Source organism: Acartia tonsa, chromosome 8 (assembly GCF_053477335.1).
Source record: "Acartia tonsa isolate MP-2025a chromosome 8, ASM5347733v1, whole genome shotgun sequence".
In the NCBI taxonomy this organism is placed as follows: domain Eukaryota; kingdom Metazoa; phylum Arthropoda; class Copepoda; order Calanoida; family Acartiidae; genus Acartia; species Acartia tonsa.
In genome coordinates this window covers 39,636,336-39,690,954 of record NC_137267.1, presented here as the reverse complement: position 1 = coordinate 39,690,954, position 54,619 = coordinate 39,636,336, and the positions used below count along the sequence as shown (strand labels likewise).

At 30.8% G+C, this 54,619-nt stretch overlaps 2 protein-coding genes across 2 annotated transcripts; one reads left to right on the top strand and one right to left on the bottom strand.

The window, feature by feature from the left end:
* Positions 1–15,859: 15,859 nt before the first annotated feature.
* Positions 15,860–32,934, top strand: LOC145326932 (uncharacterized). The gene is made up of 5 exons (XM_080170380.1): positions 15,860–15,994; positions 18,423–18,493; positions 21,733–21,836; positions 32,148–32,222; positions 32,491–32,934. Coding segments are annotated over exons 1-5 (339 nt in total). The 5' UTR covers positions 15,860–15,992; the 3' UTR covers positions 32,578–32,934.
* Positions 32,935–43,179: 10,245 nt separating this feature from the next.
* Positions 43,180–45,898, bottom strand: LOC145326931 (uncharacterized). Its single transcript, XM_080170379.1, has 11 exons — positions 45,852–45,898; positions 45,607–45,669; positions 45,442–45,483; positions 45,203–45,317; positions 44,878–44,921; positions 44,719–44,784; positions 44,504–44,587; positions 44,362–44,379; positions 44,047–44,211; positions 43,754–43,926; positions 43,180–43,582 (listed from the first exon to the last, which is right to left on the bottom strand). Exons 2-11 carry the CDS (start codon positions 45,650–45,652, stop codon positions 43,499–43,501), a joined length of 837 nt encoding a protein of 278 aa, XP_080026505.1. The 5' UTR covers positions 45,653–45,669; positions 45,852–45,898; the 3' UTR covers positions 43,180–43,498.
* Between the last annotated feature and the right edge of the window lie 8,721 nt (positions 45,899–54,619).

Sequence of the window (54,619 nt, the reverse complement as noted above, 5' to 3'; positions counted from 1 at the left end):
AAGGCATTGATTTTAACATTTCTGCTTAGTTATATTTTCTAATTCAATAAATATTAATAAAAAGACCAACAGACTTAATGAGAAATCATTACAAAAAAAAACAGTTTCCTCATTTCTAATCTCTAATGATAGTTGAGAAATGCCCTACAGGGCATTACAGACTGACAGGTGAAATAAGTGGCTTCTAGAGTAGTTTTATATTCCTAAACGTAATTTTCACTAAAACTCCAGCCATTTTTTATTGATACTGAGCTACTATAATAAAGTGTTTTTACTCTATGAAACTTTATTTCTTGTTCAGCATTATAGTCCAACCAACCAACAAAGTAAGTTATAGTGTAGCCTCGCTACTAAAATTGATATTTTTAGGGAAGAAACTCAAAACCCCGCTTTACCTATACCATTTGCCCTGATAACACGATTACCGACAGATAAATACAAGAGTCCAAAAAGTAGCCCCAAAAGTCAATAGTCTATTAATCTTTTTAAATATACATGAATAGCTTAAATGTCTTTAATATAAATGACACTAGCGCCTATGCCCTCGAGCTAAAAAGTTTTGTTCCAATTCCACAGTTACCCTCAAAAGTCCTAGTGGAGCACAGAAACCAATCCCCTTATTTTGAGAATTTGAAATGTGTTTTATATTAGGTTAGGTTATATTGGATACGAGGTAGCCAAACATGGTTACGGCGGCGCTGGTATAAAAGTATTATTTTAAAATTAAGTAGAAGAGGTGACGGTTTTCTTTGCACGATAGGCTCTTGAGGGTAAGCACCAAAAATCCTAATGAATAAAGAAAAAAATCCTCTAAAAATGACATATAAACCCGTCACTCAATGTGCCTTGCTACTAATAATGAGAAAAAAAATAAGATTAAAACCAGTTTTGTTAGTCCTAAGGGTTATCAATCTTAGGATTTTTATTTTAATATTCGTTTTAAATTGTCTCTAATACGATAGGATACTTGATTTTTCTGTATGACTGAGAACCGGTTCGAATCCAACGGACATTATCGTTTTCGAAGCCATATTGGAAAAAAGTTATTATTATTTACACCTTTATCATAATATCTTTATAATTTGTTTGTCCATTTGTATAAAAATTATGTGTCAAATTTGCGCAAACTTACCTAGGATAGTGACTTAAAATCATTTTTATAAAAAAAAATATGTTGAATTGTTTCTTGGAAAAAAGTTTATTAACATTAAATTAATTAGGAATGTTTATTACTTACTTTGTAATTGTTTTATCAAGTAGTAAGGGTTTTGGTTTATCCGGTTATTTTTAATGAACAGTTTAGTTCTTCATTTTTTTGAGCTTTGCATTGGTCCGGATTGGTTTTAGGTTATTTCATTATTTTAATTTAAGTCTTTTGTTGCTTTTATGCCATTTTCTCTGCCTCCTACCTCCCCAGTTTAACAAAGTAGCCCTTTGTGTTGGTGGCGCAGATTCTATTATGGCAAAAATTAGAAATAAAATCACAAATGAAAAAATATGATTTAAATGGACTAAAATTACGTAATATTTATGTCAGTCCCGTTTGCAAACCATCAAAGACTTACCTAAATATCAGTGTTCAAACAAACCAACAAGCTTTATCAGTATTTTCTGTGTAACTGTTGTTATGTCAGGCGTGTTTTTCTAATTACAAAATTTATAAGAATAAATAGGGTTTACTTATTACCAAGCACAAATGGGACAGTTACATAAAGGTCGTGCAATCACAGGGTTAGTTGTCTTTAGGATCTGTTGTGAATGAAAATAAACATGTAATATTAAAATGTGTTAGCTGAATCGGACGGATAGATTAACAGACGGACAGACATACAGTTATAGAATAGCGTGGCTACTATTTTTTTCTGGTTTTGGACGGCAACTTTTGAGGCCTGTCTTTTAAAACAAAATTTATTTCTATGTCAATGTCACTCAGTGTCGAAAATAGAGGGATAGGCCAATGTAAAAAATAATCCCAAATAATTTTTGATAGAGAGATGAATAGATGAAGAGAGAAAGCGAAAAATATAAAGAGTAGATGGATAAATAAAGAAATAGATAAGTAGAAATAGATACAGAGAAAAATAAAGAGAAAGATGGAGAGAAAGATAGAGAAAAATATATAGGTAAAGTGAGAGGGAAAAATTTAAAATAGATAGATATAGGGAGGAGGAGGGTTATTCTAAAATCTTACCCCCAAACTTTTAAAACAAGTATATGCCTTTGGTAGCTTAAAGTTGATGGAAGAGGACACTAGAACAAAAACAAATATTTTCAAAAATTTACCAATAATCTTAAACTACTAAAACATTCAAATTGATTTTTAAAACCTTAATAATTCTTGATTATTTGGCTTCGATTTATAAATAGAAGGTACCATCCTTGTTTTAAAAAATCTACGAAGAATACTAATTTTTCTTTGGTTGTCCCATCCCTAGATCCCTGTTATAACGGGTGTTCAGCGGATCTTTTTATCAACATGGCATCAAAAAAATGTATATCAATTTCCTCTTGTTGTCTTTAAAACCCGTCGATTAAGATTTATATTTTTTGTTTTAAATTTTACTTCGCTAGGGAATGAAGGCTCTTTTTTCCACCCTTCCACTCGTTCTTTCATGCATTTTATATCTAAAACGGTAAGACTAAGCGGGTTGTATTTTTCAGGTTAGCTTCTAAGAATTTTTTCTGGTCAATTTTTTAAGAAGAAGGAGGATTAGTGCCCATAAAGTCCCGAATTTTCATTTTTTTATTAGGAAATAAAAATAAGTGTAGTGGGGAATGTCAAACATTTTTAGGGGCAAAGCAACTTGGTTTTTTTTTTTTATAAAAAGTGGGATAGTTTAAAAGTCCTTTGATTTTGAATAGAAAGGAAATTGCATTTATTTTATACAGATATTCTGACAAAGGTTGCCTTTTCATAAGGTGACAAGTAATAGATTACCCTTCTTCCTACCTAATATCCTTACCAAAATACAGATAGAAAGATACATGCATGTACATTGGACAATTATGTCGAAAATCGTGTATGATAAATCTCAAAATGAAATTAAAAAGACTTAAGAAGTTTCATTTTTTCACTTGTACATATATTTTAGTTTCAAAGTTGTTTAAGTTGTATAACTTAATAGGACATATATGTTTGTTGACAAAGAAGATAAAAAAAACTTTAGCTTAAATTCATTGTTGCTAAAATACAAGATGATGCTTTTCCTCAATTTTTAAAAATTTAAATAAGGGATATTTAAGTATTTTCTCCTATACCTAACCCCTGCGGGGGATTCTAACACTGATATTGTTGTAAACCATAATGTTCATTCCAGTCAGCCTTCAAACCGATAGATATCCGCTGGATTAGAACCGGTTATCTGCCATACTGAAAATCAGGTAAAGCATCATATTGCAGACAATTTACCACGGATATTAAAATAAAATTCATAAACTTAGCTGTGGTATTCGGCTCTTATAGGCTAAAAAACTGGTTTGAATCTTTATATAAAATATATTTTTATTTTAATATCCGCAGAAAGATCTCTATAATACGATGCGATAAATAACTAGTTTAATATTATTTCAATGTACAAGTTACTTGTTACATGCTACTTATATAATCATGTTGTCAAAATTAGAAATTTAAAAAGGCACCAACACAAAAAAATTGCCTTAGGCTCAAAAAATTAAGATTTCATCATCAAGAAATCTTACAATATTCCGAAACAAGAATCATTCAGTGAATAAAAGGGCGGCTGCTTTGAAATTTGGATCATTTACAGTGGGAAATAGTGACGAATGGTTGAATATGTCAGAGGATTATCGACTTACTAACTGCTAAATTATCTACAAGGGCTAGGTCTCGAGCTGTAGGGCTCTAGAAAGGTGAGTAGATACAATATGGTTTTCAAAATTGTCATTGCTTGAGCATGAATGGGATTATTCTTTATTACTGCTGGACAACAATAATGACGAATGACTTCATTGTTACAGGAATATGCATATAAGGATAATAGATGTAGAATAAACGTGTAAATTATGAAGGGGGAAAATCGTCGTCAATTAAGCTTGGAACACGTTTTTTTTACGGGAGGGGGTGGCGTAAAGGGATTGGGAAGAAGGAATCGTTATTATAGCCTGATGCAATTTTTACTTTATTAGAGAACATGAAAATCTTGAATAAGACCCAAGTAATAATATATCTAATGAAAGGATGTTCCTTACGGACACCCTAATAAACCATAATTGTAGATAAGCTATGGTAAAATACGTCATTAAAATGTGTGTTTTTATCAGGTATCAAAAGGGATAAGACAATGGCCAAAAAATTGTTTCACATCCAAAATGATGATACACAAAATTACCCCTATAGTTAATTACAATTTGTTGTTGAACGTTTAGGCACTCAACTTAATGAACCAACCAATACAACTTTCATAAAAGTCCCCAAAATTTTTAAGCCAACGTATAAGAAAACATCATTATAAAACTTTGGGGACTAGTGCAATAAAAAGCCCAATGTCCCCCACCTCCCTGGTATTTGATGATAGTGTGATGTTGTAACATGTAAATTGTATCAAAAAAAATTTTTTTACGCAGCTCAGGATATTTCTGTCATAGTGGTGTTACAATTTATTTTTATTTTGACAGAACCATAATCCTTATTTGACAGGGTCTGTGTCTGACTGAACCGATATGGCTCTCCTATACATTGTAGCTTCTCATAGTTCCTGGGAAGGATTATTGCTAGAGTGTAGAGGATTGTAAGGCGTGTAAAAACCTTATCAAAATAGATAATTGTTGCATAGAGTTTATTTTTTTGTTTGTAGGACTACTATCTTCTTTGGTTTTCATGACAGGATGCCTAATTTATTTATGGTGGTACAAAATTTTTAGATATACAATACAACCTATACATATAATACGCACAAAAATACAAATATAATAATGTTATACTGTATTGAACATTAGCAGCTTCGCCTCTAGAGGCACATGAGTTTTTCTGTGGGGTGAGGGAGTTTTAATTTTAGTTTAAGATAAAAGGATTTTTTTCTGGAGTTTTTTTGCACATATCTTTAAGGAACTAATCTATTCTTAAAACTAATGAGACTGTTTCTTAGTGTTTGAGCTTTGTTTCTGAGTTGTAGCACCTCTATCTTTCTAAACTCGTCTAATATGATTGCTTAATTACGCTCTCAACATTTTGTTAAATCTTCTAGTAGCAAATCTACTCCATAATGACATCAAATTTCTATATTGGAAATGTTTTTTCTTAGCTATTGTTAAAGATAGATGGCTGATTAATAAAATATTTGGAATATGGAAAAAAGGGAAGTAGCGGGTTTCGTCGTATTTTTGCAGTAGGGTTTGCTAGGTTATTTTAGGTTAGGTAGATTTTAATGATTGCTCCGCAGGGTTAGAGAATAGGCCCCGCAGAATTAGATCCCCCCACAGGGGCTACAAATAAGAGAAAAGCTACTGTGAAAATACGATGAAGACCCGCAACTTCGTTTTATTTCCATGATCAAAATATATAATCCGTTTGTATGTCAATTGTACTGTTATTTTAGTAAATTGTTTTTATATATCAACAGGTTTGCTACTTATGGATGTTGTCATCCTTATTTCTGTAATTTTATTTCTTTTAATTTTTAATAATTATTACTTTTACATATCAAAACATACAACAATTTGTATATCGAAATTACTCTAAAAGTAACTTTGTCAGTCTGTCTGTATGAATCCTTATACTAAAGTAACAGGATGTTTGTCTGTGTGTCTGTACCGAAGGACCTCGCTAACCGCTGAATCGACCGGGTTCTCCTTAACAGGGTAGATTCTCATAGTTCCTGGGAAGGTTTATAACTATTTTGGGGGAGGGTACCACCACCCTCCCAATACGCTTCTTCTCTATGCATAATTGTGTCCGTCTGTCTGTCAGAAATGTTATGAAAGTCATATTATCACACGGAAATTGAGATTTAGTCAACAACTTCTAAAATAAATGGCTGATTTTTGTGAAAATTCTTATGACCGTTAAGCATTTTACTTTTCAAATCAATTTGTCCGTATGTTTTTTGATGTTGAAAAGACATTTTTTTGCGTGTTTGTTTTGTTATATTTTAAAAGCCATTTTTTTCTTTTTTTTTATAATGTTTAGTCATAAAGCTCTTTTCAAACGATTCTATATAAATCCTGGTAAAAGATTGAATACAAGTATGAAAATATCCATAAAAGAAACAATTTTTTGTAATTTTTAACATTGGATGGTTACCCGGCTTAATGTTTATAGTCTAGCACATAATTTTTTGGCGTGTTTGTGTGTTTAGGTCAGATTAGTTTGTGTTGGGTACTGTGGCGAAGGAATTTTGTTTGCTCGATAAGTACTTTGAGGAATAGCACCGTTTCCAGTTATAGAGTAGCTGTGCTACTGTCTTTAAAAATAAATATAAACAGCTGGTTTAATTATCCTTTCGGAAATTCCATCTCTTTTTTACCATCCGGCAAAAAGGCAACAATGAAAAAATCCACAAAATCGAAATTTGACAAATAAAAAATTCGAGCAAAACGTTAACGAACGTTATTTATTGCATGGTATTAAAGACAGCTTTTCGCGGATAGTAAAATGAAAAATTTTAAAGACTGAAACCAGTTGTCGGCACCTCGGGTCTTACAAAGCTGATATTTTATGATTTTTTATATTAATATTCGTGGAAAATTGTTTGTGATGGATACTGTTTATGAGAATCGGTTCTAATCTATTGGATATTTATCGCTTTTGCAGCAGTATTGGGATGACAATTGTATAAATGCTGCACTTCAAACAGAAGCCTATTATTGCTAGGGATTTTTAATTGTCTTCTACTTTCAGTATTTATGGCGATTTAATCACTTCAGTACCGTATAATTATCAGGGAAGGGAGGGGATAGTCTTTATTATTAAAAAAAAAGTTTTAAAGTTTGTACGTTATTAGCCCGCAAACCACTGAACCGTTTGAGTTCTCCAGTTTATTGAAATTTTACATCGGTCCCGGAATCGTTTTAGGTTATTCTATTTCTAATTTCAGTTTTTGGATGGGTTTGGACGCCACCTTACTCTCCTCGTATTCAGAGATCTTAGATGTTTTGGGTGCATGCAGCCGCTATTGTGGCTATGGCTGACATATTTTTAAAAGAAAATCTGATGATATTTTAATTCGTATGATTCAAGAGAAATAACAAACACTGTAATTTACAAATATAGGGAATTTAGGAAGGACTTATTTTATACTCAATTGTCCTATATCTGGGTCCCTGGAAATTATACACCATAGGTTTTCTTCTAAATATAATTGCAAAATATCTGTTGAGTAGAAAATATTAGTGTGCATTCACTTCCGCTCAAATATCACATTCAATTATATCTCTTTTCTATTGTGTATTTTTGCAAAAATGAAATAGTGAAAGACTTTACAGATGTGATAAATACAGATGTGAAATCTAGTATTTATTTAAAATATCAAACAAAATTAATAGTTTTGGGCAGTCTATAAATCAAAGAAGTTCAGTGTCTGTCTGGACAGGACCTTGAGATCTCGGTAACCACAGAATATAGTTACTGGTTGTAAGCTATAAAAATGCCCCCTCCCATTTTTTTGGTAATTTTTTTTGTGGGGGGACAAACCAACAATCCCATAGTATAGTTAAATAAGGTTTTTTTTGACTGAAGCTAAAAATCTTGGAAATTCTGATTCAGATTGGGCTGTACTTTTCAGGAAAGCTTTATAAATGTATTGGGGTGGGTGAACGCTATTTTTATGACTTTAAGTTTTAAAGTTTTGCAACTACTCTATGATTTATTGGTGTTGGTATGTCAGTCCAAATATTTTTCTCATATTTAAAGAATCATATAACAAACTAAGTTAACCTGACCTTTTAGGTAATTAATTAAAGACAAAATAACCGACAAACATGCATGTAAGAAATGTAGAGTACCTTTAATTCCGTAATAGCATTTTGAAAGTCAACATTTTGGATGATTATTTTGCGCATTAGAAACTTTTTTTTCTGTGGACTTTCTAAATTCAAATCCGGGAACGGGAAAAAAGACGTGATCGAAAACAAGGATAATAATCAAAATAGTTAGCGCAGCAATAACATTCTTAAACACATTTGTGTTTTTCAAATATCGACATAAACTGAAGTCATAGGCTTGTCATGTCACTAGTATGTAAGTCATCCTTTTTTTTTAATAATCAATATAAATATTTGTATTAAAATAACAACTTATCGATATTAGGTCATTTATGATTACTTTAGTTTAAACTCACTGCAGACTGGTGATTTAACATTATGTCGACTAAATTCATGAAATATCATGAAAGTGGTCATGGCTGACATAAATTATCGTAATACGGTAATTCCATCACAAACCATCTTCTTTTCTACGTACAGGATTCTAATGCAGTTATAACGTCATGTTTTAGACGTATGAACGTACATGTCTATATTAAAGAGTAGCAGCGGAACTAATGCTCTGTTCACTGCTCAATCTGGCTTACAATGTTTATTTATATCTGTACGTGATATACTCCATAGTCATACCCACAGTTGGGGCAATAAAACTATATTTATAGTAATACATCCAAGGATGTAAAGTGATAAGGTTTTTTTTTGTTTCAAAGCTAAGGATATAGAAAATTGCTGGGTTATTTTTTTTTCAGCTAAACTTCGGTAGTTTAAGGCTATTTATCTAACCCACTAGAGGCTGGTGGAACAACTATTTAATCTCCAACTTACATTATAAATTTTATTATATATTTTAAAAAAAACATGTCCTAACTTTTGTGATTTTTTAACACATTCATGATAAGCTCTAAAAGTTCAATGTTTTTGATTCAAAGGGTTTCGACAAAATAGTTTATTTTCAATAATTACTCAAAAGAATTCAAAAAGTAAGGTGTCAAATTAAAGATCTTGCTATTTTTGTTCATAATGGCAATTTTCTTTTTTTGTTTTATTTTAGTACCTTAAAACCAACTTAAATTTAAAAAAAAAACTTAAACTACTTCAAAAATAAGAGGTCTACTTAAAAACGATTGTATATCTAAATTCTATTGATCATTTTACATCTACAACTTACCTAAAGCACCAACTAGTTATTTTTTTTTAAATTATAAAATTTAGAAAGTTTTGATTCAACAGGGTTCAACAAAACAGATTTTTTTTAATAACTACTTAACAGAATTCAAAAAGTAAGGTGTCAAACTAAAGATCTTACTAATTTTGTTCATAATGGCAATGTTTTTATTTTTGTGTTGCATATTACTTCCTTAAAACCAACCTAATTAAAAAAAATTACTTCAAAAATAAGAGGTCTACAAAAAAAAACAATTGCATATCTAAATTCTATGGATCATTTTACATTTACTACTTACTAAACACAGACAAGCTATTTAAAAAAAAAAATCAAAAAAGTTAGGACACATTCTTTCTAGTTTCTTTCAGTTGAGTGATAAAATCCTAAATCAGCTGAGTGATATAATCCTAAAGTTAATACATTTTACATACATTAAAATGTCATGAAGCAAATGTTCAGATATTGTATGAGACCTGTGCTGTTTACAGTGTTTACAGGAAACAACTTAACTGTCACCATCCAAAACTATTGACTGCAACAGAGACTTTTGAAACTACCTTCTAGGTTTAACTTTGAGGAGGACAACAGCTCTGTTCTTCATTTATGTGAGAGATTAAGATCACATGAGAGCAGAACTATATTCTTCAGAAACACCACTCAGAAGAAAGCTGACACCAATCCAGAACAATATTTCAAGAACATTCTTGATGGCATCAATGTCTACTGGGCAGAACTTTCTGCAAAAGGACGGAAGAGGAATCTGGGTGAGAGAATTTCTAATGACAAGATTTTGAGGCACTAGAACGCGTTTGAGCCGTCAGGTGTCTGGAAGTGCTGCTACCCAAGAAGTTCCTATGAAGAACTACACTGCACAGCAAAATAGAAACAGTATTCAAAAGTATAGTTTTGCAGCAAAAAGGACAAGAACCACACCAAATTCAGTATTACCAATACCATATGTTTATATTTTTTTAGTTTAGAATATTTTATTCTTTATACTATTTATGTCTTTATCTTATGTTTTTATCTTGTGACCCCTCTTAATAAACATCTATTAAAAAAACAAGATAATTTAAGAAGCATAATGATCTAAGCATTTTTATAATCATATGCATATACTTATGTTTTACAATAATTTCAACTCCGTAACTGTTAAAGATGGATAAGTTAACAATAAGCCTAGATACAAATCTTATCCTACGTACCTCAACGCAGGGATAACAAGTTATGAAAATGGATGATAAACTTTACCCCTCCCTCCTATCCAAGTCCCCAATCTTTAAACGCAAAAATCTTCCTTTGGATTTTATTATGGGTGAACATTAATTTCAAAGCCTATTTCCAACCCCTCCCTGATTTTCGTGATTTTGATGTGTTTGGCATGTTTACAAAGCAGCTAAAAGTTGAAATGTCAAATGATTGTACATCACAAAAAGACATATATTACCCAAAAATAGTCAAAAAAGTTATGTATCGCATCATAATATAAACAGCTTTCCGCAAATATATCAAAATGAAAAATTATAAGATTAAAATCAGTTTTTTCAGCCTCGAGCCTAACAGCGTATGGCAACCCCCATAAGATAAATGGGTACTGAATGACTACTTACCCGAGAATGGACAATCATCTTTTTGTGGACATAAGCCAGATTATAATAAAGCATAAAATTTTTCCTATTGTTCTTTTTTTTCTTTAATATTTTTTTGCTGTATTGTAAAAAGTTGATTGGCAAACCTCTAGGAGCCGTCAGAATTTCCAAAAAGTATTTCTTATTTTTCAATGGCGAAATAATATTTCACCTTTTAAAACTGTGGATTGCCAGGGAGTAAGGGAGGGGACAATGGATCGAATATTTAATTTTTAGGAGTCTCAGACTTTGGGGACTGGCTTAAAGGGAATGTGCAAGAATTTAGCAGTTTCTGACTGAGTTTGGAAACTTGCGCATAGAATGCCGCTACTCGTTATGTATGTTTTGAATATTGCAGACGGGGAGAAGGGATAAGGGAAGTGGGGGGAAGGGAAATAAACACTCGTTGTGTTAGTTTGGATTGTAGCAGACGGGGAGAAGGGAGAAGGGAGGTGGGGGAAAGGGGCAAGGGGCAAGGGAAATAAACAGAATAAAAAGGGGCAGTCATATTCTTGCTAGCAGCTGGCTGGGTCCAATAATCTTTTAACATAAAAATCACGACAAAAAACCTCAATATATTTCATCAAAAACAAGTTGTGATTTCACTTTACATGACGCTATGGAAATCTATTATTCAATTAACAATCCCTTTATAATTTCCTACAAATTTATTGGATTTAACTGGATTTCATGCCCTTTCTTTGATAACTCTTATATTGAATTAATTGCCCATTGTCCCCTCCCTTACTCCCTGGTGGATTGCAATAAAGTAACTGAAAAAAAATATTTGATTAAAACAAAAATATATATTACTTTCAATCTAAAAAATGTATGATATTTTTACTTTGCATATTATGTGAGAATCTTCACTCATGTCATGGGGAAATTGGATTTTAAATCATTTACAGCAAAATTACAATTTTAAAATCAAAAGCCAATTATTGCTTGAAGTCGACTTTTTCTTTACCTTTTCAAAAACAGTAAAAGAATATAAGAGGCACGCTTTGAGTGTATGGCGGCCGAGCCCTATCTATCTATAATAATTATCTAAATATCATTTATTTACTAAGTATATTTGCGATAACTTTTATTCAATAGATTCTTTCAATTTTTAACATTTACAAAACAGCCTGCTTTATTGCTTCAAGATCCATGTCAGATCTATATAGGAAATAAATGTCTATAAATGAGCTCAAGTTTTCCAAGGAATAAATGTTTAAAACTTATAGTGCTCCAATAATCCTCATTAAACTCTCATTGACCAAAGCGTTAAGACCTTTATTCTATTTGTTTATGGAATGAATAAAGTTTTTCAATCAATGTTGATATTTGAATTATATTGAAGTATTTTGGCGTTTTTTGGTGCTTTCCCCCGGCATTAAAGCCCGGTTTTGTCCTAAATACCCGGTTATTTGGCCCAAAAAATTAAAAATGTAATTTTTGAACATCCAAAGTGAGTTGTAGAGTAGCTAATACTACGATACAATCCGTAATTGAAAACTACATAACCTCATGTAATTGATAGAGCTACAACTAACATACAAAACAATTTATATCACATTTAAGATTTTGGCTATAGGTACCGCCCTTTTCGGTTAAAAAAGCCCATTTCCTAGAAGTTTTAAAACTTTTGATATTATATGTGGACGGATATCTTTACTCGCGCCGAGCAGGGCAATAAAACTAGCGGGTATCTTTACTCGCGCCGAGCCAGAGCTATATAGAACATAAAAAACGATAAAAAAATCATATGAAAAATAATAATTTGAATAAAACGAATTCACAAATGAATGTAGTTTCCAATAAAATTTAAATTTCACCAAAAAAAATCACTAACTTTACTTCATAAACAAAAAAGTTAGGAGGGGTATTTTAAAATCACCTCGTTTTTCTTGGTTTTCAAATTTTGTTGAGCTATACCGGCAAACGGAAGTAAGCAAAACTGCCTGCTCCAGGGGGAAATGAAAACCAGGGTAGTAGAGGGGGGATTCATACTGAGAATGATGCAATCCTAAAACTGAGAACCGTTTTTTTTCGGCATTTTCTGGAACCGGGCGTTAAAAGCCGGTTCGTCACTAATGGAAACAAAAAATATTCGTTCATAATATAGAAACTCTAAGAAAACTCTGTTTTAAAAGAATTTGATTGTGGCGACACTTCCGTAGTGTTCAAATATTGAAACTAAAATTTTAATCATATTAACCCTTTGGTTATAGTAATGCAAATAAATATATAATTGAAGAAATCTTTTTAAAATCATTTAAAATATTAAATATTTACTTCTTTCTTTTAGATAGTAATGGCAAGGGAGGAAAATTGAAATAGATAAATAGATATGTACTTATAGAAAACTAGCTAATAGTGAGATAGTTATATCGAGCCAACTCTAGTATCAAATATATTCTAGATATCATTTTTTTCACATTTAAACAAATGGATTTAGAATATACGTGGATATTATGACAGGGGAAAAATTGTCGTCAGTTTAGGTTGCCAACATTTATTGGTCAGTTCGTTTATCCAGTACGAGGTAAAGAGGTTTGATTGAGAGTATTGTTATTTAAGCCATCTGCGAGTTTCACTTTGCTAAAGAACATGAAAATCTGGTGTAACATCCATGTAATAATATATCCATTTTTAAAATACAATATCTATAATAGTTAGGTTTAGTAAGACATGGGAATATTTGAATTGTTGAAATTCAGAGAGAGGGAAAAAACAATAGCAGGTAATTATTGTACTAAAACCTTGCTTGGCACAATATAAACAAGCTACAAAAGGCAGAATTTTACATGATTAATGAGAGCATTTGATTATCTCCAATGCCTCATTCCGGCATTCCATGCGTTGTAAAAGCATTAAATAAATATAAAAACTGTTGTTGCTTAAGTTTATATTTACAAAGCCAATTACGTCTTAAAAATTCTAGTGACTTCATCCCTAGGGACGAGCCTCAAGGGGCACTTGAAGAGGGGAAGGGGAAGTCAACCATCCCTCAACTGTAAATTTTAGTTTCAAAATAAAAGTAAAAAAATTGTAAGAGTGATATTTTTTTCTAGAAGCGACTTCTCTTGGAAGGTTGGTAGCATCCTTTCCCAAAAAATCCTGGATATGACGTGAAGCTACACTATAAAGGAGAATTATATCGGTTCAGCGGTCAGAGAGATCCTTTGGTAAAAACAGACAGATAGTTAGACATACATCCTGTAACTTTTACATAAGGATAGATGACTTTGACTGTACAAATCTGGTAAATTTAGGAAAACAGATAAATTTCAAGCAAATTAAAAAAAAAATGTTTTTTCAGTATTATAAAAGTTGAAAATGAGAATTGACAAAAAAAAGTTTTACAAATGACTCATTACATACAACAGGGAATAAACACGGACTTTAAGCCATGTTTACTTGTATAGTAGCTTTACCACCATTCTTTAACATTTAGTATGGTACAAAATATAAGGATTTTAAGTTAAAAGCAAAATATCTCTTAAATAGCTAGACGAAAAAAACAGTCTTTTGAAAGACATTTTATATTGGTCTTGGGACATTATTTTTCTTTTTTGACACTTTCCTACCCTTTAGAGGCGAAGCCAAATAGAGCTAGGGGCGAAGTCAAAATCATATGTAAATACTGTTGATTTAAGACTTAAACAAAATCTTATATTTGCTTATATTTAGTGTTTATTTTGGTATTGCTAAGGAGAAATACACACTCACACACAGACACACACGCACAAACTTACACAAACTCACACACACACAGTCAAGCAGTAACTTATTGTACTTTGAACGAACGTATAGAAAAGCATCGTAGCCACAGAACAAATATTTTATAGAATAGTTTGTGTTACAGAAAAATATTATTAAAACGTTTTCATCAATTCTGCTTTTGCATATATTATATTTTGATTCTGTATAGTTTTAAAAATATCAGATGTTTTTCCTGATCAATTTGGATTATAAAAATTGGCTTTTGCTGATCAATTACACATGAAGTTTTAATAGTTTATTTGACTAATAATTAACATCGGAATAATTAAGAATTTTAAGTATTTCAACATTTTATATTTAAGATTTAACGCTAATATAATAAATATGTTATATTTGTGTCTTGGGATAATTTTAGGCTATTTTTATTTTCCCATACCCTCCAACTACAAATAAAGATCCAGTAGTTCAGGGGCCGCACCATTTAGCCAATTCTAAGTTATATATACTCATAATACATATATTTATTGATCTAGCTACCATTCTACGATTCTGCCAATTGCTTCTCCATGATAAGGTGCAACCGTGTAGTTAAAAGTGGTTTGTGGGAGTCAAAAGCACTGAGGGGAGATACATGGGGAAAGTGGGGGTGTAGATCGGTGGTGGAAAGCATTAATAAAGCACCATGGAAATTATATTCAAATTTTGGACCTATATTGACTATACGTAAATGTGTTGCACCAGTAATCAAGTAAGATAGGGCATTATAATAGCCTAGAACCATCCAAAGACGTCCTATCTAAGAGCAATTCAACTTAATCATCCCAAGACCTATGCGAAACTTCCTTTACCAAATAGGTTCAGTGGTTAGAGTGGTCTTAACTGACAAACTTTATACAAGAGGATAATTTTAATTTATTAAAAATCATCCAAAATTTTACACTGAAAAAAAAGAGTATGATAATAAAAGGGAAGCAATGAACGGAGAAGGTTTACGAACTTACGGACGATGGTAACATACAATATAACAAAAAAATATTTTAACCAAAACGTAATATTTAAAAAAAGTGATAATAAGCATATAAGAAGTAAAGCAAAATTGAAAAAAAAGAACAATGTTCTGTTGTACAGTTTTTTTCTAAATAAAATGTTCGACATTGAGAGCAAAAAATACGTTTAGAAAGTATGTTTTTTTTGTGTCTTCATTTGATAAAAACTGAGTAGGCTCTGTACATTTGTGAGGGTCTTATCTCGGTGACTTACGACCGAACAGACATAATAGAATAATTATAGAATAGCATTGCTATTAAAAATCATAATCATAAAATTTTTCCAAAATTAGCTATCTAATATTTTTGCTGTACTTTACAAAAACCCTACGGACTTATTGATGGCCAAAAGCTTGGTTGTTACTTGCTATACTCAGTATTCTGTTGGCAGTGTGCAAGGAAAGAGGTCCCACTACCCCCGCCTGGTTATTATATCTCTTTCAGTTGCACCTGTAAAGCATAACATACATTCCTGGCAATATATTACAAATTTTATAAATCAAAATGTAAGTGAACAAGTTTTTTTGCAGTGTCACTAACTTATCAGTTTATTTAGCCTACGTCCGTTCGACGGTCTGTCACTAACGATTAAGTAAATTTATTTCATCTTCTTTGTTTAATGATGGATTTTAAAAAGATTATAATATTAAATTTACTTTATTAAATGAGTGATTTATTGATAATATCTGCCTAACTTCTAATAGTTACTTATCGCATCGTATTACAAACGTATTACATTTTAATATCCGCGGAAAGCTGACTTTAGTACGATGCGATAATTAAGTTTAATGATTTTAAAACAGCAATACTTATTTTAATTGAAAACTATTTCTGCTCAAAAAAATAAAATGCATTTTATAACTAAAAACAAGGATAATTTTATGTATTTATAGCTAAGCTTTGTTCATAGTCAAATAAGACAATAGACACATGGATCTAAAGGGATAAGACAAAGGCCGATGACTTTATGTACCACCCCAGTGATGATATACAAAATTACCTTCTGTGGATTACAATTAGTGGTTGATCCGTTTGGACACTCAACTTAATAAACCAACTAACCAAAATTCAATAATAATTCACAAAGTGGTAAACTAACGATTAAGGAAATATTATTATAAAACTTTGGGGATTAGTGTAATAAACAGCTAAATGTACCCTTCCTTTCTGAATACAACTGCCTAATTAAATATGGAATTTGGGTGTTTGTTTGATATATGCTTTGAGGGGCGCAGTCATTTTTACAACCAGCAGAAATACAACCAAAATTATAGTTATTCAGTAGTATCTGCTATAAATGCATCTAACAATGGCAATTATAAACAATTTACATACAAAAGCATCGCAACTAAAAAAAATACTCTACGTACAGACAGACATTCTTCAATTATAGAGTGGCGGCCTTACAGAAAAAAAAACTTGATTTTACTAATTGGAATTTTTTCTTGCATCACTTGATTGGTTTTATTTTCATTTTCTACTACTTTCTTATTATTACTTTCATTTGCGCATTTAATGAATTATATAAACAACCAGCTGCTTCGCCTAAAGCCTCTAGAGACCTTATTTTGAAAGAGCAATGGGGGTGGGGGGTGGTTACGAAGAATATCTTAAATCCATTCCATAAAGCTTTCTCAAAGGTCCAGCTATTTCTGAAATCGTTGGTAAACATTTAATCAATCTTTTACAAAATTAAAAATAAATTTTTAAAATCCACCATCAAACTAAGAATTATTTATTAAACTTTGTAATAAATAAAAAATATGTATGACCCAGCTAATAATGAATGTAGAATATACGTGAATATTATGACAGGGGAAAATTGCTAACAATTTAGCTTGCTAACATGGAACTAATTTATTATTCCGTTCATCTATTAGGAGGAGAGGATATGGGGTAAAGGGAGTGGAAGTAGGGAATTGTTATTTTAGCCCGCTGCGTGTTTCACTTTGTTAGATAACATTAAAATCTAGTGTAAGATCCAAGTAATAATATATATCCATTCAGCTAATCCATTATAATGCTCATCCAATAAGCATAATACATTATCAATATTGAATATAGTACAAATTACTGTTTTATATAACTAAACATTTTTTCATATTGTTGCTGCACTACTTTTAAAAATTCTCATCCTTGTTAACCTTATAGACAACTCTAAAAATATTCAAAAACTAAGTATGTTCATATTTTATTTTTTGACGGGAGATAAGATAATCTTTTGACCCACATATCATGTTTTTATTTATCTATCTATCTATAAATCTAGAAATATGCATTGTATTAAAGCAAAGTTACTCTATAATTGGCTCTTTTTAAGTTTGTGTTATTAAAATAGATTTTTGATAATTTAGCTATTCATCTAACTATATATCTATTAATTATTTAATTATCAATTCATTTAAATATATGTACTACTTTTTATCTCTCTAACAAAATACCTATCTGGCTAACTGTCTTTTACTGTTCATATATTTAAATATCTTTCTAACTTATATTTTATTAGTCATCTATTTTAATGTCTATCAATCTAATTTTCAATAAATTCAATATCAATCTTTCTATCCTTTATCTATCTGTCTGACCATCTATCTATCTGTTTGTTAAGGTAGACGTTAAGTAGCTGTCTGTGTCTGTATCTTCACTCAAATATTTGTCTATCTATCTATCTGACCAAGTATCTATCTTTCTATCCTTTATGTTTGTTTATTGGTGGTAAGGTATTGAGATTGTTATCTATCTGTGCCGGTATCTTCACTCAAATTTCTGTCTATCTATCTGACCATCTATTTAATTGATCATCTATTTCTCTATTTAGGAAGGTATTGAGTTTGATATCTGTCTGTGCCTGTATCTTCAGTCAAATTTATATCTATCTATCTATACATCTGTCTATCTAATTATCCTTTATTATCTATCTATTTCTCTATTTAGGAAGGTATTGAGTTTGATATCTGTCTGTGCCTGTATCTTCAGTCAAATTTCAGCCCTCGATATTGGAGCAGGTTGGTCAATTTTATTAGATTTTTTGGATCATGGAAAGAAAATGAAGTATAGATGTATAACCCAGACAACTACCTGGCTTAAGTGGGGAGGACCTTTTTAGTCTGCAAACAAATTGCTTTCTGCTCTTTTGTAGCGACTTGGCTTGTGTAATATTTTCGACGCTATTTGCTGATATTCAAAGACCCAATTAAAATTTGTATACCAAATCAATGCAAGGTTAAGAAATTTCTGACTTTAAGGCTAGCCTAGTAAATTTAATGGCTTATTTAGATAGATATGGCTTATAAACACAAATAAGTAAACATTCTTTCTTTCTCGCTAGTAAATAAAGAATATTAATGTTTATTTAATATAAATACAAGATAACTGGTAAAAACTAGCATTGAATTTTAATAGAGACTCTTAAATAGACATAAAGATATCATGTTACTCTAGAAATGTAGTTTGCCTTGAGAGAGAATATATTTTAGATCTTAAAATACAGGGTGTCTTAACCATTTTTGATAACTTGTGCACAGTCATAATTTTATTATCTTTGAGTGAAACAATTTTTAAAACTTTTTAAAATAAATCGCGCGATTTGAAAATTATATCATAGACTCTTTGTATGATCAAACATTGTTATTGATTGATAACTTTAGCATTGCTGATAAAAGATGTTAGAAAATGCTTTAGTCACCCTGTAGTAGATTAAGTTATTTAATCAGTAACTTAATCCTTGTTAAAACAATCTTCTATTCCTCAAGCCACTATTTCAAGGATTTTCACATTTATAAGTCAAACAAAGAAACAAACATTTGCACTCAAATTATAATTATGCTTCGCAACCATTAAAGGATTTATTGAATTACTACTGCTGTAACAAATGGCTGACCTTAAGAATTTTTATGAGCTATGCAATTAGAATTCATTAACTAAACCTTAATTAAGCCTAGGAACAAGGACAACTAAGTCCATTGGTAGGACAAAAAAGGTGAATGATCTCACTTAAGTTCTTTTGAGGGAATCCATTAAGTAAAAGGATATCTGTGTGTGTTTTTGTCTGTACCGAAGGACTTCACCAACCGCTGCAGCTATGGTTCTTTAAAATGTAGGTCCTGAGAAGGTTTATAACTATTTTAGGGAGGTTCCCTCCACCCTCCCAAGAGAAATCGTCCTTATATACATCTTTTACTCCTCCCTGTTTTTTTCAGAATCTTTTAAAAACCTAAAATGGGGATCCAATACGCACCTCAAATAAACACTCTAACCTATTTTTTCTTTATTCGCTTTGCTGTTAACTTATTCAAAAGTACGGATGCACGTACATACTCAAGTTATTGAGTATATTCCCTACTAATTATATAGCTTGCATTTAGCGCCTAAAGGTAATGTAAATTGCAGTATGTTAAAAAAATAATTTAATGTTCACTTTCCATTGCATTGGTTATTATTTTTTTGTTCAAATTAAAGTTATGTTTTTAAAACTTTTTTTATATAATAATATTTGGTTTGATATGAAATGCATCTGATTTTTGGGAATAATGGATTCTATGACAACACGGTACAAATTTATTATATCAATTATTTATCATCATAGTTTTTGTTAAGCTTGACCATGCTTCGCCTCTTATAGACATTATTACAATTGCAAATTCGCTTGGGTTTCATAATTGTACGATGATTTTGAGTAAAAGCATAATTAATTTGGCAATTTAATTACAATTTTGAAAAGATATTGATAGATTAATTATTAAATGTACTCTCTATTTAATGATAAACTTACGCGTTTACGCTCCTAAAGGCCTCTAGGGACAATTTAAATTTCCCGAGTTAAAGGGCCGAGTTACTCAACTCCATAATAAAAACAAAAAATCATAGGGATATAAAGGGGTAAGACAATGACTAATAACAGTTAAGGAGTTGAATCCATTTTTATAGAAGCAGAAATATAATCTATGATTATGGTTTGGACCCTCTAAAACTGTAATCTACCTTTCCACTTTCCCCTCTCTTGGTGAAGATATCTTCAACGCCGATACGATTTTTGAAATGTAAGATTCTACTTTCCCTTCTCTTGGTGAAGATATCTTCAACGCCGATACGATTTTTTAAATGTAAGATTCCACTTTCCCCTCTCTTGGTGAAGATATCTTCAACAAGAGAGGGGAAAGTGGAAGGGTAGATTACAGTTTTAGAGGGTCCAAACCATAATCATAGATTATATTTCTGCTTCTATAAAAATGGATTCAACTCCCTAACTGAATAAGTTGATGTACATCCTTCATGAGGATACACAAAATTACAACTTCAACTAAATGAACTAACCAATCAAAATTCAATAAAAGTCCCCAAGGTTGTTAAGTCAACGAATAAGAAAAGTTTTGGGACTAATGTAATAAACATAACTAATGTCCCCTCCCTCCCAATCAACTAGCAACAACAGACAGACATCCTGTTACTTTTATACGAGGATAACCAAAAAGTAAAAAAGACATTCTTTCCACAAGAAGCGTAGCAACAACAAGATAACAATATTCCTTCACGTGTTATTTATTTCTAATGCTGCGCTACTTATGTTCTTTATTCTTGTTTTTAATATCTTACAAACATTTATACATTTTATAATCAACTTTATGTCTAATAACTTATGAATTAAATTGACCATTAAATTTCAAGAATTGAGGAATAGAAAAATTTAAAAAAAATCAATCTCCCCCCCCCCCCAAAAAAAAAAAATAACTATATTTAAATTCTGCCTTTTGTAGCAACTTATTGGAAGGCAAAAAAAGTGTTGTAGAATTTTTAACCACCATTGTTCCTCTACTCCCTGATAAATTTATAATCTAAAAATCTATTATAAACAGGTTACTTATAAACCTTTTGTATGACCATATAACAGCTTTTTCTTTGTTAAACATTTTAGCTTTATATTTTCCTCATTTAAAAATAAATGATTTTTAATGCGCTAACAATGATTTTGTTTATAACTCTACACCAACTTAGCTGTATTATGTAAGTCTAGTGGTTGGATAAACCCCCTTAATTTTACTAGAGATTTGATAAACACCCTTCTGCACCCCTCTGTTTATAAGTATGTTGCTCATGTTTTCAATGTTGATTTTTAATTGTTTTTTAATTACGCATCTATTTATATATCTATCATCAATCTTTATATAAATATATCTATCCATCTATCATGTTTTCAATGTTAATTTTGAATCTATATATCATATCAACTATTCATCTATCTATCTAGGTGGTGTATATGATTCCCCTATGTCTACCGATATCTATGTCCGGCAGTATGGATATCTTTTTGGCGGCGGCAGAAGCGGATTTCTGGGGTTAAAAGCAATCCAGGTAAATTCTGCCTAATTTTTGCAAATCAGTTGTAAAAGACAATATTGGTATATGAGCAGTCTCAAAATTTAATCGCTTTATCTTGAATAAGAGCCGAGAAAATCACGTTTACCCCTAAACATTTTTATCGGATATACATACAGACAGATGGACATTTTGAATTATAGATTTGTTTCTCTAATGAGAAGTTCAAACCACACTGACTCCTAAATTTTGATAGTGATATTTGCCTACCTATTAGGTCTATTACCCTAATCTAAAAGACCTAACATTTAGGATATTAATATACGAAGATTTATAGATGCTAACTTTTAAATTTATATTTTATTTTTTCTATTATTTCCAACTGAAACAGGACATGCTGTATTACTTTTTGTTAGTCCCAATTACAATTAGGTTTAAGATGCCATGACTATTTAATGAGGTGTTTTCACCATGACCTTAAATAGCATGACTTGTTTAACATGCTAAGTGCGCATCTACTAAAGGCAAATTATAGTATAGATAATTATTTTTGTGTCTATAGAAGTTAAGTAATTTGGTTATACTTTTGAGATGTATTCTACATTTGCAAAAAAATTTAGAAAATTTTAGTGGGATTGTGAAAGCACCATGAAAGGAACTGAATAATTTGCATTAACATCCTTCTTTCCTCTTCCTTCCCGGAGTACCTTCACATCCACACATGGAAAATCAAATTATCAGATTATTAGTATCGTATTTTATTACAACAGCGCAAACACCATCTTTCTCTTAGCTTTACTATAATGGATGTAGATCGAATATACGTGGATATTATGACAGGTGAAATATTGTCGTCAATTTAGCTTGCTAACATGGAACTCATTTATTGGTCAGTTCGCTTATCTAGTAGAAAGGGAGGGAATGGGGCAAAGAGGGTTTATATTTCCCTTTCTTAGAGAACATAAAATTATGATGTAAGATCCAAGTAATCATATATCCATTTTTAGTATCGTCTCATTGAACACTCCATCTTATTCATTTGCTATTGAGTCTTTTTGCAAATAAATGGCACCATTCGGTTGTGAATGCACACCCTACTTTGCATGTGCATAATTGTTAGTAGCGCAGCTACTCTATAATAAAATTTTCAAGTTTCATACTAGGGACAATAAAAAAAGATGAAAGTTGTGGTCTATAATCAGGTGCTCCTCATCACAAAAATAATTAATGTATTACAAGGGTTGATTGTTGGGTGTTATTTTGTTATTGAAAATTTAATAAGTTAAGATAATTGTTTTTAGAGTAACTATCTTATTAATTTATTTATTGTCTAATGTTAAGATTTTAAATATGTAATGAATCAACAAAATTAAATGTGAATTAAAGCTGTTACATTTAATCATCCTATCATCCTTGTTGAAAAAGCATACGCAAAATTCCTTGCCATTTATATTTGCTTTGTATTCTAATTTGACATACATGTATGTATAAATATATTCTCTAAATATGTGCGCAGAAATAGGTGCGGTTGTCAGAGATACAGGGGTTTGGTAAACATATTTTTTTCCAGAATCCAGTATACGACAATTAATTTATCATTAATTAGATCTTACACCAGAGTATCATGTACTCAAGTAAAGTGAAACTTGTATCTAGTTAAAATAATCAGTCCAATCCAATCCATACCCAACCCCTCCCCTCCTACTTGATGAACAAACTGACCAATAAGTGATGTTCATGTAAGCAACCTAAGTTGATTACAATTTTATCTTGTCAAAATATCCACAAATATTTTTTATCTATTTGTATATAGTTAATCAGTCGTTCGCTCCCTCATGCTATATATTTTTTTTCTTTTTACTCAGGTTTTGTGATTTTCTTATATTTTTCATATCCTTCTTTCTCAATGTATTTTTTCATGACCATGGAACAACTGCCATAAATCATAACTTAGCTGGTTTATTTATCCATGTCTTTTTTGTGCTTCGCTAATAATGGATATTGTCCTCCTTGATATCTAATCTCTTATCGAGTAGAGTTGATAAAAATAGCATTTTAGATCACCTACCCATAGTTTACTTGTTATCTTGCTTGATAAACTACTACGGTAAAAGTAACATAGCAACAAAATAATTGTCTTATCCCTTATGATCCTTACATTTCTAGTACTGATAAATGTCAGAGATCTAAAGGGATAAGACAATAACCAACAAATTGATGTAAATCTCCAACCTTGATACACAAAATTACCCTTTCTGTACATTACAATTAGTGTTTGAGACTTTTGTACCTTTAATTTATGAACCACCTAATCTATATTCAATACAAGTCCCAAAAGTTGTTATCCAACGAATAAGAATACGTAATTATAAAACTTTGGGGAATAGTGTAATAAACATCCCAATATCCCCTCCCTCCCTGAATGTTCATATTTGATTTTACAGGAATGTTCATTGTATGTATCCATTATACCGAAAGATTTGAAATCGATTAGACGACATTGACATTCTAAATTTGGGATCATCGCTAACTGTTACTACTGTAATACTGGTCAGACATGCCTCATATTAAGACAATCTTCGCTTTTAAACTCTAATGGTCAAACAAGCTTTTTTCAATTGAATTTTATTTCTGAAACAATCTAAAGATAGCATCCTGGGAAAGGGACGAATTTTCAAATTTTAATACATCTTAAATAAGGTTAATATATAACATTACCCATTATGTAGATTAAAATTATTGGTTGATTCGTTTGGACACTACCTATTTGAAATAAACAAACAAGCCCAAAGCTTTTGAGTCAACGAATCAATTTATATAAACTATTCTTAGTTGTCTTTATCTAATAATAATTTAGAATTCCCACAAAAAAAACATTATTAAAACAAAGAAATAATTAACTTTAAAACAATTTTAGGGTGTTTATTCATTCTGTACATGTACCTTTTTTCAAATTAGTAAAACCCCAAATTAGCACAATATTTCAACAACTTTAAGTTTTATTCTCATTGTTAAAGAATTTATTGGTTTTTGCCAGGAAGAAAAGCTGTTTATACTAGTCCCGAAAGATTTATAATAACGTTTTTTATTCTTTGGCTAAACAATTTTGGGAACTTTTAATGAAATTCGATTAGCTGGCTAATTAAGTTTAGCGTCCAAACATTTCAATCACTAATTGTATTATATATAAAGTGGAATTTTGGAGATATGGAGAATCACATCAATCTATCGGCCCTTTAGATCCCAGGGTGTTGTGCTATTTGCGAATGTGAACTCTATTTGATGATAGAATAGTTATGCGGAAGTGAATGTATACCAATATTTAACATCTGAACTCACATGTAAAAGATGCAAAGCGTTAGTCTAGACTTTAGCAATGCAATTATAAATAAGCAAAGATGAATATACCCATAAGTAGCGAAGCACAAAAAATCATGGGATGGACAAACGGACAAAGTGAGTTAATATAGACTAAATGTTAAAAAAGAAAGAGAGAGACAATGCAAAAACTTTAATATAATCACCTTACCTATATAAAAAGTTTATGTCTCTTAAAGCATGACCGACAGACAGACGGACAAAACAAAGTATAGACTAGATTTGTATAAGTCAAAGAATCTCCACTTAAAAGTTCAGCTGCCTATCTTCAATAGCAGTGAGTAAAAACACATTTACCCGTTAAGGACTGACTGAAGGAAACATAAAGTAAATTACATTGTAGCTTCGCTACTATCAAGGACAAGTTTACATGATAGATAAGATAGAAAAGTATTTTACATCAATTGATTAAGGCACCGTAAATCAAATTCAAGAATGTATTTTTCTTATAAACTGAATTCTATGAACACTATGATTGACTGTTTTTGCTTTTATACCTATGAGCTTCGCTACTAATAGATGTTGCTATCCTTTTTTCCATTATTTTCAGTCAAAATAATTGATCAATAACGATATAATAATTAATTGGGAAAATAAAACTGTTATTTTTTTCAATCCATCACTCAGACAATCAATCATTAAACAAATTTATGTATGTATATACTTTGACAGGAAGGGATATTTTATTGAAAGAAAATCTATTTTAACTTCTTTTATTCTTAATTCATTACTCTAGCCAAAATATTAATGTTTTTGCTTGTTGACTATGAGGGTTTGGGTTTCAGTTCGACCAAAATTATTTATTTTTCAGTAACATTTTGATTTTAAGCTTGTTTATTATAAAAGAAAAAAAAAAATCGGGTATAGTCTCTTTCGTGGCAACGCCCCTTAAGGGGCGATTCGTCGTATCGTATCTTTAAATTACTTTTAATAGGTTATTTTAGGTTAGGTTATATTGGGTTAGGTGATTGCCCCGCTACTGTGAAAATACAAAGAATCGTCCCTTAAGGGGCGTTGTCACGAAAGGGACTATACCCAAAAATTCTAACAGAAAATAGTTTTTCTTCAGATACGATATACCTCCTTTGATTCAAAAGATTACTGTACAAAAATGGATATATTATTACTTTGATCTTACACCAGATTTCCCTGTTCTCTAATAAAGTGAAACACACAGCGGGCTGACATAAACTAACCAATAATCGCGTTCAATGGTAATATTCTACATCCATTTGTACAAATATCTTGAGAATATTTCATTTTTACTGTAATTTTTGGCTTTTTCTATCGTAGTTTTATTCTTAGGGACAGTTTTAAAACAAAAATGCTTCAGATTTAATTTTTCAAGTGATGAAGCTACTTTCTAAGCCCAACGTGTCTGTTTAAGTAAGTTATTGGATTTGTATATTTAATTTATCAGTTTTTGTCTGTAGCTTAAGATTTCAATAACTAATAAACCAATTGAGTTCTCCAATTTCGGGAAGTTTTGCATAAATCCCGGCCCGGAACATTTCAGTTGCCTATTTTATATTTAGATTTAGTTTTATATCTGAACTTCTGTGGCTAGTTATCTATAAAATTAATAAGATATATTTGTTTCATGTTCTACATGCATTTATTAACCTTATTGATTAAAAAATAGCTTTGCTATATTTTTTTTTTTTTAATAAGTATATTATTGTTAAAACTGTTCTTGATAGTGGGAAAACCTTTAGATGAATAATTGGTTAATTAAAATTAAAACTCTTTGTTCGGTTAATTCACAAAACTGAAAAATATTACACAAACATAATAGCAAAAATATAAAGGATCTAAGCCATTCGAATGGCCCGCCCGCAAAGTGTTAAAAAACTACTGCTAGGGATTATCTAATGTAAAGCGACTGCGTTTTTTGGTAAAACCAACATAACAATTTTAAAGTAGCTTTGCTATTTATTTTAAAGTCACTACATACAATGCACATTCTTTGTTCCAACATAAACTTGCTTTTTTCGTTCATTAAGCTCGATGATACTAAAGTATGTAAAAGTATATCAAATTACATTTAAAGGCTAACCTAACCTGTACCTAACCCTATTCTGATAATTATTTTTTGGCGAAGGAGTTATTCCGACCCCCCCCCCCCCCCCCCCCACCCCACCAATGCTATCTCGAAAACCAAAGTTGTTCAAAATAAAAAAAAATCGTAAAATTGATTTAGTTGCACCGTTATTTAAAACGGCGATAACGGTAGAAATCCTATTTTTTTCATCAAATTGCTATATTAAAAAGGCATTTCATATTAAGGCTTTTTAATCATTCTGATCTTTACGTCCATACGTTGAGTTTTTATCTTTTTTTCATATTTCTGGCAATGATCTCTGAGCCTAAATTTTGTGGATATTGTCATCCTTGTTTCCATTAAAGCTGCATAAAAGACCACTATTATTAAATAACCGTGAATGGGCAGTGCGCCTAATTGTAAAAATAAATAAATGTTATAAAAGCCTTTTGTCTTATTGTTTGCAAACAGTATTTTTACGACTCATGTTTTATAAATTATAAGAAAAAAAGAATGTAGGTACTTTTTAAAGCTTTGAGTTTGTATACTTTTGCTTTATATGTTGATTTGTCTGTTATTTTAGGTGATTGCTGGTTATAATTTAAAAAAGGGCATATACTCCTCCGTGATTTTACTCTTTTTACAGAGAGAGAGAGAGAGAGAGAGAGAGAGAAAGAGAGAGACAGAGTGACAGAGAGGGGGGTCAAGAATGGGCTGTTGATCACACAAGTTCCAAAACTTTTAAAATAATGTTTTCTTACTAGTTGGCTTAATAATTTTGGAGACTTTTGTGAATTTAAATGGGTTAATTCATTAAGTTAACTGTTCAAACTTTTAAACCACTATTTATAATCTACAGAAGGGGAAATCTTGTGTATCATCATTGGTTATGTACATCAATATAGCCCTTTGAATTCCTGCTTTTTTTTTATCTTTTTCTTTCCTTCTAATTCCCATCTCCACCCCTTCTCTTACAAGTTCATTTCTGTTTCTTCCCTCTCCCTTCTGATTTGGAATTACTAATGATTTTTTTCTTCAAATTAAAATTTAATCTTTTAAAGTATTTATTAACACGTGTTTAACTTAATTAATTAAAAAGTTATTATTCATGTAACTAAGTAAAATTATGAAAATTTAGAAGAAAAAAAATGATTCATTAATTATCAAATTTTTATAAACTAAATTTTCCTTAGTTTTTGCCTTTCTCATTCATTTTCGAATGGAAAAATGGCAAAAAAACTGCATTTTGTCGTCTCATTTTTTTCATAAAATTATCAAAATGAAACTTCTCTATTATTTACCTGTGCGTCTTTAAGACACTATTTTTTTCTTTACTAGCATAGCAACTCAATTGCTAAGTATGGTTTATGTCCTTTATGGAAAATTCTAAATATTGTCTGAACATAAAGTGATCAAATCTAAATGAATTATTGAATAATTATATTGATTATTTGACAATAACTGCATTTTACCCTTTTTTGTCTTGGAAAGCCTTGCTAAGCTTGTTTGCAATATTACTTAAGAAATAATGCAAATGGACATAATTGACATTGTTATAATGACGAAATTCTATAGAAAAATTGTCCATGGTTAATTTTTTCTTTTTAATATTTTGATATAATGTCAGATGGGAATTTTGAAAGTATGCTAATCACTTAATTACAATCTAGTTGCATTATATCTATCTATCTTTCTAACTTTCTATCTATCTATCTATCTATCTATCTATCTATCTATCTATCTATCTATCTATCTATCTATCTATCTATCTATCTATCTATCTATCTATCTATCTATCTATCTATCTATCTATCTATCTATCTATCTATCTATCTATCTATCTATCTATCTATCTATCTATCTATCTATCTATCTATCTATCTATCTATCTATCTATCTATCTATCTATCTATCTATCTATCTATCTATCTATCTATCTATCTATCTATCTATCTATCTATCTATCTATCTATCTATCTATCTATCTATCTATCTATCTATCTATCTATCTATCTATCTATCTATCTATCTATCTATCTATCTATCTATCTATCTATCTATCTATCTATCTATCTATCTATCTATCTATCTATCTATCTATCTATCTATCTATCTATCTATCTATCTATCTATCTATCTATCTATCTATCTATCTATCTATCTATCTATCTATCTATCTATCTATCTGGTTCCATCGGAATTCCTCCCACACGGGATTCCTCCCACTGAATTCCTCCCACGGGATTCCTCCCAAACGGGATACCTCCCACACGGGATTCCTCCCACACGGGATCCCTCCCACGGGATTCCTCCCACACGGGATCCCTCCCACGGGATTCCTCCCAAACGGGATCCCTCCCACGGGATTCCTCCCAAACGGGATACCTCCCACGGTATTCCTCCCACACGGGATCCCTCCCACGGGATTCCTCCCAAACGGGATACCTCCCACGGTATTCCTCCCACACGGGATCCCTCCCACGGGATTCCTCCCAAACGGGATACCTCCCACGGTATTCCTCCCACACGGGATCCCTCCCACAGGATTCCTCCCAAACGGGATACCTCCCACGGTATTCCTCCCACACAGGATCCCTCCCACGGGATTCCTCCCAAACGGGATACCTCCCACGGTATTCCTCCCACATGGGATCCCTCCCACGGGATTCCTCCCAAACGGGATACCTCCCACGGTATTCCTCCCACACGGGATACCTCCCATTGTATTCCTTCCACACGGGATCCCTCCCACGGTATTCCTCCCACACGGGACTCCTCCTAAAAATGTTTAAATTTTTCCCATTTTCAATTTTTCAGGGTGGGGTGACCTTCCACACCCCTGTAAAAAAAAATTTGTTTAAATTTTTTTTTTTTCATTTTAAAATTTTCGAGAGGGGGTCACCTTCCACACCCCCTTACAAAAAATGTTTTTCACATTTTTTTTTCTTTTCATTTTCAATTTTGTTGAGAGTGTGGTGACTTCCTACATCCCCAAAAAAAATTTGTATTCAAATTTTTTTTTTTTCATTTAAAAATTTTTGGGGGTGGGGTGACCTTCCACACCCCCCTAAAATTTTTTTTTTTCTTTCACTTTCAAATTTTTGGGGTTGGGGTGACCTCCCACACTTCCATAAAAAATTTTTTTCAAATTTTAAATTTTTTTATTTTTGAGGGTGGGATGACCTTCCACACCCCCCCAAAAAATTTTTTTTTCTATTTTCAATTTTGTTGAGGGTGGGGTGACCTCCAACACCCCCAAAAAAAATTTTTTTCAAAATTTTATTTTCCTTCATTTTCAAATTTTAAACTTTTCAGGGGGATGGGGTAACCACCCACATTCCCCTGAAAAATTTTTCAAATTTATATTTATTGCCATTTAAAATTTTTTTATTATTTGAAAAAAAAAATTTTAGGGGGGTGTTGGAGGTCACCCCAACCCAAAAAATTTTAAATCCAGAAAAGAAATAAAATTTTAGGGAGGTGTGGAAGGTTACCTTACAACCGAAAAATTGAAAATGGAAAAAGAAAAAAATTTGAAGAAAAAAAATTTTTAGGGGGGTGTGGAAGGTCATCCCACCCCTGAAAATGAAAAAAAAAAATTTGAAAAAAAATTTTTATGGAAGTGTTGGAGGTCACCCGAACCCAAAAAATTTGAAAATGAAAGAAAAAAAAATTTTTAGGGGGTTGTGGAAGGTCACCCCACCCCGAAAAATTTTAAAATGAAAAAAAATATCTGAATAAAATTTTTTTTTGGTGTGTGGGAGGTCACCCCACCCTCAACAAAATTGAAAATGGAAAAAAAAAAATTTGAAAAAAAATATTTTTTAGGGGGGTGTGAGAGGTCATCCCACCCCGAAAATCTTAAAATGAAAAAAAAAAATATTTGAAAAAAAATTTTATGGAGGTGTGGAAGGTCACCCCACCCCAAAAAATTTAAAAATGAAAAAAAAAAATGTGAAAAATTATTTTTTACGGGGGTGTGGAAGGTCACCCCACCCTGAAAAATTGTAAATGGGAAAAAATTGAAACATTTTTAGGAGGAGTCCCATGTGGGAGGAATACCGTGGGAGGGATCCCGTGTGGGAGGAATACTGTGGGAGGTATCCTGTTTGGGAGGAATCCCGTGGGAGGGATCCCGTGTGGGAGGAATACCGTGGGAGGTATCCCGTTTGGGAGGAATCCCGTGGGAGGGATCCCGTGTGGAAGGAATACCGTGGGAGGTATCCCATGTGGGAGGAATTCCGTGGGAGGGATCCCGTGTGGGAGAAATACCGTGGGAGGTATCCCGTTTGGGAGGTATCCCATTTGGGAGGAATCCCGTGGGAGGGATCCCGTGTGGGAGGAATACCGTGGGAGGTATCCCGTGTGGGAGGAATTCCGTGGGAGGGATCCCGTGTGGGAGGAATACCGTGGGAGGTATCCCGTGTGGGAGGAATACCGTGGGAGGTATCCCGTGTGGGAGGAATTCCGTGGGAGGGATCCCGTGTGGGAGGAATACCGTGGGAGGTATCCCGTTTGGGAGGAACCCCGTGGGAGGTATCCCGTTTGGGAGGAATCCCGTGGGAGGGATCCCGTGTGGGAGGAATACTGTGGGAGGGATCCCGTGTGGGAGGAATACCGTGGGAGGTATCCCGTTTGGGAGGAATCCCGTGGGAGGGATCCCAGTTGGGAGGAATCCTGTGTGGGAGGAGTCCCGTGTGGGAGGAATACCGTGGGAGGGATCCCGTTGGGAGGAATCCAGTGGGAGGAATTCCGTGGGGAGGAATCCCGTGACTACCATCTATCTATCTATCTATCTATCTATCTATCTATCTATCTATCTATCTATCTATCTATCTATCTATCTATCTATCTATCTATCTATCTATCTATCTATCTATCTATCTATCTATCTATCTATCTATCTATCTATCTATCTATCTATGTAGGAGAGTCAAGATAAATTCCACAAGTACCACGCTCCCTCCCTGCCCAGAAACTTTGCTGAAATTAGCAGACCAAAGGTATTATATAATTTACTGCGTTAATTAGTAAACTGTGAGATAGTTGTACACATTGCAAGAATGTAGGGATGTGACAATGGATAAAAAGTTACTCTTTTGATTGCATTCGATATTGGCTACCAGATCAAAGCTACTTTTTTATAATATTAACGATTTAAAAAGTCTTTGGAAATCTCGAGATGATCTCTTAAAAATCAATGTAGAATCCCGACCTTACGAGGTAGGGTAAGTTTCAACTCAAACTTGATGTTTTTTTTTTCTTCTTCAGAATGCCGTTGAGTTGTCACCCCTGATGGTAGAGTCTGCCCAGAAAGCCAAGCCCGTCATGTTTCACAGATTTATGGCCGTACCTTGAACCATCACATATCACAAACACAAACAAATTAGTTAACCTGTGTTATTTAACCAAAAAGACATCAGTGAATAATGAAGAATAAATTTATAAAGTGCCATTTTGGCTTCAAATTAAAATTTAAGAAAAAATGTGCTTTAAGTTTTAATTAAAATATTAAAATTGTGATGTGTTTTTTTTAGCGCAAATTTGAGCCATAAAGTACAAGTATTAACATGTAGTATTTTAATAATGCAAATTTTACTTTGTTATAAGTAAAACTTTGTTTTTTTAATGATGCTATGAAATTATTAAATTTGTATGTTTGTAGAATAAGATAATTCCTACTGCCTGGTTTTAAATATATACATTTATTATTTATGTTTTTGTTTGAGTATTTTTATAATTGCGCAGCTTCTCTATAAATAGGGCCTGTCCGAACATCCGTCTGTCTGTCAGACAGCGTAAGTAAGAAGTCACAAAACACTCCTACCTAATGCAATTATTGATGTTAGATATGAAAAAATTGTCATTCCAATTTCATCAAAATTCATAAAAAAAAATGATAGAGGGGGGGGAGACAGGCCCACCGTTTTTTTCGTGTTACTTATTTACTTTAGGTTAAAGTTTATATTGGTTATGGGTAGGGTAAGTAAACTGTAAGTATTGGCCCTGCAGGATTACAAAGCTTTTAAATTTAATTGGCATTTAGAATAGCTACGCTATTGAAATTGTGAGAGAAATGAGTCATTTGGGAATGAAACTAAATGCTTAGGATCTCTATAAGCAACTGGCTACCTCAATGTCTCTTCTACTCAAGGTCATTCTTTTTTATTTTATCCTAATATAAAAGTAACAGGATCCCAGGTACCGTAGGATCTTGCTAACCGCAAAATAGATATCAAAATTAAATTTCCCGTCGTTTAAAGAAACAATCATGACGGTCAGACTGCCTTATTGCAGGTTTTAGGCTATTTAAAAAAAAATTTACGTATTTTTCCATATCCTTGGTGTATATGGACCGTGTTCATAAAACTTTGGGTACTTGTACAAGTTACTGCTAAATTTCCCTCTCTCCCAGGAAATATCAAAGAAAATACAAAGAAATTGAGGAAATCTTCACAATAAATATAAATCTAGCACATTTTACATCTTAAAATAAATCTTGGAGTTATTACAGACAGACAGACATTTAAAATTGTAGTTCCAAAACTTGAAATAATTAATGATAGATTATTTCTAATCCTTACAATTTGAATCAATTTTCTAAAATGTGATGAAAGTTGAAGCGTAAACAAAAGAAAAATCTAAAGGTCAGCTTCCTAAGAACTAAATCCTACCATATAAAGTCAGGGAGTAAGGGAGGGGACAATGGGCAGTTAATTCAATTTTATAGTTGTGACCCTTTAAGGTTGGAAACCCAGATATTTCCAGATAAAACAAGTATTTGCAATATAGCAACCTTTAGTGGAAAATTTTGATTTATTGAATTGTTTTTAATTCAAAATGCACCATCCTTAAACTGATGCTTTACTACAAGCCTTTGATTCTAGAGATCAAAACCCTTGTTTACAATTCATTTTCATAATTGTTATTATTTAAACTTCGGAAAATTAAGGAAACATACCATTTTACTACAACATCTTTTACCCAAATTTTTTTATTGTATTTATTAAAAAGCTTAGACATGAAAAAGCCTTTAAATAATTATATTACAAAACTTAATAAAACAATTACCTTCCTACAGAACTTTTAACTCAAGTTATTTCATTTAACGAAATAAAAATGAGATACCTTGCGTCAAAATTTCATACTACATAAATAAAATAGTTGAGAACATAAGTACATCTTAATTTTAAAGATCTTAAGGTTTAAGTAACATATCTTAGGATAACTGGTAGCTGCGCTCCTAGCATCCAGACAGAAAAATAAAATAACACCATCTTGAGATTTTAATGATAAACAAACCTTGAACAACTCAGGACTTCGTGAATTTTTCCAAAAATTTTGAAATTAATCGGATCATTAATTACAGAAATATTAAGCTAAAGACAAAAAACTTTTGCCTTTACATTAAATCAATAAGAAACATCTAACATGTCTAAAGTAACGAAAAGAGCTAACCGTTACGGACGTACAAATGTGCGGGACCTAATTATAGGAAGGCTTTGCTCATAATAACTAATAATCTTAATATAATTTCTTTCTACAACGCACTAATCGAAATGAATTAACATTAAACAAGAATTAGATATAAAAAATGTAATGATTCAATTTACAAAATAATTTTCAAAATCAAAATATTCTGTCTGCTTGTTATTGTTTATCTTTTTGTTGACGCGCTAGTTTGCCGCGAGATTATGCATGATTTTGCGTGACGTCATTCATAATTGGTCCCCAAGATTGGTTAGAAACTGCTAAATTCTTGCATGTTCCCTTTAAGCCAGTCCCCAAAGTCTGAGACTCCTAAAAATTGAATATTCGATCCATTGTCCCCTCCCTTACTCCCTGATATAAAGTAGTTTTCTCGTATTCATTCGAATCCGGTGGATAGGAACCGGTTCTCATCCATACGTACATTCTATATCCGCGGAAAGCCGTTTATAATACGATGAAAGAAATAACTATTTTGCCTGAACTTAAGATTTTGATAACCACTGAACCGATCGAGTTCTTCATTTTATGGAAGCTTCACATAGGTTCTGGATTGTTATAGGCTATTTAGATTAAAGTTTTCGGATAGTTTTTGGATTTTTTTCTGCCTTTTCTACTTTTCTAGAGAGTTTATCGTGAATAAAAAAAAACTGTAGTTCAATTCTGAGCCAATAAAGCAGGGACTAAATCAGCAGAAATTAGTCAGATTCGAAGCCTGTTAGAATATAAATTCTAGCTCAAAACAAATATAAATGTTTGTCTTTATACTTTGCTTTTCAGGATAGCATTACAATAAAAAAAAATGACAATTTCTAGCGTAGCTACTCTACAACTTTGCATATCCGTTCCACTCTCCTTCCGTCGAGTCATCTTGTTTAATCAATATTTAGAATATTTATGTAAGGATTTTCTACTTACGTCTGAAAATTAAATGAATTCAGCTATCGCTGAAAAAAAAGGTAGCTTGTAGTTTTAAAGTTTCCAACCGCCAAATCTAGCTATTATTTTTAACCCTTAACGGTCGGGGGGGGGGGGGGGAGAGCTCTGTTTTCATAAAGGTGCGGCAAGGGGCCCGACTGTTAAGGGTTAATTGCGGCTGCAGTTTCAAAGTTTTAAAATACAAATTTTCATCTTATTAGCATTACAATGCGGCCGAATAAAGCAGAAAAAGCGGATGCCAAACCCTGTTGGAAAATTACACAGAATTTCTTAGACTTGCAGTGAACCTATTTAGTAAAAATCGCCTTTTCATCTAAAAATTGGAACCAATGTTTGAATAAAGTTGGTTATGCATAAATTGTCGCAAAAGTGTTTATGCAATTGGTCAAATTGTTTTTAAAAGAAGCGAGAGGTGTTTTCTATCCCAAGAGTTTATTTTTTATTATTGGGGGGGGGGGAGGTGAAGTTATAGGTGGGTAAGACGTAAAACAATTTTGAAGGATTCTCCCTGGCTCAATTTTCTTAATACGTTGACCTACCTTCTTCCAAATAGCTTAAAACCTGTCTCAACCTTTAACGATTTTTTTTCTAACAAAAATGTGAGAAAAAGTACAAACACAACCGTCGCAATTTTGTTGGTCATTTACCCGTGAACTTTTTATAAGAAAAAGACAAAGAGCGAAAAAATGCAGAAATTATTGGAGAAAAGCTCGCAGCATACATCAGGAATTAATAAACAAGGACAGTAATATCCATCCGTAGTTGATCAGCATTTACAGATGATTTTTCATAAATGATTATAGAATAACAATAAACTGAATCCCTGCGATATTGTCCAAGTGGTCCGGCCTCTCAGAGCCAACAAGAATTAATCTTATAACTTTCATTTTACTATCTGCAGAAACCTGTCTATAAAGCGACGCGCTATATTCTTTTATATAAAGAAATTCATTTTTTTGTATTTAGCTTAAGATTTCGATAACTACTTAACTGATTGAGTTCTCAACTTTATGGAAGCTTTATATAGGTCTCGGGATAGTTTTAGGCTATTAAAATTTTGGATTAAGTCTTGGAATGGTTTTAAGGTATTTTTTTTGCTTTCCCTAACTTACTCATCCAGAGCACCTCGAAGCTAGGGATGCAGCTTCTTGTAAATATTATCGTACTTGAAAGTTGATTAGAATAAAGAAAATATCTTAGGTAAAATAGTAGCTGCACTTGAAACTGTGAAAATGTTAAAACTTTTAGAAAAAGAAGATCACAACCAAAAAATAGTAAATCAATTTTAGAAAATACAAAATACGTATTTTAAGTAAAATTAAAATGAAATATATTTAATGATTTTAATAAGGGTATTATTTAAAAATAATCTAAAAACTTTCTTAAAAATAGTGTAACGATTGGATCATCCGTTTAAGAGATCTTTCGGGATAATCACTTAAGCCTTTAATGAGCAGTTCAGTTTGGCTAGGGCAAGTTTTAATATAAGCCAAACTAACTTGGCTATAAGATTATTGCTAACAAATTTGCAACATTGTAAGGAAATTAATAAATTATCCTAAGGCCAAATTATATGGAGTAACAGTACTTAACTATGACTAAAATATATTTATATATTTGGTGTTTTAATATCATCACTGAATTTATCAAATAGCTATAATACTTGGATAGATTTGAAATTAAATATGCTTTCCCCAAAGTACCTAAAGAGCACAAAAACCCACTTTGATATATTTGAGAATAAATAGAAAATTAAGGGAAGGGTATTAATATTTTGTATGCCTAATTCCTGCGGGGGAATCTAACCAGGATGGGCTACCAGTCCATAATATAACTTAACCTAACTTGAACTTTGAGTAATAAACAGACATACAAAATTTCACCTACCACCATATCTTAACAAAGCTTGTAACAATATGTCAGCTATGACCTCCTTTTATATTCTAGTCGATATAAACCATTGTAATCACATGTCTATAGAATGTTACTAGTTTAGACAGTAAATAATGTTTGTCATCGTAATAATTTGAACTTATTATGGACTATAGCATTGACCCACATAATGCTTTTGACATATCTGCAGTAAATGTTTTTTTTAATGTCTTAAGATATGACACATTTTGGGCTGGGACTCAAACCAATTACCTGCTTCAATTCATTAAATAAAAATATTTGATTTTTTTCTGAATGAATAAACGTCTAAATATAATCTTAGACTCCCCGAGGTGCGTATGTACAAAACCAAATAAAATTTATATGTGTTCATTCATAATAACAAAGTTTTAGTAAAGCACAGCCTTGAAATCAAAGGCGTATAGAAGGGGGGTACATCCATTAAAATTCAAGGGGGGTGGATACACCCTCCTAGGTGTCACCTACCCTATAACCCTTGACAAATATCTACATCCCCCTGATAAACCCGATAGAAAACTAGTGTGTTGTCAAGGTAAAATAATCGCACCAGCATTAAATTTAAGGGGTTTGTAAAAAAAATATGATCGCTTCGTGCGTCAATTTACCAGTTGAAAACGCTTATTTGACTTTTGTAAAAGTTGATTATGTTAAGAGTGAACATTTGTACATAAACCCTCCTGACTCTATAAACACATCCCTTATGTGGTCTATATTAATACACACCCTACACCATCTACGATATTAGTTTGATGGGGTTGTCAAAAATCGCAAGAGGGTTAAAAAATTCGGGTTCGCTTCGCACATCCTCCCTGAAAACACCCTCTACAAGCCACTGCTTGAAATTATATTCAATGAGCTCTCATTTAAGATAAAAAGCAGATACTTACAAGGTTTTCATTTATTTTAAAATCCTGTTAGCTTTGTATCCAAAATATTATCTCTTACTCGGTTTCGTTTGAACACCCTTTCTGATTCCAATATATGTAGACAGTTTTATATCATTTATATATTGGCAATATAATTTTCTTGTTAGCAATGTTTACAAGAAAATCAAGTATTGATATTGATATACTTATAATTGGAAACGCCCTTAGCCTTTGCTGTTCCACCACAAGAAAGAGGTTTTGTTTCAATCTCTTTAGGACCTTCTTATTTCTGCGCTTCTAATATTCAAAATCTACTTTCAACATGGCATGATGATTCCTATAACAGTTAGGTTCAATTAAGAAAGCCTAATTAATTTACAATTAATACCAAAAAATCCTTTGTTCACATAAAAAAATAAAAAAAATTTAAGCTTTCTTTAAAAAGTGTATATATGATTTCGTTATGGAATATTCACCTGATTTTTACAATATGTGCTGAGCTTTTATGTATGATTACAATCTTATTTTTAAAAATTAAGGCTTTTAGAAAGATAAATATTTTGTCTAACCATCCATTTTTCTAATTTTAACAACCACCAAAAATTATGGGGATTTTAGATATTATAGTTTTTAAAAAAAAGATCGTACAATACAAGTTTTTAAAAAATACAAAATACAAAAAAACCTAATTTCTATCTACTTTAATAGGTTGAATAATTTCAAAATATGTATACCCTATGTATTTTGTTTGATTATAGTAAATTTTTTGAAAGTATTATTTGGTTTAGTAAAGCCAGCGCATAATTCATATTTTTTACTGGACAATCCTTTAGCGCCTTTTTGGTGGTCTGGTGTTGACCTGGTTAACTTTTGGTTACACCCTGATAAAAACACTTATTACAGTGTTCTACAAAATCATCCATTTTTTCCTCGCTAAATTGAATATAAATTGATAACAAACAATGCAGTATTTTTTGGTGAGTGGGGGGGGGGGGAGTTGTTATTCGTTCTTGTTAGATCTAGTTAATCAATGATTGAGATATCTTCGCCTTATGGAAGCTACACATTGGTCCTGGGATGGTTTATGGCTATTTCATTCTCAAATTTTAATCCAAGGGTGGATTTTTTGCCATTTTCTGCCCCATCACCTGCTTCTTCAATAAGAGAGCCCATATCCGTTAGAGGTGCAGCGCGCCGCTAGTACTTAAAAAGTGCTTCTTCATTTAGGGTTTGTCCGTCCTTTCGGATATAGTCCCTTTCGTGACATCGCCTCATAAGCTAGGAGTTTCGTCGTATTTTCACAGTAGCTTTTTCTCCTATTTCTAGACCCTGCGGGCAATCACCTTACTTAACTTGAAATAACCTATAAAAAGCAATTGGAAAAATACGACGAAACGCCCCATAAGAGGCGATGTCACGAAAGGGACTAAACACGACTTTTTTTAACCCACATATCCGTCTACTTACATTTGACCTCTTTTTTATACATATTTGAAACAATGGAAACTTGGAAAATAAAGTTAGCTTTTAAATGATTTGATGTCTCGAATGATGAAATGAAAAATACTTATTATGCTTGGATAATCATACACAATCTTAAACTTTAGTTTGCTTCAGGTTAAATAGTGTCCAAACAAAACAACATAAATATAAATTAAAATATATATATAATGTTCTCAGGGCTCGGAAAATATTATTTTAAAATGGTGGCTTGGCTGCTGAATAAGAATAATGAATAAGCGGCTTCAGCTGCAAGCCCGAAGTTTTCATACTAGATTTTCAAAGATTTATTCCTACATATATTGAACATTCAAATGTTTTGTGATTTTTTTTTGGAAAATCATAAGCGCTATGTCATAGCTAAATTAAGTAATCTTCTTATTTTACATTAGTTTTACAGTTTCTATTTAGAATATTTATTTCATTAAATGAAACAATATACAAAGTAAACAAAGTTATTACTAATACTATTGTTCTGTTATAATGTTATTTTTAATTAGTACATTATGAATTAATACATTATTTAATAGTTAAAGATAGTATAACAAAGTACAATAAAAAAATCTGTTTATAAAAGAAGGTATCTGGCTTTCTTTCTTCAGCCACATCATTTTGACACAAGGTAAAACATTTATATTATTTATAAACTACTTTTAATCATATTGTTGCAGAATTGTATGCACACACAAGGTCAAACATTTGGCCCTTCTTTTCATCCAAAGCCTTCGTCAATTCTTAATTTTTTAGGATTTCAAGATTCTATCAACAAGTTTTTTTCTTCAAAAAGCGCAGCAACTGTTTGATTAGGTTAATAGAGTATGTACGCTTGTCTATCATTTTGTCTTGTGTAGAAGTGAATCAAGCAATATTAGGACTGTTGTTTTAAATCAGAGGCGTACAGAACAGGGGTGTATCCACTATCCTGAAAAAAATAAAGGAGGTAGATCCTCCCCCTCCCCCAGTTGGTGTACACCCCCCTTAACAATGATCTACAATTCCCGTGTGCACCATAGTACAGTCAAGAAATTGCCGCTCTTTGCCCGTCAATTCACAAATTCAGGAACGCTTATTTGACCTAGGTTGGTGTATACACCCCTCTGACACTAAAACTACATCTGTCTTGGTGTCTATAATACACCAATAATATAATCGCTTTTGGTTTAATGGGGGTGTCAAAATTTCTGAGAAGAGTGTCACCCCCTTGGCAAAACTCTCAGCACGGCACTGTTTGGGATATAAGTACAGTCTCATAAATATAAATAAATTCATGAATAAATTATATCTGACAATCCTTAAAAATAATGAATATTTAATTGCAATTAAAAGTTAGAAGGTTGCTCATATTTTGTTCTACATAACCAATTTATTTAATAATCATTTGAATTTATAAAGGATCTAAACTAAGATGAAAAAATGACAAAATATAGTTTGGAACTTTGCTACCATAGTGTGTCATGCATGTTTGGTTAGGAAAAGTAGGAGAACAGTTTAGCTTATTGCAGAAATTAGAAGAAAAAAGAATATAAACTTATAATTAAAGAAAACCTTATTTTTAATATTTTCTTTATTTTTATAAAAAAAATAAAAATATGTTCTATAGAAAAAGACCTTTTAATGTGATAATGGACATGATTTCACTTCAATTTCCTTGCAATTGTTAATATAATTTAAAAATGAAGAAAATATCAATTCAAAAATTATTAAACAGGAACTTAAGACAATCAACTGCCCAACTAAAAGCTTCCAAACGCCTCATATAATATCATTCTTAGTGACACTAATTGTTCAACTAATTTAGATTTTACTAATTACACAATTTTTTTGATAATACAAATTTCCCATTAAGATTTAAAGAAAGTACACTAATTAGAAAAAAAATCATTATTTTCTTATTCCTGATTTTATTCTTAAAGAAGGTGTATTAACTTTTTTACTTTTTATTTAGGATAGCTAGCCGGTTCTTTTAGTAAGTATTAGATGTAAAATTTTTCATAGAATTCAGATATGCAATCGGTTTTTTTGTAGACCTCTTATTTTTTAAGTAATTTAAGTTTCTAAAAAAAAATTCAGTCGATTTTTGGGTACTAAAACGCAACAAAAAAAATGAAAAAAATGGCCATTATGAACAAAAATAGTAAGATCTTTAATTTGACACCTTACTTTTTGAATTTTGTCAGGTAATTATTCAAAAAAAACGATTTTTTAAACCCACGAGAATAAAAACTTTGAACTTAATTTTATCATTTCACAGGTAAAAAAAATATGGGTTCATATATACCTTAAGAATCAGAAAAATATTACGAATCCAATGTAAGCAAAATTGAAAAAAAGTAAAAAAATACAAATGTAAAAATGGCCTATTGTATTTTGTTGTACAGGCAACACTTTCGTCATCCCCTAGATACCCCCTCTTTACCCCCTTCCCATTTTTATTCTCAATTCAAAAAATAAGGTGGTTGCCTGTATAATATAATATAATATTTTCATATAATTCCTTTTATTGTAGTTTATAAACTATATTGTAAACTTTTTATTTCAATTTTGCTTAGAATGGATTTGTAATATTTTTCTCATTCTAACAGTATATATAACGCCTGTTTCTTATGCCTTGGTAATGATAAAATTTAGTTCAAAGTTTTTATTCTCGTGGGTTTAAAAAAATCGTTTTTTTCAATAATTACTTGACAGAATTGAAAAAGTAAGGTGTCAAATTAAAGATCTTACTATTTTTTTCATAATGGCCATTTTCTTTCTTTTTTTTGTTGCATTTTAGTACCTTAAAATCGACTTATTTAAAAAAAAAAACTTAAATTACTTAAAAAATAAGAGGTCTACAAAAAACCGATTGCATATCTGAATTCTATGAAAAATTTTACATCTACTACTTACTAAAAGAACCGGCTAGCTATCTTAAATAAAAAGTAAAAAAGTTAATATACCTTCTTTAGATTTTTTCTTTTGGTAATAGAGACGTCCTTTTCCTTTGCTCATTGAAATATTATTTTTTAATGGATGACTTATTAAAATGAACCAAATTGTTGAAAATTTAGTCATTATTACAACAATATTTTTATTCTTGAGTTTTGTTTCAAATTAAAATCCTATAGAATACCTTTAGTAACACTCTTAGGCAATGTAGCATAAAACCATTTTACTTTATATAAAATATATTAAATCTAGCTTAAAACTATTTTACATTTTTTATATAAAATTTTTCCTTAAATGATAATATGAAAAAATTAACAAGCTGTAATTGAATGCTGAAAAAATTTATTTAAAAATAGCTATTTTTACAATAAAACACACACAAACACAATATGATTAGATAGAAACACAAAAGGGTAGGTGCAGTTTTGATCATGGCAGAAGCAATAGTCAGATAAAGTTTTAGCTCAATTGTTTAAGTTAAAAATTAAATTTTCTGTAGAAATTGAACAATGTTATTTTGGAAACTTTAAATTATAATCTTTGCCTTAAATAATTGTAAACTATTAAACAAACTGTCTTTGATAATTTGATAGAGCTAAAACTAACTAAGGGAAAGATCCAGGTCAATAATCATTATCAATATCTTAAGCAGTGGCTCCACAGTATCTCATATGACATCCAGGTGTATTAGGAAGCTTGTACACATAGAAATCTCCACAGTTGGTCACCTTAATTAAGACATCATATATTAGATTTCAAAGATAATTATCAATATTATAATAGATTTCTTAATGGATAAATAGGTTTTAGTCTTTTTCATTTCAATTTGGAAGAAATCTCATTTAAAAAAGTGTGCTTTGAGAAATATTTTTTTAAGTTATAAATGTTGATAAAAATACCTCTCCTTCAAGTTTTTTGTAACATTCACCCCTAGAATCGCCTTTAGCTCCATAACAGATTGTAATTGGTTCAGCTTTACCAACAGCTAGACCAGTGATAATTTTAGGACTCCAGCCAGCAACATTGGTTCCACAACTTCTATTGATAGGACTTGTTTGGGCAAGAATATTTCCTGCAGATAAAATAAAATATGATTCATACCAAAGAAGTTGAAGTGACATATCTTTGGATGTCAGCAATTAAAAAAAATATACAATTTGGATTTTAAATTAACAAAGTTTAATTCTATTACCGGCAGCTCCATCAAATCTATACCATTTACCAGCACCCTTCCAATCAGAGCTTACTGTTGCAAAATCAGTTTTGTCACATTTCCAGTTGGATCCACTCACATAGGATGTGGATCTTGTGCTGTCTGTGAAAGTTTCATAGCCTCCTGTTTGACATTGTGCTGCGCCTTTAAGCCAATTTTAATTAGTTGTATGCTTAAAATTTTCATAATATTCAAATTATTGAATACTATTTCATTTTTTCTTTTTTCTGTCTTATGTATTAGATTATGTAAACTAATTATTGGTAGTTAATAAAGAATAATATTTTTACTCACCACATATGACTCCACCACCTGAAACAATTTTCAAGTGTTAAAACAGTGCAGTAATATTTTTCTTAATACATATATTGAGAAAATAAAATCATTGAAGACCACTGTATCACAAAAATTAATAGAAGTATATTTGATTTCTTGCCTGTTTCTCCACCAGCACATGCCGCACCACCAACAAGAATCCCAGCAGCATAGTCAGGACAATCATATAGAGAGGGTTCATCTCCTTTATAGGAAATCAATATTTAGAATGAACATAAAGTGTTAAGTTGTTTTTTAGGTTTATTGGTAATTACTTTTGGGTAGTATTTTTATAACAAAGATAAATTGTTACTTAAATCATATTTTGTAAAGTACCTGTACAACCAAAGTTCTGAAAATATGGAGCATAAGTATTTCCATATTGCTCATTGCTTGCTTTACCTTAAAATTATTTTATTAATATATATCTGGTTGTAAAGAATTATCAATAAAAGAGAAACAATATAACAATTCTTAATTATATTTCCTACTAACCTTCACTGTATCCAAGCATCTTACAAGCAACCTTTGCTTCTTCACTAAATATTAAATACTTGGGTATAGTCCTTTTAGTTAAAAATACGACGAATCGACCTTTAAGGGGCGTTGCCACGAAAAAAACTATACCCAAATACTTTAACTTAAAAATTTGAAGAATAATACTTTTAAGGAATAAAATATTTTTTGGCGTTCTCCTCTTTTTTTTAACATTCCTATGCTTAAAGTTTATTTTTATGTGAGTTTTTGATATTTGAAATTAAATATAATAGAATTATAAGACCTTTAGTACCTTTATTTTAAATATATATAAAATTCTTACTTAGTTAAGGCACAGACTCCTCTATGAACATAGAAAGAAGCATCATCATTTCCCAACAGTAAAATATTGCCCTCATATGGTTGAGTTCCCTCGACAGTCGAGTAAAGTTTAACAGCTATAAAAAAAATGTTAAAATTAAATGAAAATTTTTTTCTTCTAAATTTTATTTTTATACAAACAAGATTGAAAGAAAAGAAAACCACCAAAGAAAAAGCCATCTCTAAATTATGTTTTAATACCTTGTAGTTGTTCAGGCACTACACGACTGTCAGCCACTACTCCTATAGTCACAAAATGTAATATTATTCAATTTTAAGTATTTATTTTCTATCAATTTAATAATGTAATATCTTTAATTAAATTCTAAAAGTAACATTCTGTATTAAATCCAAAAACAAAATTACCTGCAAACAAAGTGAAAAAGATAACATACATCTGCATAGCTTCCATAGTTCAAATTATAATTCCTAAAATAATGAATGTTACAACATTTAATAATTAAAGGTTAAAATTAAATGAATAACTTTATTAAAAAATTATAAATTCAATTTAGATTTCATATTATCTTCAAATTATTTAACAAACTAAAGTTTGATTTTAAATTTTAGCTAAAATCAAAATTAATATAAAATTTAGATTTCAAATTTACCTTTGGATGAAAGATAATGTAGAATATTTGTTTGAAATACTGATACATTTCTAAAACTTGGCTCAGTATTTAAATGCTTTAACAAGTGTTTTAATAAAGTTTATATCATAAAAATGGAAGATTAGAATATTACAATGAGCTAAATTACAATTTTTGGGTTAAGGAAAAGGGGAGCAGTAAAAAGATTAGGTGAACGCCTGATATAAATTAAGAAATAATAAAAAACCTTTGTCTTTAGAATTAAATTACATTTTTAGTATGAAATTTGATAAGGGGGAAGGGGAGTAAATGTTTTTTAACAACAACTACTTTTTGGGATTATTTTGAATTTGTATAGCATTAGATCTATTTCTTAAGATTTAAGCTTATAGAGAAATCCTTTTGTTGCTTTACTATATGTATGATATTTTTATCTAACCATTAATTAATATTCATTTATCTATTCCTCTACTGCATATGGGTCTATCTTTCTATCTATTTATCTAATGGTTGATTAGTTTATGATATCCAATTGATTACAGATATCTTTGACTAGTTTTTCCTTACCTTCAAGTTATTGATTCATAAGTCTAGATGTTTCAGAGGTCTTTAGAAACCTACTTGCAGCATGTATTATAGACTATTTGTAAAATTATGTTCTTAAATCCTTTTTAATTCCAAAGCAACCCCAACCACCTGCTTACTCTTTACTAGTAAATAATGTTTTGAAACAATTAAAGAATTAAGATGCATTATCATAAAATTAGGAGAAAAAACAATATCAAGAAAATCTTAAAATCATATTTTTAGTGGCAAAGCTACTCTATAATTTGAAATGTCCGTCTGCCCGTCTTTGGCTATTTTAAATTTTTCCCTTATTTTTCCATATCTCTGATGTATATTTTCCAAATTTTTTAAGTTAAGGATTTAAGAATTAAATTTCCTGTCGTTTTAGGAAAACAACCATGGCGGCCAGACTGCCTTTTACCAGGTTTTTGGCTATTTTTATATGTTTTACATATTTCCCCATATCTTTGGTGTTTTTGGTCCAATTTTAAAACTTTTTTTGGGATATCAGTATCAAAATAATCTTTCCCATTGTTATGAGCATCTTTTATGTTCTTTACTTTGACCGACATCATTATACAAAATATGTGTTTATTTTCTCAAATAAATCTATTCTTGATTTTAATAAATACACTTTAAATCTACTTGTACGTATTCCCATCCATGATTGTTTGTGCTTCACTACTTGTGGATGTTGTCAAAATTGTTGAAATGATTTTTAAGTTACTATCAAAATTATTCCGCCATTAGGAATATCTTACGTATTACAATAAAATTATAAGACGCCTTTTTTTCTATGAATGATTCTAGATTCAATTAGGTAAAAAACTATCTCTAATTAAAGTTAAGAATAATAAAACATAATATCCTAGTAAGTTTATATCTGCAAATAGATCAATCTTTTAAAACAATCTTTTAATATTAAGCAGTAAGTTTTTGTTGTCTGCAGCCTAAGATATCGGAAAATATCAGTCCAAATAGTTTGTACATTAAAGATAAGCTGTATAAATGGCTTAGTGTGGTTTTAGACTATTTCTTTGTTTCCCCTTGAAGCCCGGGGCGTAGTAACTTATACATTCAATAAAGCGCTTTACGGAATTTGTGATGGGTTTTAGTATTGAATTTCTGAATTTGCTGCTAAAATATAGCAAATCAAGTGTTTTCTTGCCCAATAACATCGTAATATCGGATGTCTTTTCGACGGCAAATTTTAGAATATGAAATTTAAAGCTATGTTATCGTCATGTAAATATGTCATAATAATTTAGAATCATACCTTAAACAATAAATGAGAATCTACAGATGTTTTTATTTTTTATTTAAACCCAGGGAGGAAGGGGACATTGAGCTGTTTATTACACTAGTCCCCAAAGTTTTTTTTAGGGAATCCAGGGATAAAACATGAATATTTTTTCAATATGGCTTGAGCCACTCGGGGCTAACAAAATGGTTTTTATCCTTCAATTTTTTTTACTATTCGCGGAAAGTTGTCTATAATGTTTTGCGATAAATATTCTGATGTCATGTTTTAAGAGCTTGTAAGTTTGGAAAAAATGGAAAAAAAAGGTGAAAATCAAACTATTTGCAATTGTTCCTACCTCCCTTAATTTTTAAAAGCGAAGCTTGTCTATAATTAGGGTCAGTCCGTCCGTCCGTCCGTCCGTACGTCCGTCCGTCCGAGATAGATAGCTTTTATTCGTTAATTTAGGCATGTTAGAATTGTCCTATCGATTTCAAACTTTGCATGATGATTCCTGTAGTAGTTGGGTAAGATTTAGAAAGCGTAGCAACTCTATAATCATTACCAGAATGTCCGTACGTCCATTTTAAACATGTTGATTTTTCTACTTTTTTAACAACAAATTTTCAAGTGTTTTAATTATCCGTTTGATCTGATTTTTGGTGTATTGATTCCTGGGACAACAAAGAACAATATTATAAGCGAAGCAACTCTATAATCAAGTCCAAAAATTTAAGTATGTCCATAAACATTATCCTGTTTTTAAGCAGTTTTTCAACAAATTTACCTACAATTTTGATTCGACATTTATACATTTATGTTGCGATTTTTCAGTTCAGATACTATACAAGTGTTAATGTCCGTTTGTCCTACCGTTTCAGTGCTTCGCTTTTATGGATGTTGTCATCCTTGTTTTATAATAAATTTATGTCATCATCAAAATCTATTACTGAAAAAAAACAGTTTTTGGGAGACGCTATTTTGGAGGTCAAATCTCTATAGGAAGATTAGTGACTAATCAACCCGCTATTCAGTGAAGCAGTTCAAAAGATATTACTGAGAACACAAACACAGACAACAACATACCTTCTACTTTATTGAATAAGTAAAGATAATAAAGAGACATACTGTCTAAATCAGCCAATAGAAAAATACTACAGGTACATTCAAGACATATCATTGGTTGAAACTTTTTACAGATCTTGGTACGCAAGAACATTTTTAAATTTTGTTAGCATTATGAGTCAGCTATACATTTTCTCATATCTAATGATAAAGCTTTTCTTTGGTAAATTAATTAGTGTTAATATGACTTACATCGTAAAATGTGAAGCATATGACAAAACATATAGTAAGTTACGTTAAATAGTATACATTTTTGGAATAAAGTAAACTTTCTAAAAAGTATTTCATGGATAAATTTCTTATATATATATATATATATATATATATATATATATATATATAATATATATATTATTGCATAAATAGATTAGCATCTAATACGTAAAAAGTCATTTGAAACATGATAATAAATAGCAATGTAAAAGTCAAATATATTATATATCTCGTCATGATAAAACTAAATAATTTTATCCTATTCTAATTTTCATCATCTATTTTTTTTATAAAATTAAAAAGAATTAGGCAATAAAAAAAAATAAATATTAGTACTTAATAATACTTAAGTTAACGCTCCTAGAGGCCTCTAGGATTAATAATAGAGAGGGGAGTCGACCTTCCCCAAATTTAGATTTTAGTTTTAGAAAGAAAAAAAAATTAAAAATTTTGGGGGAGTTCTTTAGAAGTAACTTCTCTTTGGAGGTTATTGGTACCCTACCCAAAAAAAATAATAAACCTTTCCAAGATCTATGAAAAGCTACATTGTAAACGAGAACCATATCGTTTTAGAGGTTGGCGGGATTCTTTGGTACAGAGAGACTTATACAAATAGACAAACATCCTGTTTCTTATTTACAAAGATTCGTCTTATATTTAGAGTTAACTTAACAATCATAAACTTTTGTCTGAAACTCTGGCGATAATTAACTTTTAAGTTTGGCCTTGTAGGAAATTATTCTTTTAAAAATAAAACTGAAAGTTAATTGTTATGTTTTGGACTGTATTTATAAGTCCCCAAAGTTTTTATAACGTTTTTTAATGAGAAAATTTTGTGTAACATCATTGGAGATGTACATAAACTTATCGACCTTTGTCTTATCCCTTTAGATCCCTGCATAATTTTCTTGTTTTCTGAAAAGCAAAGAATAATGTGTTGACAATAAATTCAAAAATCAAAAGTTTCAACGATTTTTTTTAAGTTAAAAGATTCTTTTAGAGAATGGTGCATCTACAGGACAAGCATTCTGACCAACTCGGCAGTTGCACTGTCTTATTGGAATTGTGGCAGTAACTGTTTTTCTTAGAATATGCTATGACCAGCGATGCTAGCTTTGATATTTGGCATGCAACAGTAGGACGCTTTGACAGTTTTGATAGATAGATTGAATTACTTATGATTCGACGTGTTCTTGAAATGCTTATCCACTAGAAGCAAAAATTTCTTTGCTACGTTTGTTTTTACAGTCTGGCAAAAAGGTGGATTTAACCATATGACTTTTTAGTAGAGAAGCTACTCTATAATTCGAAATGTTTGAGACAGAAAGGGGGAAACATGATTTTCTCGGCCTATGAAAGATAGAGAGCTGAAATTTTCAGGAATTAATTATGTTATCCTTCTTCATATTTTCACTAAGTTTTATTAAGATTCGTCAGTTGGTTGTGGTGCTAGATCGATTCCTACATTTTTCATGATTTTCTCAACTCCTATTCAACATAGACAGCAAATTTTCAGGGATTCAGTACTTTCATATTCTGCATACTTTTATCAAGTTTTATCAAGATTTGCTTATTGGTTGGGGTGCTATTTCTTTATGAAACTACAATAAAGTTCATTTTTTCCGGATATCCATCCATAATTTTTGAGCTTCGCTACTTATGGATGTTGTCATCCTTGTTGTATAGACATATTGAAAAAACAAAACTAAATCATATTATTTTAGTTTTGATAGTCTAATATTTTTAGTTTTTTTTTATAATTGTAATATTTCATTAAGAAAATGTGTTAATTTACAAATTTAAATTTTAAATATTTACTTTGAGAAATATAATTTTGTAAAAGAATGACTATATCCAACACTAGCGCCAAATTGTAGTTAGAAGGTAAACTAAATTGCCAAGGAGTAACAAGGGAATAAAGGAAGAAAAAATATAAAGAAGATTATAAATATAAATATGATAAATAAACAAAAAAAAAGGTTAAATCATTATGTTGGAATTTAATGCAACTAAATGAAGCAGGTTGCAGGGAAAGCTGTGGATTAAAAACACCCTGATTTACTCTTTTTAGTAGCGAAGCTACTCTATAATTCACTTTGTCCGTCCGTCAGTCAGTCAGTCCGTCAGTCCGTCAGTCCGTAACGCTATGGGGGAAATGGGATTTACTCAGCTCCTATAAAAGATAGAATGCTGAAATTTTTTGACAACATTCCCATTATTAAGGAGCAAAATTGACTATAAAACATCATTTGCGTTCAGACCGATTTTTAGCAGGTTTTAGGCTATTTTTATATTTTTCACATTTTTCTCCATATCTTCAGTGTTTATGGTCCGATTTTTAAAATTTTTTCAGTTAAAGATATCAAAATAAATTTTCCTGCCGTTTAAAGAAACAATCATGAAGGCCAGACTGCCTTTTTAGCAGGTTTTAGGCTATTTTTATAATTTTCACATTTTTCTCCATATCTTCAGTGTATGGTCCGATTTTCAAAATTTTTTCAGTTATAGATATCAAAATTAAATTTCCCGTCTTATGAAGAAGACAACCATGACGGCCAGACTGCCTTTTCATCAGGTTTTAGGCTGTTTTTTTTTATATTTTTAACATTTTTCTCCATATCTTCAGTGTTTATAGTCCGATTTTCAAAATTTTTTCAGTTGTAGATATCAAAATTAAATTTCCCGTCTTTAAAGGAAATAACCATGACGGCCAGACTGCCTTTTTGGCAGGTTTTAGGCTATTTATAAATATATTTAACACCTTTTTCCATATCTTCAGTGTATATGGTCGGATTTTTCAAATTTTTAAAGTTTTTAAGGATTTAAAAATTAAATTTTTTGTCGTTTTAAGAAAACAACCATTGCAGCCAGACTGCCTTTTATCAGGTTTTTGGCTATTTTTATATGTTTTACATATTTCCCAAGATCTTTGTTTATTTTGATCCAATTTTCAAACTTTATGGGATATCAGTATCAAAATAATGTTTCCTATTGTTATGAGCATCTTTGATATAATTTACTTTGACCATCGTCATCATACAAAATAAAACAAGGTTTCATATTTATTTTATCCAATAAATCTATTCTTGATTTTAGTAAAAACCTTTTAAATCTACCTGTACATATTCCCATCTACGATTTTTTGTGCTTCGCTACTTATGGATGTTGTCATCCTTGTTTTTTATTCAGAAATTAATTTTATGTATAGAAGAAAGTCATGTGAAAATATGGATGTATTTTATAGTATTATAAATGATTATATTATAAATTTGAAGAAATTAAAAGATAAATATTGTGAATTTATATTATTTATTACAGACAAAATTTTAAATGACAGATTCTTTGAATTATTCCTTTCTTTGTCATTTGCTTTTATTTTATAATATTTTTTTTGTTTGTAGCTTAAGATTGCTGTAAGTTATAACTACTGAACCGACTCAGTTCTCAATTTAGAAAAACTTGACATAGGTCCCTGTATGGTTTTGGGCTATTTGAATTTTAGGTCTTCGGTTTGTTTTAGACTATTTTCCTCTTCTTTACAATACAAATACTACAAAGAAAAATAGTGTAAAGTTCAAAATTTCTAAAACAATATTCGGATCATGGAAAGAAAATCTTTATTGTTGACTCAGACTGTACTCACTGAAAATCTGTAAAAAAGCATTTAATGTTATTTTTGGACTTTAATATGAAAAAAAATTGTTACAAAAATAATTAATTTAAAAAAATTTGAAAAATTGTAAAATTTTTCTCTTTTTAATAAATAAATTTTCTCTTTTGTCTAAATTTTGTTACATTTTGATGTTAATCTGCATTTATTATTTCTATATTCCATAAATCTGTCTTTTTTGACAAACAGTTGATATTAATACCACAGGATTAAAAAATAATGTGCATAAAAAAATATTATAAAAAGTATTTTTAATATATTTTTAGAATAGATAACTAGGTTATGCATATTTATTATCTGAGACCAATGCCCCTATAATCAAATTCTTTTTGATAAGTTATAGTTTTAAAAAAGAAAAAAAATTATATATAAGGAAATTAGGGGTTGAATAATAATATACCCATGGACTAATTTTTTAGTTATCTTTAAATATATTTAAACAGCAGCACTTAAAAATCTATTAAACCTTTTATACTGTCTTTCTAGATCTATACTTATAAATCTATTGTAACACTATAAAACTATATTCCTTTTAAGCCTTTTGCAAAAAGACATATCATTTTCACCCTTTTCACAAAATAATATCAATATCTTAAACACTTTTTTGTCTCAATTACCTCTAGAAAATATATCTCAAAAGATTTCTGCCACATTTAAATTTCTTTCTAGCTTTTTGTAGCATCTTTTCAACTGATTTCCAAGTGATTGTATAGCTATTTCATGTATGTTTTAAACGTCTTTATATTCAAAGGAACAGTTTTATGTCAAAAGGCATTAGTATTTCTAAATATCAATCTTGTTAAACCTATTTATTGTTTAAATCTGACATTTTTGCAAAACTATTGTTTCCATAGTCTGAATATATCTAATGAATGCAGCTCCTTGTTTAATCATTACAAATTTAAATGCGCGAGGATTAACTGGCAAATGCCTTGTAGAGGTCAGAAAACCAGCTTCAGTTTTCATTATGTTTCAAGCAGTCATGATAATGAATTTTGTATTGTTAAAGCTACTTTTACTTCCATAAATCCCTTCTACAGACAGACGGACGGACAGACATCGTTCTACTTTGTATAATACACACTATTGGGGTTTTGCACTTATTATGTACATCATTATCCTTGTGAATTATATGAAACCTATTAATCTGTCCACATGACATGTACAAATGGTAAAATTGTCAAAACATAAATAAAACAAACTTTACAAAATTACGTATTAAATTTTTTACAATAATCATAAATGTTTGAACGAAATGAGATATTGAATATATCTTTATTTCTTGCAATATTTACCATCTATTAAAGATAGACCTTTGCAAAAATGTTTTTATTGAGGAGAACTTTCATTGTTCTTTATCTGTTAATGAAAGTTAATGTGCCAATATAAATGTTAACTTACAGATTTAGCCACTTTCGAGATCTAAATCGGCAAAAAATAAATATCATTAAAAGTTATTAGAGAAAATAAAAAAATAAAGATTTCCTTTTCTTAATGTAGTCAACTTTTTTCCTTTAATTTTAAAAAGTCTTAGATAATACGACCTAATTTTGTTAGGTTTTGTTTAAAAGATCCAATCTAGGACTATAGATTTGTCATACTGAAGACGCTAAATATACATATTGCGTCAAAACATTGCTTTGATAGCTTTTGTTATCAAATTCGAACTTCGCTACATACGATCCAAATCATCAAAGTTTTTTTTTGTATTTCTATATAAAGAGAGAAAGGGGACAATGGGATGATTATTACATTACTCCCTAAAGTTTTATATTAAAGTTTTCTTAATTGTTGGCTTAACAACTTTGGGAACTGGCTGGTTTTGATGGCTGGTTTATTAAATTGAGTGTATAAACGTTTCAAACATTAATCTTACGTTACAGAGGGGTTAATTTTTGATCATCATTAGGGATAAACATTTATTTATCGGCCATTGACTTATCCCTTTAGATCCCTGATTTCTAAACATACTTC

What these genes read in the sequence shown, in the direction of transcription:
- LOC145326932 (XM_080170380.1), top strand. An exon ending in TGGGGTTAAAAGCAATCCAG is followed by an intron (nt 21,837 to 32,147) that starts GTAAATTCTGCC and finishes CTATCTATGTAG; the next exon opens with GAGAGTCAAGATAAATTCCA. An exon ending in CTGAAATTAGCAGACCAAAG is followed by an intron (nt 32,223 to 32,490) that starts GTATTATATAAT and finishes TTTCTTCTTCAG; the next exon opens with AATGCCGTTGAGTTGTCACC.
- LOC145326931 (XM_080170379.1), bottom strand. Translation starts at nt 45,652, where the DNA reads ATGGAAGCTATGCAGATGTATGTTATCTTTTTCACTTTGTTTGCAG. An exon ending in CTTTTTCACTTTGTTTGCAG is followed by an intron (nt 45,484 to 45,606) that starts GTAATTTTGTTT and finishes TTGTGACTATAG; the next exon opens with GAGTAGTGGCTGACAGTCGT. An exon ending in GATGCTTGGATACAGTGAAG is followed by an intron (nt 44,785 to 44,877) that starts GTTAGTAGGAAA and finishes AATAATTTTAAG; the next exon opens with GTAAAGCAAGCAATGAGCAA.